General features: G+C 43.9%; 1 long non-coding RNA gene across 1 annotated transcript; it reads left to right on the top strand.

Moving 5' to 3' along the window:
* The first annotated feature begins 13,729 nt into the window (after nt 1–13,729).
* On the top strand, nt 13,730–29,394 carry LOC122456914. Its single transcript, XR_006276084.1, has 3 exons — nt 13,730–13,740; nt 20,435–20,438; nt 29,236–29,394. It is a non-coding gene; the product is annotated as an uncharacterized LOC122456914 (long non-coding RNA).
* The last annotated feature ends 35,360 nt before the right edge of the window (nt 29,395–64,754 follow it).

Raw genomic sequence — 64,754 nt, 5'->3', positions numbered from 1 at the left:
AATTAAGGCTCCTGGGCACTACAGTAATACAAACAATTAATAATAAAACACCCTTCTGTTTCCAACGAAGCCTAAAATCACAGCAGCTGGGCCTCCACCGATGTATTTTATCACTTTCATTTCCAGTCCCAGCAGGACACAGGGACTCTAAAACCCAGAGATGGAACTGACCTGGCCCAAAGTCTGGTGGTATTCAGACCTGGTCTTTGGCTCAATACTCTAACAGAGCGCAGGGATTACTACCTTATCATTGGTGAACAAGGTGGATACACCAGCTGCACTTCCCCTCCGCCTTGCACAGGTGGTCTGGGGAAGGGCTGCTTTGGTAAGGTCAGGTTGCAGACTCAGGGTCATAGAACTGGACCAAGCTGGAAGATTATTTTATTTACATTCTGATTATGTTAATTTTGCTTATGGTAAATACTAACCCTTAACCTCGCTGATTACAACTGGGTCTTTTCCAGACAGATTTTCAACACAACTGTGCACCCAACATCAACCCAACAGGCTGGGCTTGTGTGCGAGTGTGACCCGTGTTAAGATCAGGTTAAATGTCTCTGCGTGGGTTGATCTTTAGCAGACAGGTAAAAAGATGGGACTGGCTCTTTTTTTTTTTTTTTTTTTTTTTTTTTCCCCCTGTGTGGCCAATATGTCCATTCCCATCAGCAACTGCTGCTCTGCTCCTTTGGATATGGTACATCATTGAAACAAGAGAAAGTTGCATTTCAGAGAGAGGATATTCTGGGCTTCCAAGGGAACAGGCCCTGGGAGATGGGAGCTTCAGATTTTATTTTAATCAGAGATTTATAAGACACAGTGGGGGGAAAAAAAAATTAGTGGAACCTTTGCCTAGTGCCTTTCCCAGCATCCTCGGCGTCCCATAGATCATCATATTGGGTGTTGTTTGCTGACTGCCAATAGAAGTCTTAATTAAAGAGACATAATTGCTAAATATAGATAAATTATCACCCCAGTTAATTTGAAGGAATGCAACAAAAATGAAAGGGAATTGAAACAGTCTCCTCTTTTTCAGATTTTCCTTTGATAAAGCATGTGTCTGTGTTTGTGTTTCTGTACAGTGTAAATACTTTCCAGTGGGCCAGCCAAAGCCAGTCCCTTCCATGACAAGCCCGATTGCTCTCATTCTGGGATCGCTTTATGCATGGCCCTTATGCGCTCTCACAGAACTCTCCATGTAGAGCAAGAAAAATGCTTCTTGTTGTTTTCTCCCTTAGATTCTGAGTTTGGCAAGTCCTGTCATGCTTTCCTCCATCTTGGAAGGAATGAGGGTAACACTGGTCCCCTGCAACAATTCACTGTAGGAGCTGGTAACTTGCACCAATCTCCAGCCAATGGGAGCAAAATGACTAGCTCAGAGCACTGTGATCACTGAACACAACCCTCTCATTATTTATGTTGTGGTAGCACCTACAAGCACTATCCAAGAACAGGGCTCCATTGAGCGAGGCGTTGTACAAACACACCATGAGAGAGCCCAGGCCCCAAAGAGCTTACAGTTCAAATAGACAAGACAGACAAAGGATGGGGGAAAGAGAGTACTTTTTATCCATTGGGAATCCATGGAATAAGACTCCAAGGTGCTTAAAACCCTTTTGAAAATGAGATTTAGGCTTCCAAATCAGTTGGGCACTGAGACGCTGAGCGCAACAATGCCTATGTAATGTTAAAAATCTGGGCCTAAATGACTTGCCCAAGGTCGCATTGGAAATAAGTGGCAGAGCAGGAAAATGAACCAGATCTCCTTACATTCTTTTTATTTTTCCCTTGTAAAAGGCAGACACTGGTCAGGATCAGGGCTTGGGCACTTGAGAATGAGACCTACTAAATCAAGCCATCTTGGCTGCCTTTTGTGTGGCAGGTGTAAAACCAACTTTCTGACCATAGGGCCTCTAAAGATTCTCATGGCATTTTTCAGGTGTTGGCCCAGAAATAATGGTAAATTCCAGATGTGGGTAACCAAATTCTGAATCCCTTTATGTTCACTGTCATTGCAATTAGGTACAGAGTCCTATGTTCTCTAACATTATTATTATTATTATTATTTTATTTTATTATTATTGCATTACATTAATTTATTATTTATTTTATTTATTAATATTTATTATTGGTATAGTTCTAGCTAGGTGCTAGGCACTTTATAGAGAAAAAGACTAGTAACAATTTGTAAATTTTGTGTCTTAAATTCTGCCTTGAGCTGTTCAACAGCTGTTGCCTTCCAGCCCAGAGGTGGCTGCATTTCGGTGGTCAGTGACATGATTTGTGTGTGTGCGTAAAGTGCTTTATCATCATGAAGGATGCAAGGCTCTATAGAAATGAAAGTCAGATCCTATTAGGCCATCAGTTATCTTGGAAAAAGAGGGGTGGTGGAGAGACGTGTGCTATGGTCCATGTGATCTGCATAACAGCTCAGCCTGAAGATAGGCTAGCAAAGAAAGAATTTTGCAGTGTAAAGTGGATAGCCCTTCCCCTCCCCACCCTGGAAACCTCTGTGGTTTGCCAGCCATTAACAAAGCATTAGAATCCAGGATCTGTATTACCCCCCCATCCCCGTCCCCCGAGGAGTTTGAGTGACTCCCATGGACTTCAGGGGAAGTTACCCGTATCCTCTATGGGGTGAATAGGACTTTAGAAAAGAGAGTGAGTGGAAGGACATGCAGTGCCAGAGTGGCAGGACATGCAGGTGGAGGAGAGAGGTCTGCCTTTGCGCTCCAGGCAATCGGATGTTTAATAAGGCAAGGCAATGACTTAAGAAAACACTATTCACGTCCTCACTGCGGAAAGGCTTATGCCACTTTTCCATCCCATTTGCCTGCCCTCTCATGGCGGTTTCAAGAGAGCCATTGTCTCAGGGTCTGTCAGTGTTCATCTCCCCCTCACTTGATGCAGTCCTGTGTGCAGATGGGACACTTCTGTAACACCCAGAAAGCTGGGCACTCCCTCGGCATGATTTTGGAATCAGAAGCGTCCCTGTGTGCTGGCCGGGGTGAGGAAGCTGGGACAGAGATGAGGCAGACCATCACATGCTTAGCCTGGAGTTTTTACTGGCTTGGAGGGGATGGTTTGCATCAGATCTGATGCTTTCCAGTGAACTGCAAATACGTTAACAGCTGCCACTTTGCCTCCTCGTCTGCCAAATACAGTAATGTCGTCCAGGACGTGGGCACAAACCACTCAGCTGTTCCATAGTGGCTCTTTAGTGGACTCCAGCCAGGACAAGCAATCGAGGAAGCTTAACAAAATTCACCCGGCTGTGTTCTGCTGGTTTGGGATTGTTAGTACAACTGTCTAAAGGTTTCCTTTTATAAAGATCCAACCCAACAGGGTTTGTAGACTCATCAATGGCTACTATTTGTTTATGAAAGACTCTTCAGGGTTCCTGGATATTGCATGGGTTTCACTATTTTCCCCCCTGTTGAATTGTGAGAGGTATCCTTATGGATAGAAAAGTTATGTTCCAAGTGGAGGTGCTACATACTCGTTGCTGGCTTGTAATTAGCAATGGGTGAACAGCACAAAAGTTCAGAGGCTTGGTTTGGATTAGCGTTCAAAAGTCTGAACTAGACGTAGGCTAAGATCTTTGCTTAGCACCTGGGGTTTGGGTTTGTGGTTGAACCAGGTTTAAGGTTCAGGCTTCTGTGTCACAGTGACATTTCAGGAGTTGTACTTGCTAGATTTTGGCCTGAGTGGAAGAGATCTCATTAGCTAAGGTGTTCTTGTGAGGTGGAAGGGAAGGGGCAGAGCTCAGGCTTTGTTGAGTTCTGGATAAGACTCAGAACCAAAATTTGTAAGAGCAAGTTTGGATCAAGGGATATAAATCTGAACTCACCTTCAAACCAAAAAGGGGGTTGGATTCCAGGTTCCACTTTTGGTCCTGTTCTAATAGAAAACTTATCTAAATGATCTGAACCCCATTTCAGACTTGTGGTTTGTACACTTAGCACTTCCAGTTCTTTTACCCATGTCCCTTAAAGTTTGGGGAACTTGTGTGAATGCTTGTTTAGACATCAGAAGCAACCACAGATTAACTTCTTAGTGCATGAGAGCGAACGTACAGTATATTCCAATAATCAATGGATATCCGTTAATTAGCAGGTTTTAAATGGTTCAGTGATCCAGTGTGCATAAGACAAGTCCCCCAAATTTCAGATGCCCAATCTACACTCATCTTGCATCTGCAAAACTGGGGGAGAGATCTTATTGAAAGAAGGTTTCTTGTGAAGGTTCTGAACCAGAAATGCAAGGGCAGCCTCTCATGTAGCCTCATTCTACATTCTGTTGTGTCAGCTGCACATCAGTGTAACAAAAGTGAGCATAAAACCAGTATTATAGAGTGGTGAATGGGACCCAGGGTATGTCAGCATTTCTGCCAGGCTGGGACCAGCCTGGCAGAAGAGTGTGGAAAGGTAAAATAGTGGAGAGAAAAATGTATCTGCACTTTAAAAAAAAAAAAAATTGGCTTGAATCTTAGGTGAAAGTTCAGCTCAGGTGTTATTCTATCCAAACTAGTCCATTCAGCCCTAACAACCACAAAGATAGGATCATATAGCTGTGTTTAGTGGAATGAAGACCAAAGCTGAAGCTTCATTCATACAGTTGATCAAAGGGAAAACATAATTCTATTTCAGGATAACTGACTCCTTATTTTCTTATTGGTTTTTCATCCCCCCCATGTTTCCTCAGCAGATAATGTAAACATGGCTTGCTCAATCTTAATTTATTGGCCCACAAATAGTACTGGAGATCTGGCATTAAATGAAATGTGAGTGGAGGGACAGAGTGTTTTTATGCTTAACACAAATGAAATGATACTTTTAATATATGTAGCAAATAACAGGGACAGGAGGGCTGGAGTTTCCGTTAACTAGCCCCAACCCTGTTTTTACGAATGTGTCTGGCAGATCCATTAGCGGTTGCTGCTTTAACAATTCTGAACAGGATAGTTAAAATGTCCCAGTGTTCAGCCCCCAAAGTAAATAGCTTGAGGAAGTAAAGTTCCTATAGTGAATAATTCATTCTGCCCTTCCTGCGAAAGGGGAAGAAGGAATAGTTATAACTGCCTGAAGGGACATCCGCAGCGCCCCCCCCCCCGCTTCTCCCCCTCTTGCACTGCACCTAGGTGGCTGGTAGTTGTGCACACATAGGGAGCTGTGCTGGAGATATGGTGACACTCCTAGGATATGGCAATGGAGTGGCAATGTTCTTTCCCTTCTGAAGAGCGTGTTCCCTGGTGACCTGGCCCCACCATTTAAGTGGGGCACTCTCACTAACCTAAAGCTGCACATGAGCTCCTTAAAGTGCCCCTCACTGCTCTACTGTGACTGCCAATCTGCCCTGGAGCTTCTCCTGGATTCCTCACTATTAATTTTGAGGGAGGAGACAGATACCCCCACTTGGATATTTTGGCCAAGATCCTGGGCTGAGATTGAGGAATACTTGACACAGCTCAGGAAGCAGGGTGCAAAAGTAGCTCATATCCTGATCCTGGAGCTATGGCTCACCTACATCACACTGGTGGCTGAGGCCATTCCAGCAGTTGTGTGTCACCAAGGCATAAAGACGCCCTGGACATTCCCCTGGGACTTCAGTGGCACTACGCTGATGTACATCAGCTAAGAATCTGGACTTCACAGTCTTTCTCTGAGTGAATGGTTCGATCAAACCCAAAATCATCCTGAGACCATGAGAGTTCCAGAGAAATACCCAGGTTATACAAACCGTGAATTACAAAATAGACATGGATCCAAAGCAAAGCCCCAGATCCGAACACCCCTCATTTTTTAAGGATCCAAACTTCTCAGCTAATCCTTCTCACTAGAACCAGATGGTTAAAGTTCCCAAACTGTGGAGTGTTGAATATCAGAATCCAGATCAGAGTTATACAGCTGGAGTCCATCCCTACTCAAAACATAACAGCAGCTTTAATTCAGATTATTGAGCAGGACTCTTTTGTGAGTGGTATATATTCAACAGATCCACCTGATATAGGAGACATCACAGAAAGCCCAGTAAGAACAGTGGTTCAAATTGGCTGCCAGTAAATCTATAGCTATCCTGAATGCATTACATTTCTTTCCTTATGTTACCCCAACTTCTATTTTTAGCTTGTAGCTTTCACACATTTTTACAATAATTTTATTCAATAACATGAAACCTATTTCTGGGGCCTCAGTTGCTCAGAGGATTGGTAATGGGATATGCAGAGTTTTTCAGAGCTGATTCAGATTCAACCCACACTGGTAGTGGTTCAGTGGCCTGTGTGGAAGAGTATCAAAAAATCACCACCCCGGACATTTGTTGGCAGCCTCAGCAGCGGAGTGAATGAGAGACTGGACCATGGAGACTGAACGCCTCTCTTCATCCTAGCGGTGGTCCCTCAGAAGCCAGAAGAACAGTAGGAGGGAGCAGCAAGAGGAAGTTTCCATTGCTAACGCTCAGTGCCCATGCTGTTCCTGTTCTGTGGATAAACAAAGGGTTTCAGTCTTCTGGGGTGTTCATCTGACACCATTCAGGAGCATTATATCCCCACAGCCGATTTTCCTGTTGCTAACCCTCCCCTGTTAAATGGACTCTATAAATTCAGATTCAAAGAAATAAACACCAGCTGAGCAATAAACAACCAAAGAGTGTGAATTATACACTTTTAATTTACGAGGCTTAGAAGTCAGGCCAAGTGTGCTAAGACCAGGGTATGCGTTATTATACCATAATTCAACTCCCGCTGAGTGCCTTATTGCAATTTTTTTTTTAAATGTTATTTTCGACTTAAAAATGAATATAAAAATAAAAACCACGAGTATGGAAATATTTAAAATTAATGTTACCTTATTCTGAAATAAGTAGCTTCCCCTCTTCTGTATTGTTTTTGTTTAAAATCAAGGTGTGTTCCTTTCCACATGCTTTTAGGTTATGAAAGGGACCCAAGGAGGAGTCCAGGAGTGACTAGCAAATAGCTTAGTCTCAGGGGCATCACAATCTCTTTTAAGTCTTTTTACTCAAGCCCACCTTTACAGACCCTCACTGTTTTACACTTGAAACATGCAGATTTGATTTGCCTCATACACATGGATCCTTATTACAGAAAGTGGAGTTATATAATAACCATTGCTCTCCCATGGATTGTCAATTGGATATGAACCCAGGACATTCACAACTAGAAGTATGAGCTTCTATTGTTTGAGCTAAAGAAGCACCTCTTGTGGCCAGTAGTAATAGTAGGTTCTTATCCTCAGTGTGTCCCAGCCACTACAGGAAGATGCATAAAACACTTTACAAACATGTTACCTTATTTCTGCCTGCCTATTTTTGTTACCGATTTCTGCCATTTGGGGATCTTTGTAATTAAGCACAGTTCATGTCAGATTCTATTTCAAATCCCAAACTTGTGTCGGGTTCACTCCAAAGTGCACTGTGAGTCTCAATGGAGCATACCCTTGAGTTGCAAGAGAACCTGGGGACAAGTTTTGAGAAGATCTAAGGCTGAATTCCTGGAAAGTTTATGGTTTTAGCAAGTAACTTAGCAGTTTCAAAGGAGGTTTATTTGGTTTCAGTCTGAGGTTCAAAGCCAAAGGGTTGTGAACCCATAGGAGTCAAAATTGGAATGGGATTTTCACAACCTTACCTACCACTCATGAACTGAAACCTCCAAGCTTCATGCCGCTCTAGTGTATAGTTTCTCTGCTGAAGATCATGGTATAAGCAACCGGGATATTCTACTGAAAGATTTCCATGCCAAGGAAAATTAAGGCATGATAGTACTGGTTTGAACCAGTGATCACCAGCCGTAGTTTAGACCACTGCTGAACAAGACTACTCTATACAGTCATGCTAAACTACTTCAAGTCAGTTGTGAACTGCTCCAGGCAGTCCAATGTTGGGTAACCACACATTTGCAAATGCACCTCCCCATTGAGCTGACCCAAACACCCCTGGCCAGTCATTCCCATTTGGCCTTTCCTTAGGAAAACTATTGATTGGCACTGGTCAAAATGTTTTCATAAAAAAATATTTTTCCTTGACCAAAATTAAAAGCTTAAAACTGTGTCCAGTCAAAACTCACCAGCACAGTCAAATTTCTGTTCTATCATGTACCTGAACCAAACTGCCCAACCATCTACAGGAAGAGGATCATTTACAGACCGTTTTTTTCCTCAATACTTTCAAAGAACAACTGAATTTCAGAAAATCGTAAACCACTAATGGACAATCCATGAACAACAGTGAAGAGGAGAATATATGAAATGAACAAATCCTTACTGAGTTTGCAAAAAAACAACAACAACCCATCATCAGTATAAATGATGATTCTGTTGGTGGCCGAATGCTCAAATAGGTGAATGACAACTCAGTTGATCGCAGTTTCTCCAGGAGAAGAGTAAGGCAGAATTTCATGGGGAAAACTTGCACTGCCCTCATCTGTGATAAGGACTTTCAGTTTTAGGTGCTATCATTCTAGTATCCCAAAGTCCTCTGAGCTGTATCCTAGATAAGCTCTAGGAATTAGTTTGTGGAGTTCTGAGGCCTGTGTTATAGAAGAAGTCAGACTAGATAATCACAGTGGTCCCTTTCGGCTTTGTAATCCACTAATAGCTCACTTTTCTGACCAGCTCTTTCCACTAACTCCCTCGCTTGACACCGTGTCAGAGAAATGGGTGTTGTCCAATGTTTGCTGCAGTGTCCCCTTCTCACCCCACTCTTGTCCCTATGCGTTCCAGCTCACCCACATCTTAAGATGACATGTGTCTTTGTGGCCCATCCCCTTTGCTGGGTGGGAGGCCATCATTGGTTCTGTAGAGGAGTGCTTTAGAAAGCGCTACCTCCTTCACAGAGGTCGAATACTCTAGCATCTCTCAGCATTATTATGATGAGTTGGAATTTTCTGCACTTCCTAATCAGCAACATTGTTCTATTTGTGCTGCGGTGTCTGAACAAGCCTCCAGTTGGGGGCAGTGTGCAAGCCAGTGATGCTGGGCTTGGATCCGAATGGAAATAGCTCCAGTTTTGAAGCACCACAGATTAAATATTGCTCTGTAACTTGCACTGGGGGAAGTTGAAAATGGGAACAGCTGTGTTATTTGATCTCAGAATCAAAATTGAGGATCATTTGAAGCACTTTAAAAGGAGCCTAATAGAGGGTATTTATGCTACTGGACATTTTGTTTAGGAAATGGACCCTTTTCTCTGAATGTTTTTTTCAAAAGAATCATTACTAAATAATGAGGTCTGGGCATGAGTATAAATAAGACTTGCATGATTTCTCTTGTCACTTGTTGTTATTAATATTTTTTACCACTCTGGGCTGAGTTAATAAAAGGTTGAAGTGAGTCCCAGTCGAAAGTGAACATCAGTGAAAGAAAACAGCCTCTTAATCTCTTACCCAAACAGGCCAGTTTTGGATATAAAATCCCAAAATGGAAGATTTAATTTTAAAATATGTGCAACTTCAGATACCAGGACCAATCCCAACTGGGAAAGGCAGAGGCTTTTGAACAAGCCCTGAGAGGCAAGGAGTGAGAAAGTATAACAAAACAGGGTTGGTGAGGAGCTGGAAGAATTAATTGTCTTTTATACTTCTTAAAGAGACTACTTGACGTTTACCATAACCAAATACAACTGAGGTCCAATGGGCTAGGGAGCTAGACAAGGACCCAGAGTTGGCTTATGTTTTAGATTGTACTGCGGACCTACTGTGTATAACCCTGGGCAAATCACTTTGGCCCAGATCCTCAGAGGGATTTTGGCTCATAACTTCCATTGGAATCAATGGGAGTTTGGTGCCTAAATACCTTTGTAGATGTGGGTGACTGTGCCTCTCTTTCTCCTGTCCCCCTTTGTCTGTCTTGTCTATTTAAACAGTAGGTTGTTTGGGGCATGCACTGTCTCTGTGTTGGTACAACACCAAGCACAATGGAGCCCTGATCTCTGCTGGGGGCTCTAGGTCCTACAGCAATATAAACAACACAAAAATCAAGTGTTATGCTATTCACATGGGTTAACTTGGCCTGGCTTGGAACACAGTTCTGAGTTCTAATAAGTAGGAACAGAATGTTTAGTATTTTAGTGGTTTTAAAAATAGCTTCCAAAATTTTCCTCCTTCCCCGCACCAAAAAGCAACAACACAATTCAGGGGATTTTAGGTGAAAAGTGAAACCCATGGTTCTGATTCTTTCAAAGTTTAGTAGAGGATTTTCTGGTGGGATTTTCAGATTGCCTAAGTGACTGAGAAACACAAGTGCTACTGAAAGTCCTTGGACATGTACTCCCTAGAGCCCCTGAGGGTATGTCTACCCAGCCAGTGACAGCGAGTGTCCCAGAATTGGTCAACAGAAATAAAAATAGCTGTGTAGACAGCACTTTGAAGTTGCAGCTCAGGATGGAGCTTGGGCTCTTAGCCCACCCCCTCACCAAACTTCAGAGCCCGAGCTCCAACCCGAGTTGCAATGTCTCCACAGCAATGTTTAGTGCGGTAGTGCAAGCCCCAACCTGTCAACCTGGTCTGGGCAGCTCACTGCTGTAGGGTGGGTAGGCGTGCCCTCTGGGAAATTTGGAAAATCCCACCCTTAGAAACACCACACCCATTGAAATGAATGGGAGCAGCATGTCTAAACCGCATAGTCTGCCTTGAAAATTTCAATCTACATTTCATGGGGTGGCTGGCCCCTTTCAGGGGAGTCAGGGCCCGCTCTACTTTTAATGGGTTTACTTAAGGAGAATGAACCCATCTCCAGGGCAGGTGTTGGAGGTTAGCAAGCAGAGCAATTGCCCCATGTCACAGGGGGCTCTGCAAAGCTAAGTTATGTTATAGCTACAGAATCACGGTGGGTAAATGTAATGCGAGTATTGCAGTAATTGAATCTCTAAAAATGGAAATAAATCATACTAAAGCAGAGGTTTTCAAACTGGGATGTGTGGCCTCCAGGAGGTGTGGAGGAATATTCTGGGGATGGGTGTGTGTGTTTGGGGGGGGGGGGGGAGAGAAACACTTGGGTTTCAGCAGGGTGGGGGCCTAATCCTTAGTTTCTGCCCTGGACCTCATTTAGTCTAACATTGACCTTACCCATTTCAGCCCGGGAAGTAATGAACTGCCTAGGTGGCTGATTGGCAGCTAATTTGACTAACAAGCTGAACCTGATAAAAGGCTACCATAGCTCAGCTGGAGGAAGGTGTGCCTCCAGAAAAGAGGCTCTTAAGCAGAGGCACTCCCAGGAAAAGGAGCTTTTAGGGTAATTGCTGCAGGAGGCCAGCCTGGAGGGAGCTACATGTTGCCAGGGCGCCTGAGGGCACTCTGCCTCAGGCACAAACCAGTAGATGGAGCTGGGACCTTCAGGCAGAGAGTATTCATAGAATCATAGAATATCAGGGTTGGAAGGGACCCCAGAAGGTCATCTAGTCCAACCCCCTGCTCAAAGCAGGACCAAGTCCCAGTTAAATCATCCCAGCCAGGGCTTTGTCAAGCCTGACCTTAAAAACCTCTAAGGAAGGAGATTCTACCACCTCCCTAGGTAACGCATTCCAGTGTTTCGCCACCCTCTTAGTGAAAAAGTTTTTCCTAATATCCAATCTAAACCTCCCCCATTGCAACTTGAGACCATTACTCCTCGTTCTGTCATCTGCTACCATTGAGAACAGTCTAGAGCCATCCTCTTTGAAACCCCCTTTCAGGTAGTTGAAAGCAGCTATCAAATCCCCCCTCATTCTTCTCTTCTGCAGACTAAACAATCCCAGCTCCCTCAGCCTCTCCTCATAAGTCATGTGCTCTAGACCCCTAATCATTTTTGTTGCCCTTCGCTGTACTCTTTCCAATTTATCCACATCCTTCCTGTAGTGTGGGGCCCAAAACTGGACACAGTACTCCAGATGAGGCCTCACCAGTGTCGAATAGAGGGGAACGATCACGTCCCTCGATCTGCTCGCTATGCCCCTACTTATACATCCCAAAATGCCATTGGCCTTCTTGGCAACAAGGGCACACTGCTGACTCATATCCAGCTTCTCGTCCACTGTCACCCCTAGGTCCTTTTCCGCAGAACTGCTGCCGAGCCATTCGGTCCCTAGTCTGTAGCGGTGCATTGGATTCTTCCATCCTAAGTGCAGGACCCTGCATTTATCCTTATTGAACCTCATTAGATTTCTTTTGGCCCAATCCTCCAATTTGTCTAGGTCCTTCTGTATCCTATCCCTCCCCTCCAGCGTATCTACCACTCCTCCCAGTTTAGTATCATCCGCAAATTTGCTGAGAGTGCATATTGGAAGGGGTCACTCTGTGAAAGGGCCCTGGAGGATGATGGAGCTAAGATGTAGCCTAGGGAAACAGCAAAGCTGAGGAAGCACACTGTGGCTGCTTAATACAGGGTCCCTGGGTCAAGACCCAGGAGGGCCTGGGTTTCCCTGCCCACCCCGAGTGGATGTAAAAAAACCCTCATGTAAGGGGAGGGGACATGGACAAGGAGTAATGAGGGACAAGGAGTAATGAGCCCAAGGTGGGGCTGAAGGCCTGGGATAAGGTCATTACATTGTTGCTTTATTGGACTGTTTTATTACCCTGGAAAGGATGGGACTATAATTGACCTGGCCAGAGGCTGCGTTGTGAGAAGGAACAAGCCACCCTAAAAAAGAAAAGGAGTACTTGTGGCACCTTAGAGACTAACAAATTTATTAGAGCATAAGCTTTCGTGAGCTACAGCTCACTTCATCGGATGCATTTGGTGGAAAAAACAGAGGAGAGATTTATATACACACACACAGAGAACATGAAACAACGGGGTTTATCATACACACTGTAAGGAGAGTGATCACTTAAGATAAGCCATCACCAACAGCAGGGGGGGGAAGGAGGAAAACCTTCCATGGTGACAAGCAGGTAGGCTAATTCCAGCAGTTAACAAGAATATCAGAGGAACAGTGGGGGGTGGGGTGGGAGGGAGAAATACCATGGGGAAATAGTTTTACTTTGTGTAATGACTCATCCATTCCCAGTCTCTATTCAAGCCTAAGTTAATTGTATCCAGTTTGCAAATTAATTCCAATTCAGCAGTCTCTCATTGGAGTCTGTTTTTGAAGCTTTTTTGTTGAAGTATAGCCACTCTTAGGTCTGTGATCGAGTGACCAGAGAGATTGAAGTGTTCTCCAACTGGTTTTTGAATGTTATAATTCTTGACGTCTGATTTGTGTCCATTCATTCTTTTACGTAGAGACTGTCCAGTTTGGCCAATGTACATGGCAGAGGGGCATTGCTGGCACATGATGGCATATATCACATTGGTAGATGCGCAGGTGAACGAGCCTCTGATAGTGTGGCTGATGTGATTAGGCCCTATGATGGTATCCCCTGAATAGATATGTGGACAGAGTTGGCAACGGGCTTTGTTGCAAGGATAGGTTCCTGGGTTAGTGGTTCTGTTGTGTGGTGTGTGGTTGCTGGTGAGTATTTGCTTCAGATTGGGGGGCTGTCTGTAAGCAAGGACTGGTCTGTCTCCCAAGATCTGAGAGCGATGGCTCGTCCTTCAGGATAGGTTGTAGATTATTGATGATGCGTTGGAGAGGTTTTAGTTGGGGGCTGAAGGTGATGGCTAGTGGCGTTCTGTTGTTTTCTTTGTTGGGCCTGTCCTGTAGTAGGTGACTTCTGGGTACTCTTCTGGCTCTGTCAATCTGTTTCTTCACTTCAGCAGGTGGGTATTGTAGTTGTAGGAATGCATGATAGAGATCTTGTAGGTGTTTGTCTCTGTCTGAGGGGTTGGAGCAAATGCGGTTATATCGTAGCGCTTGGCTGTAGACAATGTAGACAAGCCACCCTAGGAGCTGTTGACAGAGGGTGGCGGAGTTGAAGAGGCTGCTACACCATGCTTGGCCAAGAAGGGATGCACTGGGTGGTGAATGACCTGTCTATACAGTATCTTTAAGAAGAGAGTTTGTATGTGGGGGTGGCCACTTAAAAGTAGAAATTACCATTTCTTGTCCCCGCTCCTCTATGTTGTATCACTTGAGAATGGGCTTCCACTCCAGTGAAAGTTCAGTAAAACAAATTTTAGCAGGTGCAGACAATAGTTCTCCCTCTGTAGGGAGGAGGTGCTGTTCTATCACTGACTGCAGCTTATTCTCCATGCAGTGCTTGTTTGCATGTTGGTTCCTGTAAATGGCAAACCTCTAGTACTTGCAGACTGGGTGAATTCCTGGCTCCGTTGAAGTCCATGGGAGTCTTGCCATGGGGAGGGGGAGGGAGATGGTTAAACCTAGAAATAATGAACTGAACTTCATACCAGGTGTAACTCCATTGAAGTAATGGGGATTGTAAAAATGATGCATTTAGTCTGCTCTCTCTGCTAATAAGGCAGATCAATCTGTCTGTCTTGCCCAGGGACTCCGCATTTCTGTCCTACAATACCCTGCTGAAGCCATGATGTTCACAGATCTTTGAGCTCCACATCCTGTTTAAAGATGCTTTAACCCATTACTAAAAATGTCAGGCCAAATATTGTCCCCAGTTTACACCCTGAGCAGCCCAGTGTTGTCAGCAGCAGCATTTGACTATTGAGATCTGACTTCCATTTGCCAAAGAACACAGAGTTAAGGCTGTTACTTGTGCTGTGCCTTAATATTGCAGGGGTATATGTGTGTGGTGTAATGGTCTTCATATAGAATATTTAGCAAAAGCAAGTGTTTGCATTCTCAATGTAACTTTTTTCCACTGCTGAAATGATAAACCATATGGTGGCGCTGCAGTGAGTAGTGTAAACCAGTCTGTGGTTAGAGAACAGGAAGAAAGCACATTTCTTGCAGGTTTCTAAGCAAAGTTGAACTGTACAGTCTTTGTGAAAGCAACAAAGTGGATGGAGATAAGGCAAATGACACACATACAAATATCGTTAGTATGCATCTGCAAAGGTGTATTAATAGCACAAAATTTGTTTGACGCAACAAGGTTTGTTCACAGGGCAGTGTCTTTCTCAGCGCTTTCACTCCTTGCTTTTTTTTAATCTGAGTTCATGTGGGTTCATTTACGTTCTCTGAATCTGGGGTTGAAATGAGCCCATTACACTTCAGAGTGAAAGGCTAAGCTTCACCTAGTTTCAGGCTAAAACAGGTGACATCAAATTTCAGATAATTTTCAGCCTGTGGGCTCTAAACTTGCTCCAGTTTCTGCAAACTCTGCAAATCCACCCCAAGTTTAGTTACAAAGTTAGTAACAAAGCTCCCCAGTCGGGTCTATCACCATTGTTCCCTATAACTTTATTGGCTATTACCAGCCATGGACCTGAGCTGCACAAGTCACATCCAGACCGAAACTGTCCCACAGGTTTGTGCTGTTCAGATCCATGGTCATACATTGGTGGTTATCTATATATTAAGAGACATACACTCTTGCTGTATTCTAGCTAGTCTTCCCCTCTCTGTGGGAGGGAAGGGGGAAAAAAAAGAAACAGGGTAAAAATAGTTGGAAAAACAGTCCCTATATTTGTCTAGTGATTCCCCTGCCCAATTAGTTAAAGTGCCCTTAAAAGATCAAGATGTCTCAGGACCCTAAGAATCTTAATATCCATCTACAGTGATGGCTCCGTGTTAATGTGAGCTATTGGTGCACTCCCAAAGCCACTCTGGAACTCGTATGCCTTTGGCTGAAGCTGCTTCTTGGAGATAAATCAGAGTATTCAAAATTTACGGGTAAGGTCTTAACATAGTTTAGTCCTATTGACTTCAATGGAGACTGCTTGGTGTAAAGTGTTACTCACCCTGAATAAAGGCATCACAATCTGACCCTAAATTTAAAAAGTTCTTTCCTGATTTGGCAGAGCTTAATTATTCATTAAGAAACGCGTTTAAGGGGAACAGAGTGCCCAGTGGAACATAGCATATACCACCATGATGAATGGATCAATTAAAGTCCAACATGCAGTATTCTCGTAGGGGTTTGTACTTGTTAAGATGCTTGCCCCCCGTGAAGGTCTGGCCACAGGGGACTATGGTGCTTAGAAGGAAGAAGAATGGAGACTGTAGTGGACACGGATCATATTGCAGCAGGAGAGAAGTAGAGGTTCAAAGTCTAGCTCCTGGCACTAAACACCACTCTCTCCGTATGAGCATGAGACTGGATAGGCCTAGTGCTGTGATTGTAAATACAGACATAGTAACTTTTTTTTGTAATGGACCTATCTCTCAGGTTCAGCAAAGCACACATGGCTATCACACGCCTCTGTAGTTAGGTGGCTGGAGAGTTTGACAGCCCTCTGGATGCTGGGTGTCTGGTTATGCAACTTTGCAGATTATAGAAGCTATTCTGTGCTTTGGAGCTATGGATATTGCAGGCCTTTGAAGTTAATTCTTGTATGTGATATCAATCAAGGATTTGCTTCAGTATGGATTCTATAACAAGCAGCAGCTGTGGAGCTTAGAAACCAGTCCAAGGTGATGTCATAATGGTTATTGTATATAAGGAGTTGAGGCATTTTTTTATCCCACGTGAGTATAGCTGGCTTATTTCTGTCCTATAAGGGAAAATTCTACTATTAGAAGTATAAAGGCCTGATTCTCCACATTACACTAGTGCAAAGTGGGTGTGTAACATGAAACATTTTATGTCCACTTTGCGTTCATTTTGTTAATTGACTACCCAACATGCAGGACAATACAGAATCAGGCCCATAAAACTGTGTGTGCATGTACACCTGGTATTATGCATTATATGTACTGTTATTTACTACACATGAATGTCCACATAAAGACAAATTTACAGTGAGAACAGGTTATCCCATGAATTGTTTCTTTCCAAAAAGATTAGCTTTATATCCTTTTTAAGAAGGATGCTTCTGAGGATATTACAGCAACCCAGTTACTATCTGAGTAAAGCTGGCTTCAGTCAACAATCTGGCCAGAGTGTTTGTGGCTTTTTGGCTCCTCTCTAGGTGTTTGTTTTTGTTTGTTTGTCCCACTGAAGATGGGATCTGAGCATTGCTTGGTGCTTTCCCCCCTAATTCCCTTTTTCCATTTCTTCCTTGCTCACCGGAGAGATGAGGGTGGTATCTAAATGGTTCCTGGGTCTTGTGCTGGCCCTTTACACAGGGGCTAAAAATTTCACCCAGAGAGAAGAGGCAAGATAAAATGTGTGTGACGTAGGAGCAAAATTGTCAACTGCATGTTTTCCACCAGGGTGAGAGGTGCTTTAATAAAGGGCCCTGGTCTCAGGTGTCATCCCTGAGACAGAATATCAAATGTTATCTTTTGGGGTTTCAAAATAAATTCCTAGTTCCATAGTGAGAGCCTTGCCCCACCCCCCCCCCACCCCCCAAAAGGACCATGAGAGTCATGGAAACCTCTTACCTCCAAGTTCTGCAGAGATCCCAGAATGTCTGTCTGACTGTCCTGTTCCAGCTTCTAAGATGGGTTGTAGATCTTTGCACTCCATCCCCCCACCCCATTTCTATCCCTTGGTCAGGCTGAGGAGAGACCTGGGCTGTTTTAAGGGTCTGCCTCACTCAGTGAATTAGGGGTGCAGAAGCAGAGAAGAGAGGGAGACTTGGATGTCTAGATTCCCAACTTAATCAAAAATGTAGCTAGGAGCTGACTATTTGGACAGATCTGCAGGAGCCAGTATTGACTTTGCTTTTGTCTCGGTGAATAATCGCCCCAGAGATGTGGGTTTGCAAGCAGTGAGAAACAGCCCGGCAAATGCATGTGCTTTATCCAGATTTTAAAAATATGTGCATTTGGGGCCGACAGCTCACAGGGAATTACTTCAGCTCATTGTGTGTAGCTTGCTTGTCGATCAGAGGCACAGCATGATGATGCCTTGCAGGAAAATCATCTCCCTTTCTGGCTTCTCACCCCTGCAGATGTTTTGTAATTGGATCACCATGGCTAAACTGATACAAGGGGAGGAAAATTGGTCTTGGCCTTGGCCTTGCCCTTGCGTGCATTTTCACAATGTGGCTGCCCGTGCTCTGAGTGAGGGACTGGCTCGCTCGAGTTTGGTACTGGGGATATGAGAGCACAAACGTTGCTGCAGGCACCACAGTGAGTGCGGTACAAGAATTGTAGAAAATACAACTGATAGCGGTACTTAAGCATATGCTGAACTTTCAGCATGTGAGTAGTCTCATTGATTTTGGTGCCCCAACTCTGCTGCTTAAAGGGAGCAAGGCCTGTGGTAAAGACCAAAAGCCTAACTGGGTTAAAAGAAGAATGAAGTTCATGGAGCACAGATCCATCAATGGATATTGGCCAAGGAGGTCAGGGATGCAACCCCATGCTCCGAGTGCCCATACGCCTTTGACTGCCAAATGTTGGTACTAGACAGCAGGAGAGGGATCATCCAATAATTGCCCTGTTCTGTTCATTTTCTTTGAAGCATCTGGATGCTGTCAGAGGACAGGATATTGGGCTTAGATGGACCATTGGTCTGACCCACTGCGGCCACTATTCCATTTAAGGGTGGCCCCGCAGTTAGAGCACTAGCTTGAGACCCAGAAGGCCTGGGTTCTATTCCATTCGCACTCATACACTTCCTGTGTGACTTTAGGCCAGTCACTAAGGCCTTGTCTACACTACTGGGGAAAAGTCGATCTAAGCTATGCAATTTGAGTTACGTGAATAGCATAACTCAAATAGACATAGCTGAGATCTACTTACCACAGGGTCCACACTACGTGACATCAACGGGAGAGGCTCTCAATCCTGTGGAGTAGAGGAGTCGACGGGAGAGCAATCTGTGATTGATGACCCGCTAAATCGACCGCCGATGCATCGATCCCCCAGTAAGTGTAGACAAGCCGTTAGTCTCTCTGTACCTTGGTTCACCACCCACAAAACCATGAGGAGAAATTTCACAGAAATTGTGAAGTGCTCAGGTACTGTGGTAATGGGGGCCATGCAAGTACCTAGCGTAAACAGATAGGATCATGGCGATTTTCTCCTTAGGGCTTCCAGTTCAAATCTGGTCCAGATATGTAGTGACTGTCGGATCACCCTCATTGTTTGCCTTATGTGCTGGGTCACAGCAAGTTAGTTCTTACCGGACGGGCTATCTGTTGGCAGTCTCGGCACAGATGCCAAGGATGGGTAGGTCATAGAGATGGAACTCTCTCAGAGCCCAGAGAAGGAGACGGGATGCACTAAATCCATAAAGTGAAAAGCCGCCTGGTGAGGAAAGGAGGCATCGGGAGGTAGGAGGGAGCATCAAGAAGTACATTCTCCAACTGCCCATTTCAGCTGCCTCTCCTGTAGTGCTGGGCATGAAATCCCACTGTTTGTGAGGAATAAGTGGGAATGGAAATATTTATGGTGCCAAAGGCTGGAAAACAAGCACTCCCCCTTCCCATCCCCCACAGCTGTTTTCAAGGACTTGTTACCCACATGATTCCTTCTGAGAAGGCAGCTCTGATGGGCCAGCCTTTGTCTCTCCAGCTTCCATAAAGATGGCTCAGAAGAACGCATGTGGAATTAATCCACTTCACCCAACAGGTCCTCTATAATCCTCCACTCCCCTTACATCATAAGGCAAACAGCTAGAGTTGCCAGGTGTACTGTTTTCGACCGGAACGCCTGGTCTAAAAGGGATCCTGGCAGCTCGGTCAGCACTGGCTGAAGTAGGGGTGGGGCCTTGGAGAAGGAGTGGGGCTTTGGAGGAGGAGCAGGGAAAGTGTGTTCGGTGTTGTGCGAGTAGAAAGTTGGCAACCCTACAAACAGCCCTAACTGCACCAGGAAGGACACTGCTTATGGGCAGATGGATAATGAAACTGCTTTATCTGCCCAGCAAACTAACTGCATGCTCAACACAAGTATTTAAGGAAGCTGGCATTGAAATTATATGCTCAGCAGATCCAGGAACAGCCTCTCTCCAGTTTAAATCTTTTCCATCTTATTCTTTCTCCCTGGAATGGCGCAGTTTATTACCAGGGCAACTGATAAACACCATAGCTAACAAACCACTCCTACTCATCTGTTGCCTTCCTTTTTTTATCTTTTAATGACAGGAAAGATGCTTTAAATAATACCAGTTAAGTAAACATAGGCTATTTTCTTGGGAATCTCACTTGAATTTCAGGGGTTATCTTTCCCCAGTATTAAATGGATGCATGCATATCTGACAAATTCATCATCTAGATTAAGCAAATAGGGCTAGATTGTAAGGTGATATCACTCCACTGACTTCAGCAGAGTGGCATCAGGCTTTGTACCCATGTTGAATTTGATCCATTAACTGCAATATTAATGCTAATAACTCTTTCTGGGTCTTGCAGATCTCATCCAAGGATCTCAGATCACTTTCCGAATCTCTGATTAAGGCTCCCAATCACTGTCTTCGGATGTTTAGAACAGATCTAATTTTTTTTATTAAAACTCATGTTAAAAATCATATAATACATAGGTTGAGAAAAGAGTGGCTGTACATCTGGGTATAGTGCTTAGATTATCCAGAAATTCAAAGTTTTGTTTTTAAAGTCCTAAGATACTTATAGAGCAGAATCAGCAATAACCCAAATTTAGGTGAATGAATTTAAGAATACAGTTTAGATATCTAACATCCATGCATTCAGGTACATTACTCATGAAAAAAGATATACAGAGAGTTGGTGGCAGAAAGCAAAATATATCGATGAGTGAAGACTGTCCCTCAGTAATTGAGAATTTCAGATAGGTTGTCCATTTAGCGAAAATAACAGTCCATCAGGAAAGTATTTGAGTTACTTTCCCAACTGCACTTCTCATTGGCACTCCAGCTCATCCCTCCTGGTATTGCCGATGTCCGGTGATGTGTTCTATGTAGATGTCCCTTGACCACTTGATGGTGTCTGACACCATGAGTTGCCTCCTCAGCTATTACTAGCCCTATTTAATAGACCAGTAAACTGAGGCAAGGGCAGGGCATGTGACTTTCCTCAGTTCACACAGCAAATCAATGCAAAGCAGGGAAGAGAACCTAGAACTCCGACCTCCCCTCTACCCTAGTGGAGGCTCATTCCCTAAAGTCACACCCATTTTAGTTGGTTCCAAGTGCATCTGTCTGACTCCATCCTGACGGCTCCAGCTGGCTAAAGATCGCCTGTTCCTTTCCAGTAGCCTAAAATATCACCTGATTCCAGATACAGCTGCCACTTTAGAAGCTGGGAGAGTGGAGTCGGGAGGTTGCTCTTTCACATTTCTCCAGCTGGGTATCTCTGTGCATTGCAGCTACTTGTCAGGCAGGCTCCGAGCTATCAGGCAAACAGTGCTCTAATTTAGCTGGACTTCTACTGAGAGAGAATTCACTTCACCTACCCACTCCACTTCCTCTTTTCAGGGCCAGTAATATTTGGTTGGTAATTTTAGCCCGGCGTCTTGTATAAATTCATTAATAGGGCCTGCCTTTTGAAGTGGAATTAGTTCCTGGGTAGAGCTGGCTGAGTGTTCTGGGTCACGAACCATCTAATCGGAGGCTTGTGGTAATCTGGGCTGTGCTAATTAAAGCTGACTGCCCTGGAGCACAGAAACAGGCATCAGCTCAATGGGCAGGAGTGACTCCGAGGGAGCCTGCTGACAAAATGACCTTTTGCTTCTGCTCTGGGTGCTCAATGTCTTTGAGCAGCCCTTTGGTGCTGGGAGGGAGTCAGCCTGAAGATTTCAGCCCAGGGACTGCAGCTCCCTCACCTCCTGACTCCTCTTTCCTTCGGGTTTATTTCCCCGCAGGTAAGAATGTCCTGGTCTCTTGAACCCTTCTCCAGAAGCCTGTGTCACATGAAATCCCACTCACACAGTTCAAGTCCTTGAATCTTCCAGACCTGCAGGCTGCTGTCAGCCCTTACAAATGTTAATTCACTGCCCCCAGCTTCTTGCTGTTAAAAAGGAGGACGTAGCATTAAAGGAGTAAGGGGTCATCTTTGCCTCTCTCAGGCCTCCATCCTGAGCTTGTTATTCCAGTAAATCTCTCACTGAAGTTGTGGGATTTTGCCTGTGTAACAAGTTTTGGGTTCCCTTGCCCTATGCAGCATGGCCACAAGTGAACTGGGGATAGACAGTGTAGGTGAGATGATCAAAAGCACCTAAATCACTTTGTCACTGTTACTGACTTTCAGTAAGACTAGTATTCGTAAGTCTCTAAAGCCCAGTTTTTACATCTGTTGACATGTTGCTGTGTTCAGTGTGTGGCGATGGCTAGCCACTCCTGAAAATAAGATTTAGGCTCCTAAATCAGTCATGCATTGTCATGCATTGTCACAGTCATGCATGCTGAGCGCAGCCCCACCTAACCAGCTTTAAAAATGTGGGTCAAAGTGCTTTTGAAAATTTGCATCTTACGGTTGGAACTTTCACAAGGGTTTAGCACTGCCAAATGGGCCCAGAGCCTCAAAATTGTTCAGCTTCTCTATAGGCACCCAATAAATCACCAGACTTCTGAAGGATCTCCGCACAGTGGCTCTAAGCTTTGTGAAAAATCTGTCATTATTTGTCTGGGTTTTTAATATGGCCCACGTCACTGTAGTATTGGACTGCTTTTACCAAAGTACCTGAGCACCACTTGTGGATCCTTTGCTTACAAGACATATGTAGCTCTTCCTGCACAGTATGCTTTCACAAAGCAAGTGATTGAGTGCTGCTGGAAGTAGAATGTAATCTAATCACTTATTTTGATGCTGTTATCTGGAGTACATGTGATTATACCTAACAATATTTTAGGAAAAGCTGTGCAAATCTGATCACTCAATATGATGAAATTCACCCACAGCAGAGGGTCAGCCCAAGTCCTACCACTGATGTCTCATTTAAGTACTATTGTAAGACCTTGCCCATAGTAACTAGGATAGAATAGCTATTGCATAGGGCTGATCTTTTGGAAGAAGTCAATTAAAAATAGGATAATTTTCATTTTTATCCATAAAGAAGCTCCTAGTGCCTTGAAGGAAAGCAAATTTACAAAGGAGGAAAAGAGAAAAGCTCCAATCAAAAATGGTCAGGAATCACTTTCTCTTGTCCTGTTCTTGTGCTAAGATTCATGATTTATTTTCCACCTCTGAGATAGGTGCTCAGATACTACAGTGGCAGAGATGGTATAAGCACTGAGGCAGAAACATTGAACAATGAAGGCCATATATTCTTCAGTTGGGGAAAAGTTTGTCATTACCACTTAAGTCTACCAGCAGGATGCATATAGCCATCTAATGCACCTATCATAGAGACTGTGGACTCTGACAGTGGTATACTCTGACTGGCCAAATACATGTCATCCAAGAGTTGCTTTTTCCCCTTCTCATCAGCTCTTTTGACAGAGGCCCAGCTGTGTGGTCAGCACGGGAGAGTCTGGCTGCCCTTTACGTTGAAAAGAATGCCTAACATGGGCTTCAATGAATAGCTTTATTCATAATTCATCCTGCCCTTTCCTCTCCTACAAGATACCACAGAATTCTCATCTATGTATGTGACCCAGCAGAGACTGTAAATGAGAGGAGGTGAACAGACATTACAGTGTGTTCTGAGTGAAGAGCAGCATGTAGCCATAGCATCCCAGGAGCAGGCCAGGAAAGTGGTTGTAACACTCAGAGCTGTATTTTCTTCCCCGGCTCCTCCTTTGCTCCAGGAGGAAGAAAATCTGCTGCTCTGTCAATATCTGATTCCTTTCCACTCTGCTCTTGCTTGGCTTTGCTTGCCAGTGTGTGGGCCCCACCTACTTTCCAGCTGTGTGGGAGGAGAAGCAGCAGCCCCACCGTGGCATATCTCCCGCCCATTCTGAGACCCACCATGTGGGAAGCTCTCAGAGCAGAGTAAAGGAGGTGCCCTGCATGTGCAATGTTCGGGCAGCCCTTAATCTTGGGAATGGAAATATTTAGAGCTGATGAAAAAAATATTGAGAAATTTTTGACTTTTTCCCCCCAAAAATAAACATTCACAACCTTTGTCTCTTTAAAAATTTTCCAATTTTGACAAAAATGACATGTTTTCTTCCATTCTCTCTGTTCTGCCTCCTGCCCTCTCCTCTTTTTCATTGGCAAAAAGAAAGTGGGGTGGGGGGGGGGAAGGAGGGAGGGAGGGAGAGGAGGGAGAGAACATGAGAGAGAATTTAAAAAAAAAACAATTGAAAACAAAACTTTCCCTAAAATGCAAATGTTCCTAAGCTCGAAGCCGCACACCAAGGTCCTTTCTGAAACCTAAGGAATGCAAATGTTCAGGGGAAAAATGCTTTCAATGTTTTGTCCAGCACTAGAAATGTCTCATTTCACTCCTCACTGCTGCATGTTGAGTTTGTATCAGGTGAAGATCTTGCTCATGGGTTTTGTGTTCAAGGCTCTCCATAACTGCACCCCAACTAGATCTCACTTCATTCATCAGTTTCTCTTGCTCTCTGTGCACCTCTTTAATCTGATGCATGCAGCGACACTGATTTACACCAGAAAAGGATTTTGGCCCCTGTTACCCAGCTGCAGCCTCTCCTTCTTGCTCCCACCATCATCTTTGCACCCTTTTTCATGCTCACTCTTATACTTGGAACAACCTCCCAGTTCCTTTGTATCTAGCACTTTCCCATCTCCTTCAAATTCCTCCTCGTCCTCTTACCCTCTTCACTGACAATGATTTGCTGAACTCTGCACCCACACTGAGCACTTCCTGGCCCGAACCATTTTCCTATTGGTTTGTACTATGCACCATATTCAGCTGTGTTAGGCCTGGATCCTATAAGGCCTTTTAAGGATGTGCTGAATGTTCCACACTGCAGATAGTGAGCCTGCCAGAATGCATAAAGTTAATCATGTGCAAGAATCTTTGGCAGGTTCGGGGCCTGAGCATGTAGCAAACTCCAATAGATGTAATTAGCTCAATTCTCAAAAAAACATCCCATGTCATGATTTCCAAACTGCTAAATAAAATCATACACCTCTCAATGGCTATCCATCATTCACAAGCTAAGTCAAAAAGGTGTTGCTCTAATCTCTTGCAGAAAATAGCCTTGAGTTAAAAATATCATCCCATCTTGAAAGCCAGTAAGTGATTTGCTGTCAGGGTTAGATAAACTCTTTTTTTCAACATTGAAACTGGTTCCTGGCTTTCAGCAGCCATGATAACTAGAACAAAGGGTTTTGATTCTTCTAACAGTCCCTGGAACCTTAATCCCATCTCTTGGTTGGGGAGAGAGTAGGCTGGATGTGATTCCCTCTTTAAGAAGGCCATAAAGAAAAATCAAGTCCTAAAGTGGTTTCCTTTTCTGCTGTGAATGTGGTAGTACTCAGCCCATGGGTGAAATGCCTGAACTCCTGGAAGGCTATGCTTCTCACCCTGACTCCTCCTGTATTACTGAAGAGGGATGCACCTATTCACATATGTCATGCTCTTCCCAAGACTAAACTTCCCTCCCCAATTCCATTGTTCTTTTATTACTACCTGCTGCCAGGCAGGCTAGAAGAGCTGTGGGAGCTGGAAAGTAGCCAGTCTGAAGTCCCAGGCTACAAATTTAATTGGTTCATATGAATGGCTGGGCTTGAGTTACTAAGGGATGCATCATGGGTGTGTTGGAGTCTCATTGCCAATATATCATGGCATCAAGAAATGCAATTGATACTGGTTCTGGTGAATGAGATTGCATGTTCTTAACGGCTTTGGACATTAGACTCAAGCTGCTGCTTCCTCTTGTGATTGCAGCAGATAGAGGTGGGGGATTGCATGTTTAAACTGTGTTCTTCAGAAGTGATTATTTTTGCCATCATAGCTTCTAAAGCTGGAGGAACTTGACAAGATTCCTGGGTAGGATAGGTTCCACATACTGCATATCCATGTGTATTCCTTCCAGCTTATAGGGAATTTGTATGTAAAGTACTTTCCATTTAATTCAGTTGCAGGGTTTATTCATTCATCCCTCACCCATTTTCTAGTGATTAAAGCACACAACTGGGAATCCTGAAATATGGAGGCTGACTCCTGCCTGTGCCACTGACTTTTTCACTTTCAGCAAGTCAATTTGCTGCTCGAGGCCCCCGATATCTCAACAGTTTCAATGAAGAGATCGGTACTTTTACCATTACAAAGTGCTTGATATGCTGCACTGAATTTGTTACAGAAGTGCAAAGCATTGTTGTTTCTTAAAAGAAAAAAGAGCTGTGCAAAATTAAGAGTGAAAGTGACGACTGCGATTAGTCTATAGGCGCTTGCTATTCTGTTAATAAAAAAGCCCCCATTCTGAATTTGGACGATAAGAGGACTGCAGCCAAAAGTTCCACCCTTCGCACCTTGCTTTCTGGTGTGACCCTGAAGCTAAGCCACAGAGCTAAACAGCCACTTTGAATAAACTTTGAATGTGGTGGAGGCCTGTCAGCAATGGACACTGATGTAACGTGCTGCCAAGTGTGAGGCAGATGGCTATGCCTGTGAGTTGTCACACGGGGACTCTAAGCCTGAGCAGCACCTGAAGAATGCACAGTGCAACTCGCAGCATGTATAATGGTGCATTTAAGATACCGTTGTGCATATGCTGGGCAGGCTGTGTCTTGGCCCAATCCCCCTATGTAATTTGAAAGGCCTCTCTAAACTGTACAGTTGGTGGCGATAACAACCTAGGATTGATGGCACACCGAGAAGCTCCACCCACAAATACTACATCATCAGTAAGTGGGAGGAGCTACTATGTCAGTTCTAGGGCACTAGTGGATCCCCTGATGGATAGGTGATCCTCCAGTAGACACGTACACTGGGTTTAAGGCCACTTTGCACTGGTGATGAAGCACAAAGGGGCATAGTGCAGGCGAGGTTCAAGGCCTGTGTATGGCTAACAAGGACAAACAACTCATTCCAGTCAAAGTGGTGAGACTGGCAGGGATGAAAGGACAAAGAAGATGCTGCAATCAAGCACCCTTTGTAATGAATCTCCTGAATTGTTTCAATGTGTTGCAGTGCATTATTATGGAACTAGAGCCTAGAAGCTGCAGCTCAGGTTAGGAGATGGTGGCGCTATGCTCTATACAGAAATATGCTCAGCGACAGTTCCTGCCCTAAAGGATTTCAAGTTTAAATGAACAAGACTGACACAGGGTGGGAGGGGAGACCAGTAGGGAGCAGGAGAGGTGACTTACTGAAAGTCATGTAGTAGGTTAGTTACAATGCTGCTCTTAGACAAGCTGTTGTCTAGAGAGTCAAATCCTGCACATCTTCAATCAAGCTCCCAGTGGAGTCCATAGGAATTTTACTTGGCTTTAGCCCGTGAAAGCTTATGCCCAAATAAATGTGTTATTCTTTAAGGTGCCACAAGGACTCCTCATTTTTATTCACAATAATGAAGTTCTTCTGTATGGGAAAATAAAAACGCCTTTAGTGTGAGAAGCCATTCACTGTATTCAGGTTTGGCAGCCACTCTCCCATTGCTCTTAAAAAGAAAACTTGTGATTTGATTGATCTGGCTCCTACTTCCTCTCCTCGAGTCTCAAATGCCCTGGAACAGCAGCTTGGGCTGGACTTCTCTGCTTCATTGAATGATCTGCCCTGGCTTTTTTTTTTTTTCTTTTTTTTCTTATAAGAGCTGCCTCCAAACAGCATGCTTCCAGTAAAACTCCATCTCATTCCTACTACACGTGAACTGGAAAATCTGAGCCCAAGAAATGAATGGAGACTGTGTGTTTAAGAAATTTGGAGTTTTGATCTGACAGCTGGAGAAACAGTCATGGCTCTTTAAAGTCCTTAACCACACCTTGTGATCCATCGTCTCCAGAAAACCGTCCCCAACTTTGCTCAGTTGATCTGAATATCTTGCAAAGAGACTGAAGTACTGTAATTTCATGGATACAGACCCATATAGTGGAATGGGGTGTGAGGTGGTGGAGGCAGAGATCCAGTTTCTCTTTGTGGCTCTTGGCTCTGGGGTTTCTGCCCTCATCAAACTGGAAAATGTCTGCCCCTCCCATCCCTCTAGTCAATCACCTGCTAACAGCTCTGAAACATTTGGCTGCTGTAGGCAACCTCTTGTTCTGGCTGTAGGGTTGAGCCAGCCCTCCTCCTTTGGCAGGCCCGTCTCCTAGCTCCAAGGTTTTCTTTACTTACTGGGTGAATCATCAGGACTAAGACAAGCTTCCCTATCCGCTCTCCCAGGATGTCTTTGCAGAGTTAACTTGAGTTATCTCACTTAAAGGTTTACCAGTATAACTATATTTTGATTTGATTTGGGGGTGTGACTTTTTTCTTTTTAAACCAACATAGTTTTACTAGTGCAACCCCTAGCAGAGATGCAATAACACCAGAACAAAGGTGAATTATACCAGCATAGTTTATTCCCCTTCCCATAAAGGAATTATGGTATGTTGGTATAAAGCACCTCTGTACTGCTATAACTATGGCCGCAGTAAGGGGTTTGTACCACTTTGTTTCCATATAGTTAACTTTCTAGTGTAGACAAGAACTCGGACACTCAAACCATTCTGAATTTTTTCAAAAGTTCTGTGGTGCTAGCAGTTCCTATTGTCTTCAGTGGATGCATAAATAGTAGAACTGGTTTGAATTTTGCTAGTGAAAAGGACTTGTTTGTTGAAAAAATATTTTTTTTCCTCCCGAAACAATTTGCGAAGAGGGGGTGGAAATCAATCTTAGCAATGTGTGGGTTTTTAATGTCATGCTTTTAAAAAAAAATTAATTGGACCCATTGAAATGGTTATAAAAAATTTCATATATGAGAAATCTTTTTGTCAGTAAACAGATATATTTTGGTAAAACAAATATGCTATGCTTTAAGACTACTAATAGTTCTATTTTGAACAATTTGAAATGAAAACAGCTTTGACAGTTTGAACATTTTTTTTTTCACAAAAGAAGTTTTGTTTGTTGTTTTTCTACTTTTAAACACCTTTATGAAGTGTGGGATTTGGGAGCCTAAATTTAACCCCTCATTTTTAAAATCTTGGCTCTAGTGTCCAAGATCTGATTTCCCTCCCTCCCCATCCCCACCCGAACTGTTCATCTCTCTCTCAACTCCAAAAAAAGCAATAGGAGCTAGAGATGCTCAGCACCTCAGAAAGGCCACCCCATAGGCTGGCTTGTAGTCCTTTCCCTGTAACCACCTGACTTCTTTCGGTCATACTGAGTAATAATAAAAAGAGCATCTGTCATGAATATAGGGGGAAGGATAGCAACCTTTTATGTATGCTTGGCAGCTGTACTGGATTGCCATACCTGTATAGGGTTAAGCAATTAAAATAAGCTAGCTGGCGCTTGACCAGAAGGATCAATGAGGAAAGAAGATACTTTCAAATCTGGGAGAGGGGGGAAGGATTTGTTTTGTTCTTTGAGTTGTTCCCTCTCTGGATGGAGGGAGAAGCCAAGCAGGTACAATATCTCCTGAAATATATACCTGTAATAATCCATCTAAGACCACAGAAACTGTGAGTAGAGCAAGGAAATGCATTAGGTTATCTTTTGTTTTGCCTTGTGAATTTTCCTATGCTAAAAAGGTAGTTTCATTCCTGTTTTGTAATTGTGAAGCTGAGCCCAGAGGGGAATCCTCTGTGTTTTAAATATTTTAATTACCCTGTAAAAGTTACCTTCCATCCTGATTTTGAAGGTGTGATTCTTTTACTTTTTTCTTTATAAATACAGTTCTTCTTTTAAGAACCTGTTTGATTTCAGTATCCTGAAGACAAAGGATCTAGTCTGTGCTCACATTGCTAAGGCAATTGATTGTTGTTTTAGTCTCAAACCTCCCCAGGAAAGGCAGTGAAGGGGTTTGGGGGGGATATATTTGTGGGGTAGGGATTCCAAGTGACCCTTCCCTGAATTTTTGTGTAAATCACTTGGTGGTGATGGCAGCAATATATTGTCCAAGGACAAGGAAAGGAATGTGTGCCTTGGAGAAGTTTTAACCTAAGCTGGTAGAATATAAGCTTAGGGGGTCTTTCATGCGAGTCCCCACATCTGTACCCCAGAGTTCTGTGTGTGTGTGGGAAAGAAACCCTGACAATGTCAAATGTTTGCTTTAGTGTCACTGAAGAGCATGTCTGAGGAAACCTATGAGCAATGGACTGAGCGGTCTACCCAGAAGATTGCCCAAGGAATGGCTGGGAAACTGGAAATATGGCTTTCAAAAGACAAATGGTTTAGAACAGTTGAGATAAAATACGGCCTGCTGTATACTTATATAGCATGACACTCAGGAGCAGCTGTATATTTAAATTCAATAGACCTATTCTGAGCCTGAGCCCTTTCCTAATGCTGCCTTTACACTGGCTTGAGAATGAGAGGGAAAGTGGGAGACTGAGGTATATTTGTCTTTCCGGGTTGTTTGAGGTTGGCTGGCAGTTCAGAATGCAGCTCGCCGCACCTGTCCCTTTATAATGTCTCGTTAGCCAACCAGAACAATCCTCTCTAAAATTCATCTGCAAACTGGCATCGACAACCCAAGGCCTTCTTTACTTCAGGGAAGACTTCTGTGCTGCTGGCCAATTTCCCTGGAAGCTCTGAAGTTGGTCGGGGATGGAGTGAGCTGCAGTACTTGGCATACCTTTTGCATGCTGCATACATAAGCAATCAATAACTGTAATAATCCAGGAGGCCAAGCGGTATCCTTCTATCTTTCCACTTGAGGCAACGTGCTTGTTACATTGACTGGCCATCCTTCTAGCTTTTAACCCACTCCCCCTGCTCTACTTAGCCAAAATGTATGTCTTCCTGTTATGGGATGTTCTAATTAAAGCCACAGTCAGACCCTGCAGCTGCAGAGAGGGAGGGAGCTGTTATGAGGGAAAGCAATAAGCTCTGTCATTCTTCCATGCTCTCCCTGTCCCTCAGCATCACATTGATATCAAAAGCTAAAGCTCAGGCTTCTGTGGATCTCTTCACCGGGCACCTGATGCAGCCCGGCTCAGTGTGGACTGGTGAAGCACTCCTCATCTGCACTACCAAAGATCCACCTCTGACTGACCTCCTTTCTCCAGCCTGCCACTTGAAGCTTTATATCGTTAGCTGCTTCACAGGGTGGGCTGTGGCAAGCTCTGGGCCAACATCAGCCTCTGCAGCCATCTGTGTGACAGTGGAGCGATATCAGATGTGGTTGTGATGGTTTGGGGATCACCCCGACCAGTAAGGGGTTGTCACCACCTGGACAAGCATAAAGGCCTCACTTTGGTTTCTACCTGCCTACTTATGCCTTACGGGGTGACCCCAATAGCCCTTCTGCTCCTGAATCACCCCAGAGCTGTCCCCTGAGTTCTCAACTACCAGACACTCCAGACTTTCCCTTCTGGTTTGCCACCCTGAAGGAGTGAAACCTGCCCTCAGCTAGTCTCCTGCGGGCTGCACGCTCCCCCTCTCCTCGGATTGCACACTGGAGGCCTGTTTAGGGTAAAAATAAACAAAGTTTACTTAATAGAAAAATCACAGCTTCAAAGACAAAGTTGTAAGAAAAAGCGCAAAAAGACAAGTTACACAGAAAATAACAATAAAGATGCAACCTTATGTTTTCCACTTCTACATTAATTAAATTCCCTTCTCTAATGTAAGTTGTGTATGGTTTCTTAACAGTTTCCTAATCTCTGCTCTGTCACAGAGGGGACCAGAGTTTCACGACAGCACCCACTCCATTTCTGGATAGTCTCCACTTCAAACCCCTTCCCTGAGAACAGGATTTGCAGGCAGTGGTCTTTCCCCCTTCCTCCTAAGACTATGGTGATTTATGTTTATGCGGAATGGGGGAAACACCCTCCTTCCTTAAAAAGAAAAGGAGTACTTGTGGCACCTTAGAGACTAACAAATTTATTAGAGCATAAGCTTTCGTGAGCTACATCCGATGAAGTGAGCTGTAGCTCACGAAAGCTTATGCTCTAATAAATTTGTTAGTCTCTAGGGTGCCACAAGTACTCCTTTTCTTTTTGCGAATACAGACTAACACAGCTGCTACTCTGAAACCTCCTTCCTTAGTGTTCCACCACGGGTGGTGGGTGGGGGGGCGTTCTTTTCAGTTTGAATGCCTTTCCATTGACTGTGATAATCCATCATGGTCTTTTCCCGGGCTCTTGGAAGCTAGGAGCTTGGAGTTAGTTTTGTGTAAACAATTACACTGGGAGGTGTCCCACCTACTGCCTCATTGCTTCTCCACACTGCAGGGAGGAGGCGATGCGGTACTTGTACCCTGGTTAAAAGTACAATGCTCTACCTACGTATACATTCATAACCGTAATCCATACACAGATCCCCCAATGACCATCGAGTTCAGCACCCTGCCTGCTTTCATAAAAGGCCTTACTTAAGGTATATTAATACACAACAACACTGTTTTACAGCCAGTGGGTTCAATTGCTTATTGCTGAGGGTTCAGAGCCCCTGTACCCCCTCGGTGCTGTTTGGCCCTTGACTGTCACAGTGGGCTCAAATAGCAGCATGGGTGAGAGTCACTGCCCCATCTCCCTCCCCCAAAGAACAGGCTCTCTGAGCTAATGCAATAGGAGACGCTGTACCATTCTCATTGGCATTTCTTATCTGTCACAACTACAGCTATTTGCAAGCAAGCAGAATCATAGAAGTGTAGGGCTGGAAGGGTCCTCAGTAGATCATCTAGTCCAGTCCCCTGCACTCAAGATGGGACTAAGTAATAACTAGACCATTCCTGACAGGTATTTGTCTAACGTTCTCAAACAGAGATTCTACAACCTCTCTAGGCAGCTTGTTTCAGTGCTTAACTACACTGACAGTTAGGAGGTTTTTCCTAATGTCCAACCTAAACCTCCCTTGCTGCAATTTAAGCCCATTGCTTCTTGTCCTGTCCTATCATAGGAAATGAGCATTTTTTACCATCCTCCTTGTAACAATCTTTTATGTAAACTGTTAATATGTCTTCCCTTAGTCATCTCCAGACTAAACAAACCCAATTTTTTTCAACCTATTCTCATAGGTCATGTTTACTAGACCTTTACTAATTTTTTGTTGCTCTGCTCTGGACTTTCTCCAATTGGTCCACATCTTTCCTGAAACGTGACATCCAGAACTAGACACAGTGCTCCTGCACTACTCTGAGCTAAGGCCTCATCTGATGAATTACTTAGCACTCCTCCTAATACATCCCAGAATGAGGTGGGTGCTTTTTTCAGGGTTATGTTGTTGTTTTTTTGGCAACAGTGTTACGCTCTTGACTCAGATTTAGCTTGTGATCTTCTCTGACCCCCAGCTCCCTTTCTGCAGTACTCCTTCCTAGGCAGTCATTTCCCATTTTGTATGTGTGCAATTGATTGATTGTTCCTTCCTAAGTGCATTTGTCCCTGTTGGATTTCATCCTATTTGCTTCTTCAGAGCACTTCTCCAGTTTGTCCAGATCATTTTGAATTTTAATTCTAGCTTCCAAAGCACTTGAAATTCCTCACAGCTTGGTATCATCCACAAACTTTATAAGAGTGCTCTATGCCATTATCTAAATTTATGAAAACATTAAACGGAACCGGATCCAAGACTGATACCTGTGGGACTTGGTTATACCCTTGCTCTAGCCTGACTGTGAACCACTGATAATATAATCCCTCAAATCTAGCTCAGGAAATTATGATTCCTCCTCCCCTCATGGTAGTATCTGAGCTAGGCAAAGGCAGCTGGGAGCCCCGGGGCTCAGGGGCGATTTAAAGGGCCCAGGGCTCCAGCTGCCGCTACCGCAGCGGAACCCCAGGCCCTTTAAATCACTGAGGAGCCCTGGGGGCTCCCGGCTGCCACTGCTACCCTGGGGCTCTGGGCTCTGGCAGAGCTTTAAAGGGCCTGGGGCTCCGCTGTGCTAGTGGCTGCCAGAGTCCCGAACCCTTTAAATCCCCACCTGAGCCAAGCTGCCCGAGCCCTGGGATAGCGGTGGCCAAGCTCCATCGGGGATTTAAAGGGCCCCGGGGCTCCAGCCACCGCAACCACCCCGGCCCTTTAAATGCCTGCCGGAGCCACACCGCCACTACCCCAGGGCTTCGGCAGCAGGGCTTCGGCAGCAGGGCTCCGGCTGGGATTTAAAGGGCCCCGGGATGGTAGCGGGGTCTGGAGCTCTGGGGCCCTTTAAATCCCCGCCAAAGCCCGACCACTGCCACTACTCCAGGGCTTCGGCAGCAGGGCTCCGGCAGGGATTTAAAGGGCCCCAGGGCAGTAGCAGCGGCTGGAGCTCTGGGGCCCTTTAAATCCCTGCCAGAGCCCCGCCACTGCTACCCTAGGAATCGGGCAGCAGGGCTCAGGCCGGGATTTAAAGGGTCCCAGGGGTGGGGGGGTAGCAGCGGCTGGAGCTCCGGGCCCTTTAAATCCCCGCTGCAGCCCCGCCGTCTCTACCCCAGGCCTTTAAATTGCCCTCTCAGAAAGCCGGTGCTGGTAAGGCACACCGGCTCTTACCGGTACGCCGTACCGGGGCGTACCTGCTTACTTTCACCTCTGCCCCCCCTCCCCACACACACACAGTGCTGAGCACCTACTCTCTGGAAATGAAGCCCCTTTAAGACATCTCACGTTGGGCACCCAAAATTGCTAGTCATCCTGGAAAATTTCAGGCCTAGACTCAGTGATGACAAATCCAGTAGTAAAGTGTCCCCAGGTTCTGTACTGGTTCAGTGACCAGAGCATCTCCTACTTATTCACCAGTGCCACCATCTGCAGCCACTGGGTTTTCAACAGAACTTACCTCCCATCAGAGCTAGGTGTCTACCTGGAACAAAAATGATTTGCCAAAAAAAGTATTTGTCATTCTCTGGCAAACTTATTCTAAAAATTCATTCAACAGCTACCATCAGCTCAGCCGTAGCTCTCACACTAATACCTAGCTTTACCCTTTGTCCTAGAGCTGTCCAGATCATGGATCCAAGCAGGAAAATAGCAGCCTCTAAGGGCATGGTCCTACAAGATGCTGCTGCAGCACTCAATAGCAGTGTTCAGCTACACAGGGCAGAATCTCCCTTTCCTGACTTTCTTACAGCAGCGACATTCACAGGAGGGGACGACACAAAAAGGCGGCTTGTAAATTATGATCCAGACTCTGTGCCAGAGCCCAGCTACTTAACTCTGGGGAATATGTGGTGACTTCTGGGGTAGTATAGAGCTTCTGTAGCACTTCAAGGTCATTCCCATCCCCACTTCTTATGATGGAGAGGTTCCTAGGGGTAAAGAGGGGGGCAGTGAATCCCCATGCCCTGGTACAACTTGCCTGCTGGAACAGATGCTTGGGGCTGTGGGCATATGGGGATGGAGCACAGAAGTCCCAGAGGAGTTAAGGTGACTGAACCCCCTCTTTGCCACTCACTCCACCCTAAGCAAAGCACATCGTTCAGCATGTCTGCCTGCCAGTGAGCCTGAGGGGCAAGATGAAGTAACGCTTATGCGGGTTCATGCAATCGTGAGCACTGGAGAGCTGCCCAACCAAACAATTTAGTCTGGTTAGCAAAGTGAAAGTCTCTGAGAAGCTAAAGTAACTCAGGGAATAGAAGCTGGGGCTCCAAATAAGGGTGGGGAATCGGGGCGGCAATGGGGGGCGAGTCCATTTATTCCGTTCATTTGTTTTCATTCAAGCGGCTCTATTTCTTCAGTGTAGCCCTTGGAACATTGGCCAAGCTCCACGAAGCAGGGGGAAAAAACAATTCAAATGCAATAAAATAAGACTTCTGGGAATCTGTCCAAGCTGCAGAAGTAACAGGCTGCTACGGGCGGAATCCAGGTGTGCATTCAACGTGCTGGATCAAAGAGGTTTGCCAGTATGTATTTCAGTGCCAGCCATGTGACAGCCTCAGGCTTTCAATGCACGATGCAGGCCCATCAGAGCTGCCTCAGGTGCATGCTGGCACCAAGTTCAATCAACTATAAATCGTGCCGTGATTGTCACTCCTTCTGGAGCCCTAATAGGAGATAAATGACTCTGTCCCTATATAGGATCTTTTCTCTGGGAAAGCCTTTTCTGGCCACCTCCTATTATAGGCCAGGAAGGAAGGAAATATACATTTGTTTGCATTAGAGGAGTGTTCCACATACAGAGGATTATTCAGCCCCTCTCTTCCTTCCCAAACCTGTGCGTTACTAACGTTGTTTAATGTCTCCAGAAACAAAGGACCTGATTCTGAGAGTCGCCAACTACCTCTTGATCCTCAGGTCCTGCTGAACTTCACAGGCGTTGGAGGTGCTCAGCACCAGGCAGGATCAACCCCTAGAATAATCCCGTTTGTAACCCTGAAAACTGAGGTTGCACCAGCTGAAATCACAAGGAGTTTTGCCTTCTATAGGAGCAGGATTGGGCCCCTGGGCCAAAGGTTTCCAACTTGGTGCCTGATCCAACTTCCACTGAAGTCTAAGGGAGTGTTTCCATTGACTTTAATGGGAGTTGGATCAGGCTCTTGATGCTGCAGGTTAGGCATCTAAATAAAAGTGGTTTCATTTTAAGAGGTGCTGAGTTTCTGAGGTCCCATTGACTTCACTGCAAGTGTTGTGCAGCTCTGTAGATCAGGACACTTTAATACAGATGTGTAAATACGGGTATCAATATAGAGGTGGAATTTTCAAAGCAGATGATGGGATCTGGATTCCCAAACGCCATTTCTAATCGGAATCGAGCATCCACATCCTTGAGAGAGCTTTGAAAGTCCCACCCATAAGCAAAATCCTGGCTGTGTTGAAGTCAATAGCACAACTCCCATTGATTTCAGTGGGGCCAGGATTTCACCATTAGCTTCTAACGTGTTTGAAACATTTGCCCCAAATTTCTACAGTCTTGGACAACAGTGCTCTCACTGATGCTCAGAACCGATTGAGTGCTCTTAATTCCATGCAAACCCTGTGCCCTAGGGGGGTGAACAATTCTGGGGTTTTAGGTAGGTGTCTCTTGGAGAGGAAAAAACGTAACACAAATTGCTATATGTATTTTTTTTAATATAACAGGAAGAGTTGAGAAGTTTAGTAGATTTTTCTATACACCAGTAAGACTACAAGACTCAAAAAAGACATAGCTCCCATGGACAAAATGAGATGTGTCCATGTTTACACACCAAATTACAGTTACAGAATCTGTATTATGTATTGATGTCACTTCATGAGCCCAGAAGAATCCAGCTTGACTTTTAGGTCCCAGGGTGGATTTGCAGGGATGTAGTTAGAAAAAGACCTCTCCAATTTTTAATTGAGCAAATTTTACTTGGTGCCTCTAAAGGACAATAAATACAGTAAGTAAGGAAACCAATAATACCATTTGTAGAGTTACTTTCTAGGGAATAACCACATTTTGGTCCTGATTCTCCTCGCATTCATCTTGGTGTAAACCAGGATTAACTCCTTTGAAGCCAATGAACAAATTGTGGTGTAAAATGAGTGCAAGAGGAAAATCAGCCGCTTCATCTTTATTCTCTTTAATGTCCCTTTGTTCTTTAAGGGGCAGAGATGCTCCTAACCTTCAAAATCCGCTCTTAAAAATATTGGTCTACAACCTGTTCTCTGGGAAGGCTCGCCTAGGAGCATATCCTCGTAAATCAGCATAGCTCAACTGAATCAGTGGACCTCTAGCCTTATGTGCATGCACTGCAACTGCTGTGGATGTGTTTCTGAGCTATCAGACTATGCATCTGCCCCTAGAATCTGGTTCTACAGAGGGTAACACTTCTCCCTAATCAATAATGAATTAAAATTCTCTATTTATCATCAGAGCAGGTATAGCACAGGCATTAGCAGTGTCCGCTTTCCAGCTCCAGACCAAACAACAGAGCCCTCCTGGAGCAGAAAGTAGGTTACACTTGTTAAGGATACAAAGTGGGGAGGCATTGTTGATACAGAAGAAAACGGGAATATTATACAGAAAGAATGGGATGGCCTTGAAGACTGGCAAGACTGAAACAGGATGAAATTCAATAGTACAAAGTGAAAAGTCATGCAGTTAGGGTCTAATTATAAGAATTTCTGCTACCAGCAGGGATCTCATCAGTAGGAAGCAACAGAGGAGAAGAGAGACCTGGCTGTATACATCAATCACAGGATAACTAGAAGCCACCAGTGATGTGGCAATGAAAAAGGCAAATACATCCTAGGAGGTATCCAGTAGGGCATTTCCAGTAGAGCTAGAGAAATATTAATGCCATTGTACCAGGCACTGGTAAGACCTCATTTGCAATACTGATTACAATTCTGGTCACCCATGTTCAAAAAAGATGATGAATTTAAAGTGGAACAAGTGCAGAGAAGAACAACTAGGATGATCAGTGGAATGGAGGTGCTGTCTTATGAGAGGAAACTGGAAGAGCTAGGCCTGTTTAGTCTTGTAAAAAGAAGGCTGAAAGAGGATATGATCCTTCTCTATAAATACATTAGGGAGTAAACATCAGGAAGGGTGAAAAGTGATTTTTTTAAGCATAAAGATAATACTGGCACAAGAACAAATGCATATAAACTATCCATGAACAAATTCAGGCTGGGAATTAAAAGGTTTCTAACCATCAGAGGGGTAAGGTTCTGGAACAGCCTCCCAATGGGAGCTGTAGGGGCAAACAATTTAATTAGTTTTAAGAACAAGCTGGACAAATTTATGTGTGTAATTGTATAATGGGGTTGCTTGTGATGATGGGGGGGCAGGGCTCGGCAGCCCTGGGGCTCACTTCCAGTTAATGCCTTATATTCCTAAAAGCTCATGCTACAGGCTTCATCTGGCCATTGGCAGAGGTCAGGAAGGGATTATTTTAGCCCTCCAATGCATTCTAGGTGTTTTTGAAATCTCCTTCCTCTGAAGCATCAGGGATGGCCACCACTGGAGATGGGACATTGTACAGAGAGGGCCAGGGCTCTGAGGTGACACTGAGCATTCTCTCTCTCTCTCTCTCTCGTGATTGGCTGGCTGGTTCTTATTTATTTGTGTAGGGTCTAACTGATCACCATGATTGAGTGCTCTTATGTGGGGTCCGGAAGGGATTTCCTCCCTGATCAGATTGGCAGCGACCTCGGTTGCGGGTGGGGGTTTCCTCTGCAGGGTAGGGTGCAGGTCCCTCGCCAGAATTATCTGGTATATTTCACTTAGTCATTTCCCTGCCATTGTGGGGGGGCCTCAGGTCCTGGTGCCCATCGGTGCCTCCTATTCTCTGCCTTTGACATGTAATACTCTAGTTCAGGGATTCTCAAACTTCATTGCACTGTAACCCCCTTCTGACAACAAAAATTACTACATGACTCCAGAAGGGGCACTGAAGCCTGAGCTCACCTGCCTGCCCCAGATCCCTGTGCAAGGTGGATCAAAGCTGAAGCACAAGGGCTTCAGCCTAAGGCAGGAGGCCTGCAACCTTCAGCTTCAGCCCTGGTGGTGGGGCTCAGGTTTTGGCCCCGGGGCCTCTGAAAGTCTAAGCCAGCCCTGGCAATCCCATTGAAACGTTTGAGAACTGCTGGTCTAGTTTCATTTACTTTGGTCTCATTTTGGTGGTTAGGATTAATGTGCGGGTGCTGGTGGCCTGTTAGGTCACATGAGGTGATCTGGTGGCCCCGTCTGGCCTTAAACCCTGACTTTCTCTGACTCCAGGCCCATTTTCTCATTCTACACAGAGGAGAATTGTGGTGGGTTTTTCTCTGTTATGCAGGTACGGCTGGGCAAAGAGGGACAAGATCATCACGTCGGTGAATATCAAATATCAAGTGAATTATTCTATGCATATTTCCAACCAGTTCTAAATGGAGAAATCTCTGCCCACTTGGAGTTTCGGAAGAGACTGTGGGTAAAATTTTTCAAAATTGAAAATGAGACTTAAGTGCCCAAGTACCTAAGACCTTATCTACATGGGAAAGGCTTTCTTGGTCTCACCTTAGGTATGAATTTAAACCAATATAGTTTTTCCAGTATAGTCCCCCTCCCCGCATGTAGACACTGTTATTCTCATATAGGTGCCTTTTTTCATTTATCTTTTCCCAAGCAACAGCTAACTTCAGGGGCTAAGCAAGGCAACTCTGCAGTGCTGAATGAAAGGTAACTTACTTCTCAGTTGCATTGCTACCCTTCCAAAACTTTGAAACTGTCTGCTGAATATGTGCCTTCCATCCTCTCTCTTCCCATATTCCATGGAAACACATTCACTAATTTTAGAAGCGCTCTGAATGGAGACACACATGAATGAATCATACACAGAACAGTGAAGTTGGAACCCCAGCCAGCAAAGAAAATATAAAAATTGCTGCTTGCTATTAAAATGCCAGTGCCAGTAGAAAGCTAGTATTAAATCATAACTGGTGAGAGAAATGGCGTCAGATAACTGGGTGGCTTTGGAAGCCACAAACTGGGCGCTTGGTAATGATTAAGAAATCACAAGCTGGCTTTCAAAGGCTGAGGAGGTGGTGTACAACAGAGGCTGGCTGGGGAGAAGACTGGCTTTCAAAGACTGACTGTACCCTGAGGAAAACCAGTATAGCAATTGAACCATCAAGGGACTGATCCTCAGCTGGTGTAAATTGTCACAGCTCCTTTCAAGGTGCAAATTGTCATTGCCCTTTGAGGTCAATGGAACTATGACAATTTACCCCCAACGGAAGATCTGCTCCCTAAGGCTCTTTTTTAGTAGCAGCTGAATGATCTTTTTTGAAAAGGAGTGAGACTAGAAAGGAAAGAGGGACCCTGCTGCAGTTTGCATGCTACTTCTAGTGAGAAGCAACTATTTCAAAGGTGGGATCTCGGAATGGTTTCTACTTTTATATTCCAATTCCAAAGTCTCGGCCTTTGGTACATGCCTAGGCTTGGGTGGTATTGAATATGACAGTTATGCATCTGTCTTGTACTACTTTGCGAAACTCAGGGTGGAGCAGGTGAGGAATTCTTTCCAAAAGGCTTAGATATTTCAGATCACACTGTCTTTTTATGGGAAAACACCAGTGTCTGTTGAAGAGCTGCTGCCCAATCCATTCCTTAACAGTAGAAAAGTGAAATTCATTTGCATTCAAGTTGCATCCTCTTGTTGTTTAAAGGTACACTTCCAAGTACAGTTTTATTTTTGCTACTTTCCATTGTTCATTGCACTTTCTTAGACAATGGTTTGGTTTTTTTTCTTTTGTCCATGTGGCTAGCGTTGCATTTCCCTCTCCTCATGTGTTTCCAATTCTTAAATGACTACAGCTAACTTATTGGTGCATTGTCCTCATCAATGAAAGAATATATATCTAACTATAATTTTTGTACTTGACTCATCCCCAAGGTATCTTATCCCTGTTGCTGCAGAACCACCAGAGGAAAGAAAGATTGTTTTTTCTGTGGGTCCTATTTAAATGGTGAATATTGAGCTTCTGAATGCATTAATGCCCAGGCAATAGAAATAAACAATGGAGTATGAATACCACAAATCTATATCACCACCAATGTACAGTACCTCAAGATGAACAATTAGATATATATATCTGAGCAGTGCTAATACAAAATACTGAAAGACACTAGAGTATTACAAAGGAATCGGGGAGGAAGTATGGTCTGATAGTTAAGGGACTGGACTGGGTCCCACGGTCTGTTTGCTTTGTAAGGACTGGTTTTGAACTAGGCTCTGCCATCCTGCATTTATCACACTGCTGTGCAGCTCCAGCACCAATATGGAGGAGTTGAATTCTGCCCTTGGATGAATGGGCTCCTCACAGTCAGTGAGAGTTGCATTTGGTATGGTGGCTTTGCTATGGCGATGGGTTTGGAACTTGGGATCAGTGCAGCTGAAGAACAAACTTTTGATTGTTGTTGTGTGTCGTTTATCCGACCTGCTGAGTCTGCAAACTTTAGCAGGAAAATATCAGGAGAACCAGCTAACTAATGAGGGAGCTGGATTCAGATTTGGGCCAAACACAGACAATCTGTCTTGGAGTATCTTGGCACTTCTGGTCCTGACTAGAATCATGTGCAGGGGTAGAAAATGTGCTGAACTTTGCAGAAACTTGTGTTGAGCTTGGTTCTGCAGGTGATCAAAATGTTTGTGTGGTGTTCAACTCTTCTTGTCTGTGGCGCATGCATGCATTCACACACAAACACACACACTATGCATCTCTGAACTAAATGCAAAACCTCTTTCATGTCTGTTTTGTGATTTATTTAGTAATTATTTAACAATTTTTGTTCCCAGTGTCATCCGAATCCTGCTGTCCTGCAATGCAATGAGCTTCAGAGACAGACTACGCACACGTTAAAGTCTGGAATCTGTTCTGGGGTGAGATGGGTGCGGGTGGTGACCTGTGGTGGTGGTGGGGAGCTAGCCTGTAGGATCCATTTAAGGAAAGAAGACTCCCAAAACATTTCAGTCCAGGAGCTTCTGTGCTATTCTCAATAGGTTCTTGATACTGCCTTCATCTCTTTAGTATCCGAGCACCTTCCAGTTATGCTATTAAGAGATATGACTAACATCTTTCATGTTTCAGAGTAGCAGCTGTGTTTAGTCTGTATCCGCAAAAAGAAAAGGAGGACTTGTGGCACCTTAGAGACTAACAAATTTATTTGAGCATAAGCTTTCGTGAGCTACAGCTCACTTCATGTGTGGCTTGTTCTTTCTCTCACCCTCTCCTCAGAGAGAGAACCATGCGTGCAGTGGAGTGTTTTGATAGGGTTTTCTTTTTTAATTTGCATGTTCTGTATTTATGTAGGAGAAGACAAGGGCAAAGAAATGCTCCTTGTACTTGGAGTGTAAGATGGTGAGGTTTGTGATGGTCTGGGACCAGCTCCTCAGAAGGCTCCACCTCTGGCATAAGCAAGCTTTACTCTTTTATGATGAAGTCTAAGAGCTAAAGTCTGAGAAATACACACATCTGCTTATTGAAACAGTAGCTCTGCCATCTTGTCCATATCCTCACTTTCCTCTCAGTCTTACTCTGTTTTCATCTAGATGGGTGTAAGTCAGGAGTATCTATTAATGGAGTTACACTAGCAGAAGAGAGTGAATTTACTTGCTTATATATGACAGGTTTCTGAGTAGCAGCCGTGTAAGTCTGTATTCGCAAAAAGAAAAGGAGTACTTGTGGCATAGTCTCTAAGGTGCCACAAGTACTCCTTTTCTTTTTGCTTTTATATGAAGAATAAAGGCCCCTATCTTTATTTAGTTGATTCCTTTTGTAAAGCTCTGGGATTTCTTTGCTCCAAGTGGGTTTACTCTTGTCATTACTTACACAAGAAACTCAGTGGGATCATGACACTGGCTTTTAACTTACGACTAAGAAAGCTTGGGCTTTGGAACTTCAATCCTGTTCCATGGAAAATATGAGAAGAAATGATATTATGGTTAGGAGAACCAGCCAACTAGCAGAAAGGGGACCAATTGTCATTGGTACTTAATATATGCTTTGCCTTGTGGCTACCAGATTGGCTCTGGTTTTCATCCTTTGCTTTATCCCGGCAGGGGAGGGGGGAATAATCCTTTCAATGTCCTCTGAAATGGAAGTTCCGGTATGACACGTGGCTGTTTTTTTACACAATGCCAGTATGTCTGAGTTTACAGCATGTTTGTGGGGCAGTGTGGTCTAGTAGCTAGGAGTGTGGCTTTCAACTCTGGAGACATGGGTTTTATTCACGGCTGTGCTGGTAACTTCCTGAATGACCTTGGGCACATCACTTGCACTCTTTGTGCTTTGCTTTCCCCTCCTGCCCTTTGTCTTGTCTATTTAGAGTGAGGTATTTTAGACTCAACAGATCCCTGCATCTTGTCAGGGAGTTAGACTAGATCACCCTTGATGTCCTTTCTAGCCCTGTGGTTCTATGACTCTATTTGTTCAGACTGTTCCTAGAACAATGGAGCCCAATTATGATTGGAGCCCCTCTGTTACTGGAATGCAGATCATTAAGCATAAGTGTCACACTCACCCTAAGAGAATAAGAGACAGAGAAAAGGTTTAAAAAAGCAAATACTGGTGCAAACCCTTTTAGGATAACTTACCCTGCAAACATGAGCCAAGATAAGGAATGGCGAAGCACTGTCTGTGCGGGACCTTGCAGCTATTCCACTCCCAGCCTTTCCCAACAGGAATCACTGCAGGGAATGTCTCAGGAGTGCTGTCTGTGGGGCTTCAGAGCTCCTTGTCCAAGTTTTTACCAGCAGGAATCGCACTAGGGAATGAGATAGGTGCATTAAATTATGTGGATCCCACACTGAGGTTTTGTTCAGCCTCTGACAGCAGGGGTCCCTGTAGGAAATGGTATAGGGGCACTAGGCTCTGGAAAGCTTGCAGCTACTGCAGTCTTCTGCAAAAAGATTCATTGTATGGCACTTATTTCCTGTTTGAGGCAAACTCACAGATGCTGCACTCCCAGGCAGCTTCTCAGCAAAGAACAATGCTTACATTCAAAACTGCAATGGAGGAAACCATGTTCCCAGGTGCATCAACTTTCATCTCAGTTATCGGGAGAAACAACTTTAACAACATGCAAAACCAATGAGTTTTAATGTGCATTTAAACATTTCCATCACCCCTTTACATCTTAGATGTAGTATGGGAATAAATCCAAGTAAATGCAAACACACAAGCCAGCCAGACCTCATTAGGATGAAATTAAAATTAAACATTGGGGGGAATGGGGGAAAGGTACAGCGTTTACACCAGTGAGGTTAAGGAGCCCTCAGACAAAGCAGTCGGTAGCAAGGGGAATACCTCCTGCTTTTAATTTTGGTCTGGTCTCAGCCAGCGCTAGAAATGAAAATTTGCTGACAGAGGAAGCCAGCTACGGGGAAAAGGAGCCGTATGGCGCGTCTTCTTTGCTTCACAAGTGTGGCTTCTACCCAGGAAATAGTGAGATGCTTACACTACTTTAGTGGCGAGCTGTTCAGAGCTACTACAGAAACCACTTAGGTCTTGAGGTTTACTCACATGAGTTGTTTTTATGAAAGTTACTTGCGGGAGCAGATATTTGTGGATTCCCCCACCTCCTAGGGCTGCCTCTCTGGGTCCACGTTAGTCCCTCCAATTTCTTGAGCATAAGGACTATCTTTCCTGGCTAAGCAGAAGTATGGGGAGGTGCGTGGAGGAAGCCATGAGGGGCTTGATACAAAGGCCACTGAAGTTAGTGGGCATTTTTCTGTTGATTTCAATGGGATTTGGATCAGCAGCACAGGGGAGAGGAATGCGTGTTGTACCATTCTGAGGAGCAGTGAAACAGGCGTGCTCTACCTTAATAGCTGGGAGATCTGGAGGCACCTTGCCTCCTTGAGTTCCCCCTAGGATGGGGCTGCCCCAAAGTGGGCTTGTGGCTTAGTGGTGTATTCTAGTTTTAAACTAGGATTAGCCCCACATCAGTTCCTCACTGCAGCAGGGAAACCTGGGCTGAGATCCGGAGCAGTAATGGCACCAAGTGACTTTCATTTATCCTAGGGTTTTCCTATGACGCATCTGCACAACTAGAGCCTTCTGATTTACCTGCCCAGTAGGGATGGACCCACTGCAGCAGGCCTTAACCTTCCCAAAGTTTGGGGATGATGAGTGCTGGGGTTTCAGTTCAAGCCCCATCTCTTCTCTCAGTTGAGATCAACCCTGACTTCAGTTCTACAAAGTGATCCATTCTCTGTTCAGCCTGGGCTCTTCCTAATAAAAACAAATGAGAGCTTAACATGTGGAAAAGGCCTGCAAGATCATGCCTTAAGGTTTAACTCTGCTGGGTGACAATAGTATAATGGGCTTGGAGTATGCCAGGCTGTTTGCTGGCTCACAGGTGCCTAGACCTGGTGAAACTGTTCTCATCAAATAAGAACTAACTTATTTTGCATGGTGTCACTGTAACACAACACTATAGCTGAACGTAAGGGCTTATGTTTTAGCATAGGCCTCATGCTGGTCCTCAGCACAAGGGTGTCAGTGGTTCTCAACTTTATTACACACTATGGGCCGCATATGGGGCCCACAATGTGTAACCTGGGCTGCAGGGGTCAGGTGGCAGGACAGAGGCAGTCCGGACCCGACCCTCGACCCTGGGACCCCCGCTGCGTATAGCTGGCCAGCTGCCAGCCCGGCCCCAAGAACCCCTGCCACATGGGGTGGGCTGGCTGCCCTGGCCCCCAAGACTCCCCACTATGCCATGCTGGGCGGCGGGGCATCCGGCAACCTGGGAGCCCAGCATGCAGGCTGTCCTTTATGCTTAGAGAGAGGCATGATTCCACAGTCCGAGTACAGAACTGATAGCCAGGCACTCCTGAGATCTTAATCCCCGTTCTGATGCTGAATCTCTCTAAATTGTTTTGCACTTCTCTGTCAATTTATCCATCTCTTGCATGGGAAAATGAGGTAACTGCAGACATCGGTGATGGTGCATGTCAGGGTTCCCTCCCCACTCTGAACTCTAGGGTACAGATGTGGGGACCCGCATGAAAGACCCCCAATCTTATTTCTACCAGTTTAGGTTAAAAAATCCCCAAGGCACAAATTCTCCCTTGTACCTTGGATTAGGTAACGCTGCCACCACCAAGTGATTGTGTTATCTTATTTTTGTTTTGGCTTCTGTGCTGAGAGGAAGGTGTATTCCTGGTTTTCTTTTTGTAACTTTAAAGTTTGGCCCAGAGGGACATCCTCTGTGTTTTTGAATCTGATTGCCCTGTAAGATTATTTTCCATCCTAATTTTACAGAGGTGCTTCTTTTACCTTTTTTCTTTCTAATAAAATTCTGTTTCTTTTAGAATCTGATTGGGGTTTTTTTGGTGTCCTAAAAAAAACCCAAGTTTGATCTGTGCTCATCTTGTTTATTCTCAAGCCTCCCCGGAAAGGGATTGGGGGGATATTAGAGCAGAGTAGGAACTCCAAGTGGTCCTTTCCCTGAGTTTGTCTAAATCACTTGGTGGTGGCAGCGTTACCTAATCAAACGTACAAGGGAGAATTTGTGCCTTGGGGAGTTTTTAACCTAAACTGGTAGAAATAACCTTAGGGGGTCTTTCATGCAGGTCCCCAAGTCTGTACCCTAGAGTTCAGAGTGGGGAGGGAACCCTGACAGTGTGCATGGGAATTACCCCATTTGTGGGGCTTGCACATGGGGTGTGCATGTTCAAAATACGCAGATGCAATTTCAAAAACATTTTGAAAATCTGAACCTAAACACTTGGGTTCAAAAATCCAAAGGAAGAGAAATTGAGAGATAATGGAGAAAAAAGTGTGAGAGAGCAAATTCCAAGAGATGAAAGAGACTTTACCAAAAAATCTTCTACACATATCCCATTGGTGAATACCCTTCCATCCAAGACTAAAATCATCCTGGATACAGCACATTCTAATTCTACTGCCTGTATCCTAGAGCTGGGTGAATAACTGATTTTTCAGTTCAGTTGCCAAACCGAAAAATCCATAAAAAATTTGTTTCAAGTCGAACAAAACATTTTATTTGACCCAAACTGATTTGTTTTCTTTTTTTATTTAGTTTGTTTTCATGCTTTTCAAATATAGATACATTTACAAATGAAAAGTCTAAATGTTTCATTTTGAAAATGTTTATTTGTTTTTCCTCTCTGGCCAAAACTGTTTGCTGAATTTGTCCCAAACTTGCCAATACTTCTGGTCAATCTGCAACTGTGTATTCTTCAGTGAATATTCTATTAGTCCAAAAAAACATTTCCCAGCTCTACTGTAAGTTTTCTTTGATTTCACAATTCCAGTGACTGACAACTGCTGAGCTCTGCTTTATCCAACACTGCTTTCTGCTCAGTGATACTCCCCTTCTAGTGATGGGCAGAATCATAAAAAGCTGCCCTTTCTGCTGCTTAGCATAAACACCCCCACTGATGAGAGAGAATGACTGGGGATACCTCTTCTCCTAACTTTTTGCTGTTCCGTTGATGTCTTTATTAATTATTATGATTATTTATTTGTATAATTATAGAACCTAAAGGTTCCAACCAATATCAGGGCCCATTCTGCTGGGCATTGTAGAAACACATAGTAAGAGACAGTCCCTGCCCCAGAGAGTTTACAGTATATATAGACAAGACAGACAGAAGAGGAAGTAGAGGTTAGACAGGTGAAGTGACCTACTGGAGATCACAAAGCAGGAAATAAAAGCCAAATCACCAGTCTCATCCCAGTGCCCTGTCCACTAGCACAGGAGTGCTCAACTTTTTGGGCTCAGGACCCATTTGTTAATTTTCACGGCCTGTTGCAACCCAGTAAATAGTCTGGAGGTGGAGGCCCTAGAGTGATTTTGGTCAGATCTTGCTCCCCAGAGTGGGAGGTTGGGTCCTGCCCTGCACTGCACTCAAACTACAGTGGCGGCTCCTGCAACTTCTGTGCTGTGAGGCTGGCTGGGCTTGACCCTGCGCTCTGGAAGTTGCAAGCTCCGGGGTTGCAGCTCTGCTCAGGTTTGGCCTCACCCCCCTGACTGGACCAAATTTGTGTGAGTGGAGTTGTGAGCTGACTCATGGGGTTGCCACTCACTCAAATTTGGCCTACCTGTACTGGGCCAAACCTGAGTAGTGTTGGGACCCCAGAGGTTACAGTGCCTGGAGCCGGGAAGTGAGCCCAGCCAGTCCCATGGGACAGGAGCCACAGGAGCCATGCGGCCTTTTGACCCAGTTTTGGGTCTCAACCCACAGATTAACAAACTCTGCACTAGACCACGCTGCTTCTCCAAACATCAACCATTAGGTATTCTCAGTCTTGCCATGTCTCATTCCATTGTGCTATTGAGCTTTAGGCCTACTTATGTAACTCCACTGAATTTAAGAATTAATTTCTGTTCCCCCTTTGTTCTGCTCTTATCTATCCATTTGTCTCTGGTCTTAGATTTTCTGTAATTTGAAATCTTTAAACCATGATTTGAGGACTTCAGTAACTCAGCCAGCGGCTAGGTGGTCTATTACAGGAGTGGGTGGGTGAGGTTCTGTGGCCTGCAATGTGCAGGAGGGCACACTAAGTTCAGAAGGGATTGTTGTGACCATCTAAAGTCTGAGTCTATGAGATTGTTAGCTCTTTAGGGCAAGGACGATCTTTTTGTTCTGTGTTTGTGTAGCATCCAGCACCACTGGGTCCTGCTCCATGACAGAGACTCTTAGATGCTATGGAAATGCAAATTATAAATATCAAAATGGGCCACATTATTCATGCCAGACCCTTCCCAACCTTCTCCTGCTCCCAAAGCTATGTTTTGTCTTTTAGTTTTCATCCACATGTCTCTGCTGAACTCTTAACACTTAGCCCCACCTGAGACTTTCCTGGCAACGTTGAATGAAAGACACTCCCTTGGTTTAATAGAAATGGAATCTCAGACTGATGAAAACTTTATTTCCTCGCCTGGAAAATAATCAAATCCCCAGGGTTTTCTACCACAGTCTGTACTATATTTAGGATAGATCCAATCACTGCAGACTCCAGATTTGCTGGGGTTAGTATCGGGTGGGTGTATGTGTGTGTGTGTGTGTTTTGATTATAGAAGGGCAGTTAGCTGGGACTTTGCGGTTTGGTTTGGCAACCACAAAACAACTACTCTGCATTTTGGGGAATGGTGGGGGTGGCGGAATGGGAGCCAAGCACGTGGGAGAAATGAAGGAGGTAGCCAGCTATTCAGACTGAGTTACTGACTGCTCTTCCCGCACTGGTATTACCTACCTCAGTCCTTACTTCACCAAGGTGAAAGCCTCTCCTACGATAGTGCTTGGGGTGTGCTTTAGACCTCCGGGATCTGATTTGGATATGGATAGAGCCCTTTTTAATGTTTTTAATAAAGTAAATACTAATGGAAACTGCGTGATCATGGGAGACTTTAACTTCCCAGATATAGACTGGAAGACCAGTGCTAGTAATAATAATAGGGCTCAGATTTTCCTAGATGCGATAGCTGATGGATTCCTTCATCAAGTAGTTGCTGAACCCACTAGAGGGGATGCCATTTTAGATTTAATTTTGGTGACTAGCGAGGACCTCATAGAAGAAATGGTTGTAGGGGACAATCTTGGCTCAAGTGATCATGAGCTAATTCAGTTCAAACTAAATGGAAGGATTAACAAAAATAAATCTGCAACTAGAGTTTTTGATTTCAAAAGGGCTGACTTTCAAAAATTAAGGAAATTAGTTAGGGAAGTGGATTGGACTGAAGAACTTATGGATCTAAAGGTAGAGGAGGCCTGGGATTACTTTAAATCAAAGCTGCAGAAGCTATCAGAAGCCTGTATCCCAAGAAAGGGGAAAAATTCATAGGAGTTGTAGACCAAGCTGGATGAGCAAGCATCTTAGAGAGGTGATTAAGAAGAAGCAGAAAGCATACAGGGAGTGGAAGATGGGAGGGATCAGCAAGGAAAGCTACCTAATTGAGGTCAGAACATGTAGGGATAAAGTGAGACAGGCTAAAAGTTGAGTAGAGTTGGGCCTTTCAAAGGGAATTAAAACCAATAGTAAAAGGTTCTATAGCCATATAAATAAGAAGAAAACTAAGAAAGAAGAATGGGGCCGCTTAACACTGAGGATGGAGTGGAGGCTAAAGATAATCTAGGCATGGCCCAATATCTAAACAAATACTTTGCCTCAGCCTTTAATAAGGCTAAAGAGGATCTTAGGGATAATGGTAGCATGACAAATGGGAATGAGGATATGGAGGTAGATATTACCATATCTGAGGTAGAAGCGAAACTGAAACAGCTTAATGGGACTAAATCAGGGGGCCCAGATAATCTTCATCCAAGAATATTAAAGGAATTGGCACCTGAAATTGCAAGCCCATTAGCAAGAATTTTTAATGAATCTGTAAACTCAGGAGTAGTACCGAATGATTGGAGAATTGCTAATATAGTTCCTCTTTTTAAGAAAGGAAAAAAAAAGTGATCCGGGTAACTACAGGCCAGTTAGTTTGACATCTGTAGTATGCAAGGTCCTGGAAAAAAATTTTGAAGGAGAAATTAGTTAGGGACATTGAAGTCAATGGTAAATGGGACAAAATACAACATGGTTTTACAAAAGGTAGATCGTGCCAAACCAACCTAATCTCCTTTTTTGAAAAAGTAACAGATTTTCTAGATAAAGGAAATGCAGTGGATCTAATTTACCTAGATTTCAGTAAGGCATTTGATACTGTGCCACATGGGGAATTATTAGTTCAATTGGAGAAGATGGGGATCAATATGAACATCAAAAGGTGGATAAGGAATTGGTTAAAGGGGAGACTGCAATGGGTCCTACTGAAAGGAGAACTGTCAGGTTGGAGGGAGGTTACCAGTGGAGTTCCTCAGGGATCGGTTTTGGGACCAATCTTATTTAATCTTTTTATTACTGACCTCGGCACAAAAAGTGGGAGTGTGCTAATAAAGTTTGCAGATGATCCAAAGCTGGGATGTATTGCCAATTCGGAAAAGGATCGGGATATTATACAGGAGGATCTGGATGACCTTGTAAACTGGAGTAATAGTAATAGGATGAAATTTAATAGTGAGAAGTGTAAGGTTATGCATTTAGGGATTAATAATAAGAATTTTAGTTATAAGTTGGGGACGCATCAATTAGAAGTAACGGAAGAGGAGAAGGACCTTGGAGTATTGGTTGATCATAGGATGACTATGAGCTGCCAATGTGATATGGCTGTGAAAAAAGCTAATGCGGTTTTGGGATGCATCAGGAGAGGCATTTCCAGTAGGGATAAGGAGGTTTTAGTACCATTATACAAGGCACTGGTGAGACCTCACCTAGAATACTGTGTGCAGTTCTGGTCTCCCATGTTTAAAAAGGATGAATTCAAAGTGGAGCAGGTACAGAGAAGGGCTACTAGGATGATCCGAGGAATGGAAAACTTGTCTTATGAAAGGAGACTTAAGGAGCTTGGCTTGTTTAGCCTAACTAAAAGAAGATAGAGGGGAGATATGATTGCTCTCTATAAATATATCAGAGGGATAAATACAGGAGAGGGAGAGGAATTATTTCAGCTCAGCACCAATGTGGACACAAGAACAAATGTGTATAAATTGGCCACCAGGAAGTTTAGACTTGAAATTAGACGAAGGTTTCTAACCATCAGAGGAGTGAAGTTTTGGAATAGTCTCCCAAGGGAAGCAGTGGGGGCAAAAGATCTATCTGGTTTTAAGATTCTACTCGATAAGTTTATGGAGGAGATGGTATGATGGGATAATGGGATTTTGGTAATTAATTGATCTTTAAATATTCAGGGTAAATAGGACTAATCCCCTGAGATTGGATATTAGATGGATGGGATCTGAGTTACCCAGGAAAGAATTTTCTGTAGTATCTGGCTGGTGAATCTTGCCCATATGCTCAGGGTTTAGCTGATTGCCATATTTGGGGTCGGGAAGGAATTTTCCTCCAGGGCAGATTGGAAGAGGCCCTGGAGGTTTTTCGCCTTCCTCTGTAGCATGGGGCATGGGTGACTGGAGGGAGGCTTCTCTGCTCCTTGAAGTCTTTAAACCATGATTTAAGGACTTCAATAGCTCAGACATAGGTGAGGTTTTTTGTAGGAGTGGGTGGGTGAGATTCTGTGGCCTGCGCTGTGCAGGAGGTCGGACTAGATGATCAGAATGGTCCCTTCTGACCTTAGTATCTATGAATCTATGAATCTATAAGGTCGAAGGCTGCCAGGGTGAAAGAGAGCCGTAAAGATTACTCAGAACTTTACCCTGCTCATGGAAACCGGTCAGGAGCCAGAAAAAGGGCCTGACAGCCCTTGAATTTCTTAGTAGCTCCTGCAAAGACTCAGCCAAGAGGAGATTTCTGTGGTCTCTTTATTTTCCACAGGGGAGGGAGGGAGGGACGGCATTTGTTGCGTGTGTGCATGTCCACATGTACATGAATGTAACTGCCAACAAAAGCTGGTCCACTAAAAGATATCACTTTGCCTTCCTTGTCTCTGTCAGCTCATGGGACCAACACATTTACATCGACACTGCATATATATATATATGCCATAGTGACAATGAATAATGCTTTAGGTTTCACTGGCATGAGTCTGGGTTGACTGCAGTTCTCGGGGGTTAGAACTGTGTTATGCAGCTATGAGTTAGATCTGATTCCATTGTGAGTCTTGTGATATTTGCTACTTATCTTAACGTCCCAGCGACTGGATTCCCGTGATCAAATGAGAATCTCCGCTTTCTTTTATTTTTCAAGAGTTTTTAGCCCTCATGCATGTAGAAGAAAGCTTGAAAATGTGAACTCTTAAAGGCTATGACAGCAGCAGGCAAATAAAAAATATCTAAAAGTTGTTTTAAAATCTCATGATGGTGAGGAGGGAAGCAACTCATAATTTTTGAGCTTTTAGGGTTGGCTATATTGCATGAAGACCGTCCCAAATTAGTATATAAATATATTTCTCTCTTCCATTCTCTTTTCCTAGTATCTGAAAGTGGAATTTAGGCCACGTAATCGAACATCTGTGCAGTTTCCCTCTTACAACCAATGAAATTGTTGCATGCAAATTAGCTGTAGAATGGTGATTGGTTGAGTTACTTCTGTTATTACAGTGGTCTAGGACTCCTAGCATGGCACTGGTATATACATAACTATACAAAATGGGTAAAATTTGGCAAAATGGCTGAGTACTTAAATTGAATGGTAACACACCATGAATCTCAGGGATGGTTCAACCTGGTGCTATTCTAAACAAAGAGATCTCTCAGCCATGCTTGTAGCCATTTCCATTACTTCACATGGACTCAACAGACATTCTAGGCTTCTGGGTGACGCACATAGAATGACAACCCTGGAATCTTACATACAGCTTTGGGCCAACTACTCTTATACCTTCAAGTGGTGCAGAAGGGCCTATGAAGTCCCTTTTCCAGCTGAGGGAGATCCCCCTAGCAGAGATACTGCAGTGAGGGGCTATAGGCCGCCTTGTGCAGGCCCCTTCACAAGCCCTGGTGGAAGATGCATGCTAATGTAGGGAGGCATGAGGCAAGTGTGCACATCCTGCTGCGGAGATTTTCAGTGGCTACAAGCTGCACAGCAGCCCATAGGCAGCCTGGGATTGGGGTGGGTGTTCAGTCAAGGGTGTACTGCTTTACCCCAGAGCCAGACCAGCCCCTGCAGCAACTCAGAATAGGATGGGCACAAAGGTGGCTCAAAATCACCTGTCCCCCATTCATCTTGGGATGCACCTTCTGCAGGCACAGTATAGAACATCAGCCCATGTCTTTGAATTGTTTGACCCAAATGTAGTCCTCCTAAACCTTTATTAGTAGAGATGGGCTCACAACAGCACCTGAGACCGCCACACCCCAAACTTTGTGAGGATTTTGAATCTGATCCTGATGCAAATTTTATATTGGACCCTTAGTTGTCCAGGGGTCCAAACCCAACACCCCTGAACTTTTGGGGGGTTCAGAATTCAGATCCAGGGCTCCCTCTGTTTGTTCCTTTCTAGAATTAATGACCACTGGAGTCAATGCCTTGGAGACAGAGAATTCTGTGCACAAATGGCCCTTATCTCAGCCCCTGCATGTCATCTACTTCCTTTCTGAACCCTTCCCTTTGCATTCTGTGGCTAGTCAAGCACTGATGTAAACAGCTCAAAGGGCCAGCCAATTTTGAAGTTGGTTTGTTGGGGAAAGTCCTTCCTAAATTCAAGCAGTATTTGAGTGCTCTGTGTGCCACTGGTTTATAGATCTTCTGTAGAGAATTTAAAGGCTATTAATTATGCACTTTAATTAAGAGCTCAAAAGTGCCATACTAAATGAGTTAATTAGGCGGTGGGAACAGAAGGTCTTTCAAGCAGGGAAATGTTTCTCTTTTGATGGAGGACTACTTTAAAGTTGTACAAAGCCTGGAGGAGTTTTCTTCTCAGCACCTAAGTACCAATACTGTTTTCCTTTTTGTTCTTAGGTGTTTGGTGTCTATCTCCTGCTCTCATACCCCACGTATCACAATTGAATTTGGCTACCCATATGGAAAACTGTGACAAATAATTACCTCAGACATAGTTAGACAATTAGTAAAAAGAAATAGGTATGCTGAACCCTACAGCTCTCCCGTATAATACATAATGTTTCCTCTTTCCTAGGCAACATGGGAACTCTCTCTGTCACATGCACCCTTCTGAAATCCTCTTTCTGCTTGCTAGGAAAGCATTGTGTCTATCAAACATTTGTTTTAAAAAAAGTGCTACTTTTTCTATTTATTTTGTATTTGCCAAGGATTTGAGTCAGACTTGTGCAGTCAGGCTCCTATCGCTCTGGTTCTGATTAGAGAATGAGAGTGCCGGAGCAAGAAGACTGGAACGGTTCCAACTGGATTGCGTGGTGTGTCTCAACTTTCTTTAATAAATGAATAAATATCCCAGACCTGGTGGTTTAGTTTGCTACAGTGGACTTTCACCTTAGATTCAAATCTGTAGAGAGCCCAGCATACTGTTGCTGCTGTATACATTATAAATACCTCGTTTAGGTCAGATGTGAGATGAATATCTTGGTTCCACCTAGAGCTGGTAGAATTATTCATTCTGAATAACATTCTTTGTGAATTTAACTCCTCTTAAATTAATTGTTTGTGATACAGCCCCGATTTCTGTGCATGTATTAGTTATCTGGAGTCTAAACTGTTGTGTGCCACAGACAGAGAACAAGAGACACCAAGATGCCACCAGTGCCTGAGGCCCCTGCAATGGCCAGGGAATTGAATAGGTAGATCTGAGTAGTCCCACGGATATCAGTTGACTATTCTGGTAAGTTCTCACGGGTGTGAATTAGAGGTTGTCTAGCCCTGGCAAATTGTTCAGCCTTCAGGTTCTTTGTGTACTGTTGCTTTGACTGTTCATTCTACACTTATGCATTTTGTATGAGTAGTCTTCTAATTCAGGTCTCTGCTCCATGACTAAATGATGGAAGTTTTAAAACATGAAAAACAACAACAACACATGAATACAGAAATACACTTTTTGGTCAAGTGTTCTCTCTTAAAAAGTTGCTTCACTTTTGAAAGATTCTGCTTGTCTGGGCAAAATCCCCTTTACTTAAAATTGGGAATATTGGTAAAACAGGAATATCTCTCAAACCAATAAAAACCACTGCATGAATTTGTAGACCCATTTGAAGTCTCCCCCACCCCCAGGCTCAGAGCCCAAGTTCCAGCCCCAGCTGCAACTTCAAAGCACTGTCTACACCGCTATTTTCAGAGCACTAGTGTGAGCCCCGCTAACCAGAGTCTGTCGACCCAGGATGGGAGGCTCACTACAGCTGGCTGTGTATATGTACCCTGTGGTGTCAGGATTTCCTACTAGATCTGTAATAAATCTTTCCCATCCCTACCTACTTTACCTTCATATGTGTGGTTAGATGTTTGGCTGCAGGTGTGTGTGTGTGTTCTCCCTGTGTGCTGCCCCAGCTCTGCGCAGACAGCTGGCATAGCAGACTTCGAGCGAACCACCCAATGACCACCAGATCCATTAAGGTACAAAAGCACAAGGCTTATTGTTGACAAAGCACAATAGTAGCATGTGGCAGACTCTATGAGGATACTAAGACATGTATGCCCATGACAATGGATGCAGCTCAGTGAATTGCAGGATTTTCCATTCCTGCCTCAGCTGCACAAAGATACTCCCTCTGAGTTACATCTTTATACCCCAATACAAACAAGTTAGTACTGCCCCTCTGATATAGATAGTTAGTTACTGCTCCCTGATGTGGCTAGTTATCACCCATCACCTTGTATATGTTGGTTCGATCAAAACTCTATTACATACTATTATCCTGACCTTATCTTTTAGGAGGGGTCAGTGTGTTCCTGTTATTCTTGGGGGATGTTTTTGTATCATCCTTGATATTGGGATTTTCTGGTACCACTCTTTTGGAATGTGTTTGCGTGAGTACTTTGTGCTTAGCATTTCTTAGGTATATGTATTTATTTCTGCAATATCATCCCTATTCTTGCCAGATTCTGTGAGCAGGTCCTGTCTCCTACCAGCCTCTGATACAAGGGCTTCTGTCTCAGGCTCATTTCCTACTACAATATGGTCCTAAATAATAAATTTGTTTTCCACTCCAGCACTGGCCAGGAGGACGGTTTCTGAGTGATGCTATATTTTATATATATATTTATATATATATATATATAGCATTTGTTTTTGAGGGATTTAGATATATTTTTCTTCCTGTTATACTGAGCCTGCTCTTTCCTGACAAAAGTGTTTCCAGGTGGACTTGCCACTCCAGGAAGACTGGAAAGAGTGTGAGGGTCCAGTTCTCCACCACTGAAGTTAAAATGTGTCTCAATTGCAGAGGTCTTGAGCACCTGCAATTCAAAATCAAGTTAATGGGAGCTGTGAGAGCTTGGCATCTCTAAAAATCAGCCTCTGGGGTTTTAACCATTGATGTAGATGGGAGTAAGCTCAAAATGTGACTGGATTCTTGTTTTGTTCTGCATTTCAACTATCACCATTATGGAGGTGTGAATAAAAAGAGAGGTTTCAGAGTAGCAGCTGTGTTAGTCTGTATTCGCAAAAAGAAAAGGAGTACTTGTGGCACCTTAGAGACTAACAAATTTATTAGAGCATAAGCTTTCGTGAGCTACAGCTCACTTCATCGGATGATTTGGTGGAAAAAGCAGAGGAGAGATTTATATATACACACACACACACAGAGAACATGAAACAATGGGTTTATCATACACACTGGAGAGTGTAAGGAGTAAGTAAGTAAGTAAGGAGAGTGATCACTTAAGATAAGCCATCACCAGCAGCAGGGGGGGGAAAGGAGGAAAACCTTTCATGGTGACAAGCAAGGTAGGCTAATTCCAGCAGTTAACAAGAATATCAGAGGAACAGTGGGGGGTGGGGTGGGAGGGAGAAATACCATGGGGAAATAGTTTTACTTTGTGTAATGACTCATCCATTCCCAGTCTCTATTCAAGCCTAAGTTAATTGTATCCAGTTTGCAAATTAATTCCAATTCAGCAGTCTCTCGTTGGAGTCTGTTTTTGAAGCTTTTTTGTTGAAGGACAGCCACTCTTAGGTCTGTGATCGAGTGACCAGAGAGATTGAAGTGTTCTCCAACTGGTTTTTGAATGTTATAATTCTTGACGTCTGATTTGTGTCCATTCATTCTTTTACGTAGAGACTGTCCAGTTTGGCCAATGTACATGGCAGAGGGGCATTGCTGGCACATGATGGCATATATCACATTGGTAGATGCGCAGGTGAACGAGCCTCTGATAGCGTGGCTGATGTGATTAGGCCCTATGATGGTATCCCCTGAATAGATATGTGGACAGAGTTGGCAACGGGCTTTGTTGCAAGGATACGTTCCTGGGTTAGTGGTTCTGTTGTGTGGTGTGTGGTTGCTGGTGAGTATTTGCTTCAGATTGGGGGGCTGTCTGTAAGCAAGGACTGGTCTGTCTCCCAAGATCTGTGAGAGTGATGGGTCGTCCTTCAGGATAGGTTGTAGATTATTGATGATGCGTTGGAGAGGTTTTAGTTGGGGGCTGAAGGTGATGGCTAGTGGCGTTCTATTGTTTTCTTTGTTGGGCCTGTCCTGTAGTAGGTGACTTCTGGGTACTCTTCTGGCTCTGTCAATCTGTTTCTTCACTTCAGCAGGTGGGTATTGTAGTTGTAGGAATGCATGATAGAGATCTTGTAGGTGTTTGTCTCTGTCTGAGGGGTTGGAGCAAATGCGGTTATATCGTAGCGCTTGGCTGTAGACAATGGATCGAGTGGTATGATCTGGATGAAAGCTAGAGGCATGTAGGTAGGAATAGCGGTCAGTAGGTTTCCGATATAGGGTGGTGTTTATGTGACCATCGCTTATTAGCACCGTAGTGTCCAGGAAGTGGATCTCTTGTGTGGACTGGTCCAGGCTGAGGTTGATGTGGGATGGAAATTGTTGAAATCATGGTGGAATTCCTCAAGAGCTTCTTTTCCATGGGTCCAGATGATGAAGATGTCATCAATATAGCGCAGATAGAGTAGGGGCATTAGGGGACGAGAGCTGAGGAAGCGTTGTTCTAAGTCAGCCATAAAAGTTCTCTGTGTGTGTGTGTGTGTGTGTGTGTGTGTGTGTGTATAAATCTCTCCTCTGCTTTTTCCACCAAATCATCCGATGAAGTGAGCTGTAGCTCACGAAAGCTTATGCTCTAATAAATTTGTTAGTCTCTAAGGTGCCACAAGTACTCCTTTTCTTTTAATAAAAAGAGAAGTAGGTTTGACATAGTCACTTACCTTGTTCCATTCCCCAGTTATGTCAGAACCCCAACAAACTGAAGGAGCAAGTTTAGGTCCAGCATTCCTGGAAAATGTGAAGAAAAGGAATTATTTACTGAGCCTATTTAAATGTTGACAAAAAATGAAGACCAGAATAGATTTTTTTAATAGTTGGTGAAAATAAAGCCTTCAAAAACCCATCATAATGTAATTAATGGTGCAGAAAAATAACAGAGAAAGTGGATAATAAAAGGCAGTTTCTTAGTTCCATTCACTACCCTCTGCTAAAAAGTGAATTATATCTGCTCTCTTAACCAAGAGAGAAAGAGCAGATTGTAATTGAAAGCTCCTGTGATGTTGTTTACAAACACTAAATTATTTCCTACAACCCCCCATCAGGATAATAGAGGGTGGCGGAAATAACCAAGGTCACTAAGGGATCCCACACTACCTAGGGTCAGATTCATTGTTTTCGGTCAAGGGCACAGATTATTTTCATAAGGTTTCCACTTTAAGAGTAACAAAAAAGGTGCAAGGTTGCAAGGTGTTGACTTCTTCCTACTCTAGTTTAGTCATACTGGTGTAGGTCCAGAGCAACTCCAGTGAAGGCAATTGATTTGCTGCATGGGCCAGATCTTCAGCTGGTGTGGATTGGCCTGGCCCCCATCGACTTCAATGGAGCTGTGTCACTATATATCAACTGAGGAGCTGGCCCCTTACTTACACTTCTGTGAATCAGATCAGAATCTGGCCCACTTCATTTGACCTTCATGGGAATATTCCTATGCATTGGCTCTGGGGTTTTGCTGCTTTAAGCAAACTAGAAAATGTGAGAACCTTGAGTCAATCACACAATTAACATTCACTGCTAAATATTTTACTATTCTTAATATTTGCTGCCATAGGTAGCCATTTCTCCTTTTATAACTGAGCCAGCCCTGGCTCCCAGAAGCCCTGATCAGGATAAGTGTGCATTGTAGACCCCTGTAAAGACAGTTAAGCACTGGAAGGAGTCACCAAGGGAGGTTGTGGTATCCCTATCTCTGGAGGTTTTTGAGAACAGGCTAGACTAACACCAGGATGACCTAGGTATACTTAATCCTGACTCAGTGAAGGGGGATGGACTAGGTGACCTCTTGAAGTACCTTCCAGCCCTACATTTCTATGATCTCCTGGTTGTGGCGAGCTCTTACTGTAATAAGAGACAGTCTCCGCCCTGAAGAATTTACCGAATGATGTCTCCAGGTTGCTGGCAGCCCTATATTGCACTTCACCATCTAGGAAGCACTAGCCATGATTGTATCCCTTCCTCCTTCCCCCCTTCTTTTCCTCCTTCCCTCTTATCTGCACATGGGCCCAAATCACTGTGTTGAACCAATAGCTGCTGGGTGACTGGTACAGGGTACAGTCAGTTTGATGAGATCAAGAAATTAGTTTTCTTGCAGTGCCAGTGTCACAACAATAGACCTCCCATCTTGGGATATCACCTCTTTGGCTGGCTAGCCTTTTTTTCAAAATTTGGTGCTGAGTCCATCCTAGAATTGGTCCCTGGCTTGCGGGGGTTGCACCTGTCTCCCAAGCAGCCCCTACTGTGCTCAGCAGGAATTGGGGACTCGATTTTCTACTGCACCATGTCATTTACTCACCCTCAGGGTATGTGCTGTCAGAGCTGGAGGGAGCAGGTGAATGAATGTGAAGAGAGGGGAGAGGGGAGAAAGACAGTGATCACCTTCCTTTTGCAAAGAGTATATGTCCTAGCTTTTTAAGTCAAGTCCAGTTTAGTCAGGAGCTGCTGCATTATAATCAGTAAATAGGTCTCCTTTCTCTAAGAAGAGTCCCATTGGTGAAATTTCTTAGAATGTAATTGTATCCCAAAGGGTTCCAGCCCTGGGGTTCACAGGGCACTTTATTTATTTAAAAGCCCCCAAATCTCCCTGAATGGCTGCCCTCACCATCACCTTGGTTAGAGAAACTCTTGAGTTCTCCCAATACCTTAGTGTCATGTAAAAACCCACAAATTGTAGAGCTGATCATCAACCTTCTGACTGAGGTGGTTTGGCTACTTTATATGCTCTGTGGCAAAGGCAGCTTTTGGAAAATATGACCCAGCTCAGAAATTCCACTGAGGGGACACTGTATTTAAAAGCATCCACAAGAGCTTTGGTGTATGTGTGGGGTCCTAGTGAATATTTAGCTATAACCACACAAGTTATCTCTATGGAAGTAAAGTTTCCTTAGTAAGAGTTCTGTTGTGAGCCTGGACTAAAGCCCATTGAAATAGTGTGGAGAGAATGTACACGAGGGGGCAATTTATTTGTAGGTGAGGAGTTAGCATTTCTTATCAGGAAATAGCAGGCCTTGCTATACAGTTGCTCTCAGATTTTTCTCCTTAACATTTATTATCATTGGCTTTATGGCTTCTCTCTGTATGGCTCTGGTATGACCACACCCAGAATATCCTGTCCTACTCTGGGCACGTCTTTACCAGAAAGATATTGGAAGGAGTTCTGAGAAGAATATGAGTGAGCAGGAGGTGAGAAGATGAGATAAATATGCACGGCCATATTTGGTAAGGGGGACATGCTAGCAACCTGTAGATATTGGAAGGATGTAAACAAAAAAGGTAGTGAAAAATGATATTGGGTGATGCACAGGGTTTTAGCTAGTATTAATGAGGTGAAATGAAGGAAAGAAAATGCAGACTGACTATCAGGATAAGCTTCCTGACAATGAGATGCATTAAGCTGTTGAATAGACTCCTACAGGAAGTGTTGGAAGCCCCATCACTTGAAACATTTCAAACTAGATTGAACTAAACACTAGAAAGTGTTCCTTAGGGAATAATTCTGCATTGACACAGAGATGGACTAGGAGACCTACTAATATATATTTAGCACTTGTAGATCTTGCCAAGGAGTTCCTCTCATTATCTACATTTTACAACTGGAGGCCCAAAGTCATGCAGTACGTCAGTGGGCGAGCCAGAACAAACTCCATGTCTCTTGACTCTTGGTTTAGTACCCTATCCACTGGGTCCCACCACCTCCCCCAGTGTCTACCTCTCTAATTTCTGTAATTCTCAGGTCACACTGAAGTCAATTGCTGTTGTAGGTGCTCAGCATCACAAAATCGAGCCCACAATTTGGTCCTTACTCACCCAGCATGGACTCTATTCTGAAAACCTTTATGCATGCCAGTAGTTCCTTTAGGCCAGATCTTCAGCAGGTGGAAATTATTGATTTCAACGGAGCTCCACTGACTTACACCAGATGAGGATGTAGCCCATAGTCTTCACTGAAACTATACCACTCCACAATTCTGCTCTTTTTAAGTCAGTGTCAAAACTTGCATTTGACTGCCATGGCACAGGACTGGACTGAAAGGGTGAAATTCATCCCTGTGCACAGGTCCAGCCAAAGTTCTAGGCACCACTTAAATATAGGTCGTAGGTGGGACTTAAGTGGCATCTAGCAATTGTTCTGGCCCTCTGCACAAGGGGGAAGTTTACCCTATGTGAGTGATGGATTTCAGGACTGGCCCTTCTATTATTTCTTTTTTTAAGCAGAGCTTCAGTACACCGATAAGTGGCAAAAGGAAAATCACATTTTTGCAGAAAGAGAACGTGGGGTGTTTCAGGAAAACAGCTGGGCCATTTTTATTCATTTATTGTGCCTGATTTGCCATTGAAATCAATGGGGCTACTGAAACCAGCATAACAGTAGAGTAAGACAGGGGTGAATCAGCGCCAATATTTATTAAATGAAGCCTGGATTTTTGGATTAGCTATGTACAGGGGCTGATGATTGGAATTCAGTCAAGCAACTAAGGTGTAAAAAGGAGTCTATAAAGAGAAGCTCCAAAATGGAGAATTACAGATAACACTAATGTCAATATTGCAGTTTTTTAAGCTTGGGTCCAGACAGCTCTGATACTTCTAAGGCAGCTGCCATAGTTGGAGATTAAGCTGCTTTCCTTAAGAGAGAAGGAAAAAACTGAATCCCTATTTTGTTTCTCCAGGCATGTTTTCATTTAAATGGTATAAGCCTCTCAAAAAGCCGTGTTCTTTGGAGGGCTGCTTGTTCTTTTGAAGCCCCTTGAAGTGGTGCCAAAAAAATCTTTAGGGGTAGAAAAAATGGGGTTTGTTTTGTTAACTCGGTGGGACTATTGAATGATGTCATGGCAAAAGTCCTTTTATCAGGAGGCACAGAAGCAAGAGGGACCCATCAGCAGTCCGTATAAGCGACTGGATAATTTATACTGCATTGAAAGGTTGCCTTAGTGGTCGCAATTAGAGGTGCATGCAACCAAACACAAAAGGATGAGTTCAAAGCTAAATTTTTGATAAAATACCGAGTGAGTGTGGCAAGACAATAGAAGGCAATCTGTGGGCAAATCATTCTGTGCTTGTTTGTAAAGTTTTTATTTTATTATGAACGTTCATGAACTTTCCATAAAAATCTCAACATATGTTATTCATAACCTTCATATTTTACCCTGAAAAGATCCATGTGTGTTGAGTCAGCCTCTTATCATCATCTGTGTTTATTTTATTCAAATTTCAAAAATGGTAACCAATCACTATATAATCAATTTGATCCAGAATTAATGCTCTGTCTTTTTTTTAAAAAACTGACAAGATTTCCCATGCTGTTTCTCCAAGACACTAGTATTGGGGGATCTGTCCTTCTCTGAAACCTGACTATCACAGATCGGGCTGCTAGTAGTAATTATATGATTTAGAGTTTTTCAAGTTTCTGAGAGGCTTTTATAACATGAACAACATAGCAAAAATAATAACGCACAGTGTGAAATCCTAACCCCATTGAACTCAATGTAATTTTTGCCATATACTTCAATGGGGCAGGTAAGCTTCGCAGTTGGGTACAGAATCCACATCCTTTGACTCCGAATCCTGTGGCCTATTTACTGCATCACTCTGATATCTCTTAGCTCAAAAGGCTGATTGATATAACTGGGACTAGAATCTGCAATGTTGTCAGGCACTGTACAAGCTTTTCTTACCACATTGTGTTAATACCCTTCGATTCTGACCTACAACATTTCCAAACTTTCCAGTCTTGGGCTTTCTACACAGCTCTAGATGCTCCCTGACCAAGAGCAGCATCTGTTTGTGATCCTTGCTTTCTCTTGAGCACAGACTAGCGGACATTCTTAAATTTTTAACTCACCATGACAACCTATGTTGTTTGTATTTCTTGTCAGGAATTTTCTGATGGACAATGCAGTTTCTGAAAAATCTAAATTTCCCAAGGGAAAACTTTGATTTTTTATATATATATATATATATATATATATATATATATATATATTGCTGAAAAATGTTGACTCTTCCATCAGGAAAATCAAAATGAAATATTTAATTTCAGGGTGGTTCAACTCAAATCAGAATATTTTTGGTTTGTTGAACTGACCCCAAAATGTTTTATTTTGAATCAGTTCAACAAAATAGTATACAGCATTTCCTTATCAGTGCATTGCTTTATGGGAGTTGCAGTTCTGGCTCCTATTCCTTCCTAAAGGCTTGGCTTCCTGGAGGGCTACCTCTTCCATAATGTAGTGTGGATTTCCCTTTGGCAGAGTTGCATGGTGCATCATCAGAGATGTAAGAGCTTAGCCCAGAAGGGAAAATAGCTTCAACTTCCAACCATTGGATCATGTTAGACCTTTCTCTGAAAAACTAAAGAGCCCATTATTAAATATTTGTTCTTCATGTAGGTACAAACAGATTGTAATCAAGTCACCCCTTAACCTTTCTCTTTGTTAAGCTAAACAGATTGAGCTCCTTGCGTCTGTCACTATCAGGCACGCTTTCCTT

Source organism: Dermochelys coriacea, chromosome 16 (assembly GCF_009764565.3).
Source record: "Dermochelys coriacea isolate rDerCor1 chromosome 16, rDerCor1.pri.v4, whole genome shotgun sequence".
Taxonomy (NCBI): Eukaryota; Metazoa; Chordata; order Testudines; family Dermochelyidae; genus Dermochelys; species Dermochelys coriacea.
This window is presented reverse-complemented; position numbering and strand designations above follow the sequence as displayed.